The 60,948-nt window shown below is 46.2% G+C and overlaps 3 protein-coding genes and 1 long non-coding RNA gene across 8 annotated transcripts; 3 read left to right on the top strand and 1 right to left on the bottom strand.

Annotated features, from left to right (window-relative positions):
* The first annotated feature begins 5,292 nt into the window (after positions 1–5,292).
* On the top strand, positions 5,293–7,926 carry LOC123186490 (uncharacterized). The gene has a single exon (XM_044598250.1). The coding sequence runs from the start codon at positions 5,577–5,579 to the stop codon at positions 6,378–6,380; it is 804 nt and encodes a 267-aa protein (XP_044454185.1). The 5' UTR covers positions 5,293–5,576; the 3' UTR covers positions 6,381–7,926.
* A 1,215-nt stretch (positions 7,927–9,141) lies between these two features.
* On the top strand, positions 9,142–9,986 carry LOC123186491 (exocyst complex component EXO70A1-like; the record flags this gene model as incomplete). Its single annotated transcript, XM_044598251.1, has 1 exon — positions 9,142–9,986. A coding segment is annotated over one exon (801 nt), but the record flags the coding sequence as incomplete, so codon positions are not given.
* A 26,516-nt stretch (positions 9,987–36,502) lies between these two features.
* Positions 36,503–43,633, top strand: LOC123038213 (uncharacterized). The gene is made up of 3 exons (XM_044462104.1): positions 36,503–37,568; positions 38,743–38,843; positions 43,110–43,633. Exons 1-3 carry the CDS (start codon positions 36,988–36,990, stop codon positions 43,631–43,633), a joined length of 1,206 nt encoding a protein of 401 aa, XP_044318039.1. The 5' UTR covers positions 36,503–36,987.
* LOC123190934 (uncharacterized) lies at positions 38,663–41,776 on the bottom strand. Of its 5 annotated transcripts, none has more exons than XR_006496631.1 (6): positions 41,594–41,776; positions 41,242–41,459; positions 40,844–41,013; positions 40,509–40,692; positions 39,947–40,407; positions 38,663–39,879 (listed from the first exon to the last, which is right to left on the bottom strand). It is a non-coding gene; the product is annotated as an uncharacterized lncRNA (long non-coding RNA). The 5 variants fall into 5 exon arrangements; XR_006496630.1 differs by having other exon boundaries at positions 40,849–41,013; XR_006496628.1 differs by having other exon boundaries at positions 40,509–41,013.
* Positions 43,634–60,948: the final 17,315 nt, after the last annotated feature.

Below are 60,948 nucleotides of genomic sequence, written 5' to 3'. Positions count from 1 at the left end.
TCAATAAAACTAAACAATCATTACGCTAAGCTAACGGATGGGTCTTGTCCATCACATCATTCTCCAATGATGTGATCCCGTTCATCAAATGACAACACATGTTTATGGTCAGGAAACTTAACCATCTTTGATTAACGAGCTAGTCTAGTAGAGGCATACTAGGGACACTCTGTTTGTATATGTATTCACACATGTACTAAGTTTCCGATTGATACAATTCTAGCATGAATAATAAACATTTATCATGATATAAAGAAATATTAATAATAACTTTATTATTGCCTCTAGGGCATATTTCCTTCAGATTTGCCTGCACAATATGAATTTGTTGTAAACACAGCTTATATGTACTCTTAGAATTTCACTTATCAGAAGGAGTGGGCTTCCAACAAAGGATATCCCTACTATCATCAAGAACTATAGGAGTTGCAATAATAGCCGAAGCAGTCGGTTCCTGAAAAAGGTTAGTGATGAACTCAGAATTCCAAACTTTTTGGCCTGGCAGCCAAAGATCAGAGACCTTAGGTGAGTAAATAAAAGCACTATGCTGGACAATAAGGTGATCATATATGTTCTCCCAAGTGGTACACCAAGGTGAACTCCAAATAGAAATGTTGCCTTGGGTGATCTGATAAAAAGAATGCTCCTTGAGCATCGGCAAGACCTTGAGAATGGAAGTCCAAAAAGCAGATTTCGGAGTATTCGGTGATAAATAGTTTCACTATATTATGCATCTACAAGAAACAGTTGGCAATATTATGCATCTACAAGAAATAGTTGGACAAAATTGACATCGACCCAACCATAAGTGAATTTGCATCGAGAATTATTTTAAGAGACTCGAACTTGTATGTATCTAAATTGCCCTTTTGCCTTTGTTTGGTAATTATGTAGTCAGGGTTTTTGGATGTTTTCTAGGATCGGCAAGTGTCTAACGTTTGGAGTTTTTGTTTGTGCACATGTATGTCCTCAGTAGAAGAATGAGTGATCATGTGTCATGCGATTCATGAACTTACCACTAGGCCCCCAATGCTCAGTGGGATGTTAGAATAAACTTTTAAGATTATATCTAAAATATGTTAGATGTAAAATCAAAATTGGGTGTATTAAAGTGTTTATTTGTAATATTAAAAAAATATCTTATTATTGTGTGACCCTTATATTGGGGCCCTTGATTTTCTGTTTCGCCCCGGGCCCCCAAAATCCCAGGACCGACGCTGGCACCAACCATCTCTTGGAACCAAAAAACTGTGGAGGTCTAGGCTTCCGAGATGTCGAGCTCTTTAACCTTGCATTGCTAGCTAGACAAGCGTACATAATTCTGATGGATCCAGAGTCTCTAGGCGCGGGGGTGCTAAAGGCCAAATATCATCAAAATTCCGAGTTCTTGGAAGCCGATCTTGGTTCGGCCCCGTCCCAGATATGGAGATCACTAATGGAGGGGAGAGATGTGCTAAAGCAAGGACTTATCCATCGCATCGGGGATGATCAGACGACGAACATCTGGGACCACAATTGGATTCCGAGACCATCAAACATGAGACCGATCATATGCAGAACTGCTAACCCGCACCAATGGGTGGGGGATTTGATCTTACCAGGAGCAGAATGGGATAGAGGAACGATTACTCAAGTCTTCATTCCTACAGATGCGGAGGCCATCATGTCAATACCCTTGTGCACACAGCAGATCTAGGACTTTTGGTTGTGGGTTCATGAGAAGAACGGGGTTTTCTCTGTTAGAACTGCCTATCGAATGCTAGTCGAGACAAAGATGCGGAGAGAGGCATGGCTTGTGGGTCGGCCAGCTAATTCAAACATCGAAAGGGAGTCCAAGCTCTCGGATAAACTTTGGAAAGTTGAGGTGCCGTCAAAATTTAAGATCTTCTTATGGAGACTTGCACATCAATCAATTCCAACAGCTGATGTGTGCCATCATCGGAACATGTCTACCAGCTCCACAGGTGGCTTGTGCGGCGCTGAGGATTCATGGCAACATTCGTTGCTTCACTGAACAGTGGCTCGATGTGTGTGGGCCTTACAGGATGCGGATCTGGTCGAAGCCTTAAGCAATACAAGGGAGCCTGGCGCCAACCGATGGTTATTTGCTATAATGGATATGCTGTCTACCAAGGAATTTATTCAGGTCGTGGTTACTCTCTGGGCACTCTGGTACTCAAGGAGACAAGCTTTGCATGAGAATATCTTCCAAAGTCCACTATCTACACATCACTTCATTTTGAGGTATATACATGATCTGGAAGAATGCAAGCGAACGAGGGTTTCGCCAGCTGCAGGGCAAAACCAATAACAAGCTTCTCCGCGATGGATCCCACCTCCGCTCGGATCTGTGAAGATGAAGTAGATGGGGTTGTTTCAAGAAATCAGAATGAAGGATCATTTAGCGCGGTTTGCAGGGATGCTACGGGGCTATACCTGGGTTCATCAGCTATTAGAATACGGGGCATCACCGATCCACCAACGTTGGAAGCTCTGGCATGTCGTGAAGCGCTTGCTCCTGCTATGGACCTAGGTTTATCACATGTGATCATCGCCTCTAATTGTCAAGGAGTTGTTATCGATATTAACAAGAAGGTGGGAGGGATGTACGCAATCATTGTGAAGGAAATTGTAGAGACTGCAAGAACCATCGATGACTGCACCTTCACCTTCGAGGGTAGAGCAACAAATCTTGAGGCACATAGCCTCGCTAAGCACACTTTCGGTCTGGATTTTGGGCGCCATGTGTGGCTGTTAAACCCTTCAGATCTTTGATGTATTCCCATGAAACATTATTGAGCAATAATAAAGTGTGTTTAGATTGAAAACAAAGACAACAAAGTTCTGCAACAACAAATCCGTAAAGAATGGAATGATGCTGAAGTGCTGTCGTCACCGGATCCATCCATCAAAGGCTAGATTCTAGGTTTTCACCCTGCAAAATAAACCCGAGCATATCCAAACGATGCCTTCAACAAAGTAATGACGCAAAACCACCGACATTGTTAGGTATATGCAACTAGGGTTAGACCTAGGGGTTTTCACCATGGAATTGGAGACAAAATACTCGAGAAGCAACACTAAATCAAATTCATCATATGATGTCAGCGGTGGAGCTGGACCACGTCCACCTATGGCCCAGGCCCGAGTCGTGCGATATTTTTGAGGCTATCACCTACTATAAATTTCTATATGGCTTGAGGTTCAGCACAACGGCCCAAAATATCTAGTGGCGTGTGGCTAGGGGGGGGGAACGTCACTAAGGTGTCTGTGCTAGTAACGTGTCGTTGGCACGACACTAGTATGTCTGTTACTAGTGGCGTGCTGGCGGCACGCCACTAGTAACAACTATCAGTGGTGCTATACTAGTGACATGCAGAGAGAACACTACTAATGTATTGTTTGGCACGACACCACTAAGCTTTCCTATACTAGTGACCCTTTGTTTGAGGTCCTTGCACATAGATCACATCTCGCTGTCAAAATCTACCATAGTAAAGATCTGCCCATTGTCGCCGTCATCTTGAGTGTCAGGACTTAACCCAGCCCCTGGTCCCTAGCAGCGACGGGGGAAGGGCGGACCGAGAGGTAGTTGGTGGCAGTTGTGGGAAGGGAGGTAGTTGGTGCAAGCCATTTGAGCATGTCTCCGTCATCGTTGATCGCACCTCCTTTTCGCCCAATGTTTTAGTCCTTGTCGTCTCTACTCCTCGCCCAACGAGCGCCGCTCGAGCTCGCTGCTTCCTGTCGTCTCGGCCATCCCATGTTCTCCGGCCACCTCGGGAAACTGCAACTTCGCCCCTAAATCCTTGCAAGCTTGCCCTGACAGCCTCTTAACTGTTTGGCATCCTCCCGTACGTCGTCGTCACACCTTTCTGTGCACACGCCGGTGTTTGACATCTGTGGGCATGGCTTTGGTGATTAGTTAGCCTACTCCCTAGTTAGCCCAACCCTATCATGTTAATTGTGCCACTGGCACGATGGTATCTTTGCTTAGCAAAATTGTTGATTTTTTAAGGAGACAATGACATATGGGCCCACCATAGTCTAGTTAGACTAGTTACTTGGCTACCTTTGACTTTGGTTATTTTTCCTTTCTTTTTTCCCTAGTTGGGTCACACTTGAAAGAAAGCATCTATTTCCAGCTCGAGGGCGGCCTTTGACTGGATGGAAATGGCACGAAAAAACAATTTTATAAGGACACTTGATGGCCAAGGGGTAGATTTGGGCGGTCTCAAAAATTAGGGGTAAATGTCAGGTGTGGGTTCGAGTAGTAATAGAAATGGAATTGTCCCTAAAAAGAGTACCCTGCTCTTTCTTCTGCTGGATTCCCCTCTTGTCTGCACGGGAGAACAGACCATGGTGGGAGGACAGGGTCATCGACCCCAAATCTGTGCAACCGAGGAATCAAGTTGGCTCGCGCAACTGAGGAATCACACAAACTATATAAGATCCGCTGGACTTCTTCTCTAGAGTGTATAAGATATCTCATAGCACAAGATTTGTCATTTCGTGGCCATGATGAATCTTCTACTTCGTTGAACAAGTGAAACTTTCTATAGATGATTTGGTTAAAGGACAGCAATGAAGAAATGAGAGATGCTTTTGATTGTCATGGAGATAATTGCCGTATGACTTCCGGTCAAATACAAAAGGACCTTGCAATGTGTTGTGCGGAACAAGTCACCCAAGTAATTATGGGGGAGCTTGGTGATAAAAGCTGTATGTTTTTATTGACGAGTCACATGATATATCTATGAAAGCACAAATGGCTGTAATGTTGATGTCAGATTATCTTTTGACTTTTGGTTTCATTTACCGGGAGAGTCTTTATAAGGTCCAACAATTCTGCAATTCCAAAGATATTCTAGTGCCAAATATGGATGATGAAATACCAATCCGGGGTGAGTCGAGGCTAGAAGGAAGGACTATCACCAACCTTTCTTATTATCGGGCGAGATTTTCTATGTCGTTATTGACAGAATCTCTGTTGAGAACTTGAGATGACTCAAATCAAAGAGGCTAGAGGGCATTGGGGCGTAGTCCTAACAGCGGCTTGTTTGGCCGTCATCATCACGATTCACGCGGTTCCGACGGGTGGTTGACCCGCAACACCCGGGTCCTGCACTGTAAGTCTTGTTACGCGGTCCCTGTGGTCAGTACTAGTACTTATTTTATACTACTCCACTAGATAGCGCGGCGCGTTGTTTTGATACATGTGCAGGGGCTAGCTAACTAAATAACGATGGGGTAGTTAGACGTGGAGGAGATGTGCACGCGATGTGTCTTCATACAATTACTATAATGGGATCTCAAGAGAAAAGTCATACACTCTATAATGGAAGCTTTTATTGGAAGTCCTCGTCGCAGCAATGGCAATCAGTGTTGATTTCGTCCAGCACTTGTCGTAGTTTCCTCCCCTGCCAATCTCTGAGCTTGAGAAAGTAGGAGAGCATGGCGGACCACTTGTCAAGCGTGTTCAGCAGTCTCAGAGAGTCAGAGTTCTATTCCAAGGTACTCAGAGCGGCGGCCTGTCGGAGCAGCTTGCTTCCGTGCCGGAGGAGGGCACCACCGGCTTCATGGATCCCTTGCCGCCGCTCAGCTCGTACCGCGAGTCGATCCGAAGCGTCGTTGTCTGGCCCGGATGGGGCATCTCCCCTCAGTCCGGTCAGAGCGGATCCAACTACTCCAGCAACTCAGGTGCCTCAAGTTCTTACATGTCATCCAACTACTCTGTCTGCTCCTCCGGCTCGGCGTTCGCTGCCCAAGCAGACCTCAGTGCCAGCGAGCTCACAAAGATCGCTCAAAGAATGGTCAGCGACGGTTACGTGATGCACATATTCCAGTCATTCATCGACTCATCTTCCTCGCCAATAGTCCGATACGGTGGCCGTTATTCGCTGGAGAATTGGTTCGTCGAGCTTGACGTCGATTGGGTTCTCCAAATACGGGAGAACAATGGCGACTACTGCGAGTGGCGCTTCCAGTTCAGAGGCGTGTCTGCATCACGCCTCCAAGAATTGGTCGAGAGGTGGAGCCCAGCTATGACTATAATTGTTGTCAGTTTCAGAGAGCTGGTCGCTACCATCCACGACGCGCCGGCAGTTGCACAGTTTGGTAAAGCGAGCATCTCACCGATGCTCGCCTTTATCGACGCCGTGATCCATGCTAACGAGGCAGAGAAGCTACAGGCCATGCTACACACATACTTTTGCGTCTCCAACGCATCATACAACATGTCTCTGATGCACCTGATCTCTTCAGAAGCCCAAAGGATTTTCAACGAGATATGCGCCTCGTTGGACAGAGAAAGTGTTAGAGTTCTGTCGAATATTATTGTACAAGGTAGGTTACAGTTGGACTTGATTTTGGACTGTGTGTAGACAGGGTAGGAGTTGTGTCCTAATAGGACACCTGTATCCTAGGCCTCTCATATATAGCGGGGGTAGATACACGATGTAACCTATGCCAACATAATATCACGGGCACGCGGGGAAGCCGGCGGCGTGTGTCGGCGCCCGGGCGGCCGGGGTGCGGTATTGTGACGGTGTCATGGGGAGGAGCGCCCTAGTCAGGCCCCGGGGATGTAGCCATGATGGTGAACCTCGTTAACAAATCTCGGTGTCGTGCTTGGGTGATTGCTTGGTCCTTGGTAGATCGACGGAGCGCCTCGGATTTATTCTAACAAGTGGTATCATGAGCAAGGTTCGACGAGGCGGTGAAGTTGATCTAGAGGAGAGGAAGAAAGTATCTATGAAATTCTGCGGGGCGATCGTTGAAGCAAAAGAAATCGGCGTGGCATCGTCGATGAGTTGATGCAGGCACGATCTAGAGGTAGATGGATTCATGGTGATATAAATCTTCAAGGAAGCAGGCAGCGACGACAGTAGCTACGAGCTGATCGGATCGATCGGGACGCACACGTACAATGCCTATTCGGATGATCGGGTGCAGATTCTGGCTCAAGACGGCGGCACGTGTTCTAGTCGATTAGGTCTCGCCGAGGACGATCGTGATACGGAACGAAGCGCAAGGCAAACGTGCCTACGGGTCTAGCAGCGGGCGCAGAGCCCAATCGGAGCTGGCGCGAGGGCGTGCAGGGCAGAGTGCAGCAGGTGGTCGTGTGCAGCTGTAGCTACAAGTACGAGTTTGTTTGAAGAAAAGATCGGTTTCCACGCATGGCAGTGTGGTTGGACATGCAGTCGCTAGCTGTTATCAGATTGATTTGAAGTATGATTAAGAAAAGAAATAAGAAACTAGTCAGGAGGGTCACGTGGTGTTAGGTTGTGGAGTTGAATTTGCTGGTTGCTACACCTACACGAGAAGACTACCAGGAAGACTACGTTTGGGTTCTTTGCTTTGTACACTGGTTGGTAGCGATGTTGTTGTTCAGCGGAGGCAGTCATACGGAAACTGAGAACAACGACGTGAGTATAAGGCTTGAAGAAGTCTGGAGTGCATCGTGACAGGGATTATGCATACACAAGGCGTCAAGGCAATGCACGGAGATGTGCGGGCGGACACGACGCGGGGTGGAGCATGGTTGCAGTCGGATAATTTCGGCTGGGTCGGACTGGATTGTCTGATGGACTGACATGGGTGTTGGTCAAAGCAGAAGACGGCGGTGATTTCAGCGACGACGACACAGGAGCGTGATGCTGATGGTGGCCGACTTCTGGGCGTGGAAACACGTGGTGCAGGTCTGAGGGCTTGTGCGGCTTCGACAGACTATGGCGCAGGGTTGATTCAAGGTTGTGTACACATGAGAGCTTGAAGTCGACAAGGCGCGGGGTAGCATGGCGCAGCTACATGGAGTCATGTTGAAGGTGGAGCTGGAGTTTGACGGAAGACTTCACTCTGTGCTGATGGAGGGGCTACGGTGTAAGATATCAGAGAATCGAAGCCTATTTCAGCGGGATAGCGAGAGACACGTGGATCGGACTGGGTACCAGTGGTCTGATGGAGACGTGATACTCGGCATCGGTCGGTGATGATCGATGGTTCTCTGCAGTGGGGGTTGAGGCAGTGGGGGCTTGCTACCCGGGAGACTCGACCAGGACAGCAGAGGCTCGACGCGGTAATAGCGGCGAGGCATGCGGTAAGCACGGGACACAGCGACAGACCAAGGCACTGGTGGTCAGACATGTGGTCAGACAAAGTGTGCAAGGGTGCTGAAGCAGTGTTGACGAATACTAGATTCAAGTTGGTGACTAGGTCTATCGGTGCTAGTTGATGGACAAGAGTTGACCGTGAAGAATCTGAGAAAGTGGCGGAAAGTCTAAAATTGTCAAAAACTGAGAGAGTACATGGCCGTATATTCTGTGGTGTTCAGTGCACATGGCAAAGTGCGGGCGACAAGTACAGAAGGAGGCGGAGTGCTATAGTTGTGGGACATGTCAGAGACTATCCGGAAAAAGGATGAGACAACTGTGAATTTGACTCAGGGTGACACAGGGCGACGGTGAAATTCCTTAAAGTTTCAGACAGACGGTCAAGAAAGAGCGGTGATGTTGAGTTCAGGTAACTCTTATATGTGGCGTTCAATATGTGAGTTGTTCACTTTCATGCAGACAATGGTCGGTGTGTGATAGTGTTGAGAGGATACTCCGGAAGTTGGGAGCACAAAGTAGAGTATTGAGGAACTTAATTTTGCTCGAGTATTGACTGTGAGGAAGACGAGAAGGGACTACAGTTGCAGATGGAGTCATGTGGAGTCTGGGAGTAGCAGCGGTGCTCATGGCGTATCTCAAGTCCAATGTACATGGAGGTTCGACGCACGGATGAATCCAAGATGGTGGAGAATATTCGCCAAGGTGGAGTTTGTTAGAGTTGTGTCGAATATTATTGTACAAGGTAGGTTACAATTGGACTTGGTTTTGGACTGTGTGTAGACAGGGTAGGAGTTGTGTCCTAATAGGACACCTGTATCCTAGGCTTCTCATATATAGCGGGGGTAGATACACGATGTAACCTATGCCAACATAATAGCACGGGCACGCGGGGGAGCCGGCGGCGTGTGTCGGCGCCCGGGCGGCCGGGCTGCGGTATTGTGACGGTGTCACGGGGAGGAGCGCCCGTAGTCAGGCCCCGAAATGTAGTCATGATGGTGAACCTCGTTAACAAATCTCGGTGTCGTGCTTGGGTGATTGCTTGGTCCTTGATAGATCGACGGAGCGCCTCGGATTTATTCTAACAGAAAGGAGGAGGTTAATTGCGACCATATCAGACAAGGTGCACCGAGGGTGGAAAAGTTATCGTCAAGATTCCTCGTGGGATATTGACATTCTGCAAGGGGAAGGCGAGGTTCACCGGAACACTCGGTTGTTGGTGGATTGCATAACTTTGATAAGGAGAGCACAGGCATCAGCAATTAACTCCGCAGAGAGCCAGTACACTGAAGAGCTTCACTACCTGATACTTCAAGAGATAAGTTCTCTCAAGGATCTGCTTGTGAAAAAATCGGCTTTGTGCTCGGACCCAAGCCTCAGGTACATGTTCTTGCTTAACAATGCCTATTTCCTAGCGCAGTTATCTGAGCCATCGACGCAGTTAGAGGATGTAGAGTTGTGCTCTGGACAACACCAGGGACTTAAACTTGTACCTGAATGTGAGAAGTACATGGATAATTATCTTGATGCTTCATGGGGGCATGTGCTATCCTGTTTACCAAAATCCAGATCTCCGGGATTGATCCATCGTTGGATCAACACCTCTTCACTGGCAAAATTCGAGTCTGCATTTCGCAAAACGTACCAAGCTCAGAAGTTTTGGAAGGTTCCGGACCCTCAGCTTAGAGATGTGCTGCGGAGAACTATCATCGAGAGAGTCATTTCAGGTTACCGTGACTACCTGAAGGAGCATCCCCGGCTAGAGAAACACGCTAGTGACGGAAACAGCAGTCCCGAAGTTTTGGAGGAGATGCTGGGAGAGCTATTTGAAGGATGAAAACTGCTTTTGATCCATCAAACAGAGTCACCCGACAAATAAGAGGCCGGAGTCATGCTTCAGAATTATATTTGGATTTTGTGTTTCCTTTTTAAAGTGGAGTTGTATTCTGAATTACATTCCGCTGGAAAAAAAAGTTAATTCACTCTGTAAGGAAATATAAGAGCGTTTAGATCACTAGGGAGTATTCTGAATCCCATATCAACTGGGCACCCGCCGTGGGTGTGCCTTTATTTGGTATCGTGATTCAATGTCAAATGCTCCCACATTCTGCTTCTCTGTAAATTTCATGCATAGAAAAGTGCATATGTTAGTTTTGATTATACAACATTCTGTATGCACTTGCTTTTGTCCGGTTCATTAAATCGTTCTTTATGTCAATCTGCTGTATTCAAAACTTCAGCATGCAGATAATAACTGAAACTTAAAGGTAGCCTGGTACGGGAAAATTTCTGTCACAAAAATAGTTATATTTGTCACGTATCTGTACTATCTGTATGTGAAAATCCTTTAAGACTGGACTTTCTACTCCCGGGTGCACCTACACCCGCATGAACAGTACACTTCAAAAAGGTACAAAACAAAATCGAAAAAATCTGAAATTTCGGGACAACAAACTAGATCAAAAGTTTTAGTTGCTTGCAAAATTTTGTGACCAAATAACATTCGAGGAGCCCTTGGCAAAAAAAACAAATCTGTGTTCAAAGTTTTGTTCACTTTTGAGGTGTGATTTTGTTTTTTTTGCTGAGGGCTCCTCAAATATTATTTGGTCACGAAATTTTGCAGAAAGCTAAATCTGTTGATCTAGTTTGATGTCAAAAAAATTCAGATTTTTTCTTTCATGTTTTATATTTTTTTCATGTGTACTGTTCATCCGGGTGCACCTGCACCCGGGAGCAGCCACACCTTTCTCAAATCCTTTTTCTTATCTGATTATTATGCAACATAATAGGTCAGCCGAAATGAGCATTTGTGGATACACTATTATGTTCAGGCCTTTTTTCCCCTCATAATAGATTTGCCATTTGACAACGTCATTTCAACAGCAGAAACTGAATCAGCAAAACACTCCATGTTACACAAACACAACCCACGATACTAGTTATTTTTTGTGGAGTAACCAACAATACAGTTGAATTACAACGCTCGTCGCTCAGTGGCCCGCATTGTGAACCTCTGATGCATGCAAGATCATATCGGCCAGTACGAAAGTCTACATACAAAGAGGAGAAGAAAATGAAACGAAGATGAAATACCATATATCACCAAAATCCAGTATGCTATTCTAGGATGGAATACAATCTATCAGCAAATGCCAGTGACCTACGTGCTACTGCATGCCGTCATGTAAGTTGAGAGCCAGTTCTAAGAAGAAAAATATGTAAGTTGAGACCTGGGAGCCTCACCGAAATACGGCGTACATTAGAGTAAAACAGAGTATCACGGACAGAGTCCTGTGGGCGCACAACAAGGCGTAAAATGGCCACATGTTCAGAACCCCGGACAGGCTGAAGATAAATTCAGATTTGAAATATATCGGGGATCTGGAGGTAGCTGCCTGTATCAGTCACTCACCGTGAGTGTTAGAATAAATCCGAGGTGCTCCTTTGATCTATCAAGGACCAAGCAATCATACAAAAACGACACCGAGATTTGTTAACGAGGTTCACCGATATGGCTACATTCCTGGGCCTGACTACGGGCACTCCTTCCCATGTCACCGTCACAATACCGCATCCTGGCCACCCGGGACCCGGCACACACTGCCGGCTCCCCCGCGTGCCTGTGCTATTATGTTGGCATATGTTACATCGTGTGTCTATCCCCAATATATATGAGAAGCCTAGGATACAAGTGTCCTATTAGGACACAACTCCTACTCTGTCTACACACAGTCCAAAACCAAGTCCAACTGTAACCTATCTTGTACAATAATATTCGACACAACTCTAACAAACTCCACCTTGGCAAATATTCTCCACCACCTTGAGTTTGTCCATGCGTCGAACCTCCATGTACATTGGACATAAGATACGCCATGAGCACGGCTGCTACTCCTAGACTCCATGTGACTCCACCTGCAACTGTAGTCCCTTCTCGTCTTCTTCACAGTCAACACTCGAGCAAAATTAAGTTCCTCATTACTCTACTTTGTGCTCCCAACTTTCAGAAAATCCGTTCAACGCCATCACACACCGATCACTGTCTACGTGAAAATGAACAACTCACATACTGGACGCCACATATAAGAGTTACCTGAACTCAACATTACCGCTCTTTCTTGACCATCTATCTGAAACTTGAAGGAATTTTACCGTTGCCCTGTGCCACCTTGAGTTAAATTCACAGTTGTCTCATCCTTTTTTCCCGGATAGTCTTTGACATGTCCAACGGCTATAGCACTCCGCCTTCTTCTGTACTTGTCATCCGCATTTTTGCCATGTGCACTAAACACTACAGAATATACGGCCATGTACCCTCTCAACCTTTGACAATTTCAGACTTTCCGCCACTTTCTCAGATTCCCTATGGTCCACTCTAATCCATCTGACATGTCAAACTCGATAGATCTAGTCACCAACTTGAACCTGGTACTCGTCAATACTGCTTCAAAACCCTGCACATTTTTTGTGACCACATGTTTCACCATTAGTGCCTTGGTATGTCACTGTGTCCCGTGCTTACCGCACGCCTCGCCACTATCACCGCGTCGAGCCTCTGCTGTCCTGGTCGAGTATCTAGGGCCGCGGACCCACACAACTCAAACCCCTACTGCAGAGAACCACCGATCATCACCGACCGATGCCGAGTATCACGTTTTCATAAGACCACTGGGCCCCAGTCTGATCCACGTGTCTCTCGCTATCCCGCTGAAATAGGCTTCGACTCTCCATGCATTTACGCCGTAGCCTCTCCATCAGCTCAGAGTGAAGTCGACCATCAGACTCCAGCTCCACTTTCAACATGACTCCATGTAGCTGCGCTATGCTACCCTGCGCCCTGTCGACTTCAAGCTCTCATGTGTACACTGCCTTGAATCAACCCCGCGTCTTAGTCTTGTCGAAGCCGCACAAGCCCTCAAGCCTGCACCACGTGTTTCCACGCCCCAGAAGTCGGCCACCATCAGCATCACGCTCCTATGTCGTCGTCACTGAAATCACTGCCGTCTTCTGCTTTGACCGACATCCCTGTCGATCCGTCAGACATTCCAATCCGACCCAGCCGAAATTATCCGACTGTAACCATGCTCCACCCTGCACCGTTTTCCGCCCGCATCTCTATGCGTTTCTTTGACGCCTTGCATATGCATGATCCTGTCACGACGCGCTCCAGACTCCTGCTTTGAGCCTTATACGCACGTCGTCAATCTGCCATCATAATGGTAAAACCCCGTATCCAATTAGCAACACTTCCAGAAGAAATTTACTTTTTCCTGATAGTCACCATGGGCGCAATAAAACTGTGCTCCCATAACCTCAAAAGTTCTTTCCTTATTGTGTTGTTGTCCATGCCACGGTCAATACCAAACCATGCAGATTGCCTTTTTTTCACCAACAAATCTCATGCCTTGCAGCCTCCCACGCATTTGGCCTTCCGTGACTCCTTCAAGCAGCCACCGACCATACATGTACTCTGTTCAAAACAAATAGTAACAACCAAGAAATAGTCCCCCGTAGCCTGCACGTACGTGTGGCAAAGAGATCAACAAACAACTGTCCACAATGTTCCAACACGAAGTAGCTATCCAGACTCGTATTCTTTTGTTTACGGCGGATGCTACGCGTCATCCGGCTGATACGCGCGAGTAATCAGCCGGTTCGCTAGCCACCCGATCCGTTCATGAGCATGTGTCTCCAGCCGTATGATCCGCGCCGAGTAACTCAGGTCTGCTCGGTCTTTTTTCCTTCACGTGGGTGTGCTCAGCCATGGGGCACTGCTTTCCACGCATCAACGGGGTTGAGGCCATCGAGACTATTTTAAGCTTTTTTGGATGACTGATTTTGGGCCATGCAACAAAAATTATATACGATCATACCTTGCTACCGACGTCATACATGAACTGCAGTCACATCAAAAGTGACGGTGGCTCCACTGCTTCAAGTCGTGCTGCGACAGAGGCCCGACCGCTTCAACGATGCTTCAACGATGTTGCGACGACATGTTTCGACGGCTTTGACGGTGGCACAATGGTGGTGTGCTTCTGCGACCTCAACGATGATGCGGCGATAGCCCGACTGCTTCGATGTTGTTGCGACAACATGTTTTGGCGGTCGCAGTGTGCTTTGACGGCAGCCTGGCTGCTTCAATGATGTTGCGATTGCGTGCTTCGGTGGTTGCGGCGGTGGCACGATGACGGTGTGCTTCGGTGCCCACGGGCGATGATGCAATGGCAGCCTGATTGCTTCGATGCTGTTGCGGTGGCATGCTTTTGGCGATCGCAGTGTGCTTTGACGGCAACCTGGCTACTTCGATGATGTTGCAATTGTGTGCTTCGACGGCCGCGGCTGTGGCACGATGGCGGCGTGCTTCGGTGGCCGCGGCGATGCTGCGACGGCAGCCCGACCGCTTCGATGTTGTTGCGACGACATGTTTTGCCGGTCGCGGTTTGCTTTGACGGCAACCTGGCTACTTCAATGATGCTGTGATTGCGTGCTTCAACGGTCGTGACGGGTTGATTCAACAGCCACGACGATGCTACGATGGAAACCCGTCTGCTTCGATGATGTTGCGACGCTGTGCATCGACAACCATGATGGGTGCTTCGACAACTGCGACGATGATGTGACCAACCGCGACAGTGGCATGCTTCAAACGGTCATGGTGATGCTGCGATGGCGTGCTTCGACGACTACGGCGATGCTACGGTGGAGGCCCGAGTGCTTCGACGATGTTGCGACGCCATGCTTCTCGACCGTGGCGGTGCTGTGAGGATGATCGCACGGCTGCTTCGACGATGCTATAACGGCAACCTGGCTACTCGGTGGATGCTGTCATGCCGTGATGGGATGCTTCAACGGCCGTGGCCTCAAGGAAGGTACCCTAAACATTGCTATATCCAAAGCAACTATGGATCCATGGGATTGCTAGTACCAAATCCAACAAACATCCACGACCAACGTTAATAGTGTTTAAATCCTTGCTGGTGCTTGCTATGTGCTTCATCCCAGATTGTTTTTCTTTTTGAACATATCATTTTGAGATTATTTGTAGCATCATATATATGTAGCTATGTGGCAAAGCACTACGTGTGGCGTAAAAGTAAAAAAAGGAACAGTACCATGTACCTTTAGGCCAGCAGGCTAGACGCTACGCAACTACGGTAGGTGGGCTACCCGTAAAAAAAGCTACGATAACTGGGGAGGTTAACTCGCGTCATGGACAGGGAGGCGCTCGGCGTTACACGATCGCGTCCGATCAGACTGCTTTTAAGTGTTTTCCTTTGTTTACTTTGTTTACCCAACATGCTCACAACTGGTCTATGGTCATCTCACACAGTGCAATTCTGCAGCAATCCAACGCGGTGCTGCCTTGGGCCCTCCGCAACGAAAACTCCTGCCATCCATCAGCTGCGCCCCACCAAGCTTGGGGCCGCACGCTCCTCAGGATCGAGCAGATTCCTGCAGCCCTGCATGCCGCACGCGTTCCAAATCAATCGCCCAACTCAAGTCGATTACCAATCTTGCTGAATTGATTTTCTTTTTGATACCGGACTCTCGACGAGTTCTCCCGATCGACCATGCGAATTGCTTGAGACTGCTCATGCCGCCGCCTGTTTCCTGATTCTTTTTCGATCTCGTCGAAAGCACACCTGACGGCCTCCGCGGAAAAATTCTTCCGCACGTTGTCCTCGTGCTGACGATAATCCGTCCTCTAAATCAACGATCTACGGTCTCTAGACCTTGCAACCTTGTTCATGATACCACTCGTTAGAGTAAATTCGAGGTGCTTCTTTGATCTACCGTGGACTAAGCAATCATACAAGCACGACACCGAAATTTGTTAATAAGATTCATCGATATGGCTACATCCCGGGGCCTGACTATGGGCTCTCCTCCCCATATCACCGTCACAATACCGCATTCCGGCCATCCGGGCGCCGACACACGCCGCCGGCTCCTCCGCGTGCCTGTGTTATTATGTTGGCATAGGTCACATCGTGTGTCTACCCCCGATATATATGAGAGGCCTAGAATACAAGTGTCCTATTAGGACATAACTCCTACCCTGTGTACACAGTCCAAAACCAAGTCCAACTGTAACCTACCTTGTACAATAATATTCGACACAACTCTAACAGCGAGGACGATGTCAAAGAACTTCTTTGAGCCTCAGACGCACGGACGGACGACGAGAAGGAGGTCGGGGGGTCGATACAAGAGGGTTACGCAGTGTCGAGGACGAAGGGACCGAGGAGGCGCCGGCCGGGAGGAAAGGGAAGGAAGGAGGGCGGAGAGCTAGTGGCCAGGACAGGAGAGAGGATGCGGACACCGAGGACCCCACACCGTGGAGTGCGGGCGTGGGCAACTGTGGGCCGGGCCGGTTTGTATATTCACGTGGGCGCACCCTTTGTTCCTGCGCGGGCGCACTTTAGCGAAATATTTTATTTATAGCTCAAAAGAACAACTTAGAGCATCTTCAGCCGTTCGGCCCCCCACCGCACCCGGCAATTGCATTCTCGCGTTTGCGCCGGCGGTTTTTTCGCCCTGGGGGTGATCGAGTTCCCAGCCGCGCCCCCAGGTTTCGGCCCCAAGACGCCCAAAAATCAAACATGTCTTTCCCGCTACCCAAAAAACGCCACAAGTTCAGCGATCACCATGCCACAAGTCGGCAATCACCAAGCCATAGTTCGGCGATCAAACATGCCCGAAAGTTTGACGATCAAAAGGAAGGAAGCATAGACACGGAGCGCATCAAACGGCGGGCTCCTCTGGAGTGGGATTGGCCGGGGTCGGCGTGGAGGCAGGCGTGCTCGGCGTCGGCGTGGCTTCTATGCTCGGGCTGGCGGTCGGCGTGGCGTCGGAGTCGAAACAACTGTTGGGGAACGTAGTAATTTCAAAATTTTCCTACGCACACGCAAGATCATGGTGATGATATAGCAACGAGGGGAGAGTGTTGTCTACGTACCCTCGTAGACCGAAGCGGAAGCGTTGACGCAACGTAGAGGAAGTAGTCGTACGTCCTCCGATTCAACCGATCCAAGTACCGTTACTCCGGCACCTCCGAGTTCTTGACACGCGTACATCTCGATGACGCACCCTCGATCTCCGATCCAGCAGAGGCACCGAGGGGGAGTTCCGTCAGCACGACGGCGTGGTGACGATCTTGATGTTCTCCTGTTGCAGGGCTTCGCCTAAGCACCGCTACAATATGACCGAGGTGTAATATCGTGGAGGGGGGGGCACCGCACACGGCTAAGGAACGATCAATGATCAACTTGTGTGTCCTAGGATGCCCCCCTACCCCCGTATATAAAGGAGGAAGGGAGGAGGTGGCCGGCCCTAGGGGGGCGCGCCATGAGGAGGGGGAAACCTACTCCAAGTAGGTTTCCCTCTCTTTTCCTTATCTTATTTGGAGGGGGAAGGAAAGAGTACTAGTATTAGGAAGTAGTACTAGTAGTAGTAATAGGAAGAGGGGGAAGGAGAAAGGAAAGGGGGGGCCGGCCCCCCTCCCCAATTCGGATTGGGCTTGGGGGGGCGTGCCCCCTTCCCTTGCTCCTTCTCTCTTCCTCCTACATGGGCCCAATAAGGCCCATATACCTCCCGGGGGGGTTCCGGTAACCTTCCGGGGCTCCAAACTTCTCCGGAACCTTTCCGGTGTCCAAATATATCCGTCCAATATATCAATCTTTATGTTTCGACCATTTCGAGACTCCTCGTCATGTCCGTAATCATATCCGGGACTCCGAACAACCTTCGGTACATCAAAATACATAAACTCATAATATAACTGTCATCGAAACCTTAAGCGTGCGGACCCTACGGTTCGAGAACGATGTAGACATGACTGAGACACATCTCTGGTCAATAACCAATAGCGGGACCTGGATGCCCATATTGGTTCCTACATATTCTACGAAGATCTTTATCGGTCAAACCGCATAACAACATACGTTGTTCCCTTTGTCATCGGTATGTTACTTGTCCGAGATTCGATCGTCGGTATCCAATACCTAGTTCAATCTCGTTATCGACAAGTCTCTTTACTCGTTCTGTAATACTTCATCTTATAACTAACTCATTAGTTACATGCTTGCAAGGCTTAGGTGATGAGCATTGCCGAGAGGGCCCAGAGATACCTCTCCGACAATCGGAGTGACAAAACCTAATCTCGAATTATGCTAACTCAACATGTACCTTCGGAGACACCTGTAGTACTCCTTTATAATCACCCAGTTACGTTGTGACGTTTGGTAGTACCCAAAGTGTTCCTCCGGTAAACGGGAGTTACACAATTCTCATAGTTACAGGAACATGTATAAGTCATGAAGGAAGCAATAGCAGAATACTAAATGATCAAGTGCTAAGCTAACGGGATGGGTCAAGTCAATCACATCATTCTCCTAATGATGTGATCCCGTTAATCAAATGACAACTCTTTTGTCCATGGCTAGGAAACATAACCATCTCTGATAAACGAGCTAGTCAAGTAGAGGCATACTAGTGACACTATGTTTGTCTATGTATTCACACATGTATTATGTTTCCGGTTAATACAATTCTAGCATGAATAATAAACATTTATCATGAAATAAGGAAATAAATAATAACTTTATTATTGCCTCTAGGGCATATTTCCTTCAGTCTCCCACTTGCACTAGAGTCAATAATCTAGTTCACATCGCCATGTGATTTAACACCAATATTCATATCTGTATATGATTAACACCCATAGTTCACATCATCATGTGACCAACATCCAAAGGGTTTACTAGAGTCAATAATCTAGTTCACATCGCTATGTGATTAACGCCCAAAGAGTACTAAGGTGTGATCATGTTTTGCTCGTGAGAGAAGCTTAGTCAACGGGTCTGTCACATTCAGAGCCGTATGTATTTTGCAAATATGTTATGTCCACAATGCTCTGCACGGAGCTACTCTAGCTAATTGCTCCCACTTTCAATATGTATCCAGGTTGAGACTTAGAGTCATCTGGATCAGTGTAAAAGTTTGCACTGATGTAACTTTTACAACAAACTCTTTTATCACCTCCATAATCGAGAAACATCTCCTTAGTCCTTACTAAGGATATTCTTGACCAATGTCCAGTGATCTACTCCTAGATCACTATTGTACTCCCTTGCCAAATTCAGAGCAAGGTATACAATAGGTCTGGTACATAGCATAGCATACTTTATAGAACCTATGACTGAGGCATAGGGAATGACTTTTCATTCTCTTTCTATTTTCTGCTGTGGTCGGGATTTGAGTCTTACTCAATTTCATACCTTTGCAACACAGGCAAGAACTCTTTCTTTGACTGTTCCATTTTGAACTATTTCAAAATCTTGCCAAGGTATGTACTCATTGAAAATCTTATCAAGCGTCTTGATCTATCTCAATAGATCTTGATGCTCAATATGTAAGCAGCTTCACTGAGGTCTTGCTTTGAAAAACTCCTGTCAAACACTCCTTTATGCTTTGCAGAATAATTCTACATTATTTCCGATCAACAATATGTCATTCACATATACTTATCAGAAATGCTGTAGTGCTCCCACTCACTTTCTTGTAAATACAGGCTTCTTCAGAATTCTGTATAAAACTATATGCTTTGATCATACTATCAAAGCGTATATTCCAACTCCGAGATGCTTGCACCAGTCCATTGATGGATTGCTGGAGCTTGCACACTTTGTTAGCATCTTTAGGATTGACAAAACCTTCTGGTTGCATCATATACAACTCTTCTTTAATAAATCCATTAAGGAATGCAGTTTTGACATCCATTTGCCAGATTTCATAAAATGTGGCAATTGCTAACATGATTCGGACAGACTTAAGCATCGCTACAGTTGAGAAAATCTCATTGTAGTCAACACCTTGAACTTGTCAAAAACCTTTTTGCGACAAGTCAAGCTTTGTAGATAGTAACACTACTATCAGCATCTGTCTTCCTCTTGAAGATCCATTTATACAATATGTCTTGCCGATCATCGGGCAACTCCACCAAAGTCCACACTTTGTTCTCATACATGGATCCAATCTCAGATTTCACGGCCTCAAGCCATTTCGCGGAATCTGGGCTCATCATCGCTTCCTCATAGTTCGTAGGTTCATCATGGTCTAGTAACATGACTTCCAGAACATGATTACTACACCATACTGGTGCGGATCTTACTCTGGAAGACCTACGAGGTTCTGTAGTAACTTGATCTGAAGTTTCATGATCATCATCATTAGCTTCCTCACTAATTGGTGTAGCAATCACTGGAACTGATTTCTGTGATGAACTACTTTCCAATTCGGGAGAAGGTACAATTACCTTATCAAGCTCTACTTTCCTCCCACTCACTTCTTTCGAGAGAAACTTCTTCTCTTAGAAAGGATCCATCTTAGCAACGAATAACTTGCCTTCGGATCTGTGATAGAAGGTGTACCCAATAGTTACCTTTGGGTATTCTATGAAGACGCACTTCTCCGATTTGGGTTCGAGCTTATCAGGTTGAAACTTTTTCACATAAGCATCGCAGCCCCAAAGTTTAAGAAACGACAACTTTTGGTTTCTCGCCAAACCACAGTTCATAAGGCGTCATCTCAACGGATTTTGATGGTGCCCTTTTAACGTGAATGCAGCTGTCTCTAATGCATAACCCAAAAACAATAGTGGTAAATCAGTAAGAGACATCATAGATCGCACTATATCCAATAAAGTGCGGTTACGATGTTCGGACACACCATAACATTGTGGTGTTCCAGGTGGCGTGAGCTGTGAAACTATTCCACATTGTTTTAATTGAAGACCAAACTCGTAACTCAAATATTCATCTCCATGATCAGATCGCAGAAACTTTATTTTCTTGTTACGATGATTTTCCACTTCACTCTGAAATTCTTTGAACCTTTCAACTATTTCAGACTTATGTTTCATCAAGTAGATATACCAATATCTGCTCAAATCATCTGTGAAGGTCAGAAAATAACGATACTTGCCACGAGCATCAACACTCATTGGATCGCATACATCGGTATGTATTATTTCCAATAAGTCAGTAGCTTGTTCCATTGTTCCGGAGAACGGAGTTTTAGTCATCTTGCCCAAAAGGCACGGTTCGCAAGCATCAAATGATTCATAACCAAGTGATTCCGAAAATCCATCTTTATGGAGTTTCTTCATGCGCTTTTATACCGATATGACCCAAACGGCAGTGCCACAAATAAGTTGCACTATCATTATTAACTTTGCATCTTTTGGCATCAATATTATGAATATGTGTATCACTACGATCGAGATCCAACAAACTATGTTCATTGGGTGTATGACCATCGAAGGTCTTATTCATGTAAACAGAATAACAATTTATTCTCTAACTTTAAATGAATAACCGTATCGCAATAAACATGATCAAATCATATTCATGCTTAACGTAAACACCAAATAACATTTATTTAGGTTTTACACTAATCCCGAAAGTATAGGGAGTGTGCGATGATGATCATATCAATCTTGGAACTACTTCCAACACTCATCGTCACTTCACCCTCAACTAGTCTCTGTTTATTCTGTAACTCCTGTTTCGAATTACTAATCTTAGCAACCGAACAAGTATCAAATACTCAGTGGCTACTATAAACACTAGTAAGGCACACATCAATAACCTGTATATCAAATATACACTTGTTCACTTTGCCATCCTTCTTACCCACCAAATATTCAGGGCATTTCCACTTCCAGTGACCATTTCCTTTGCAGTGTAAGCACTCAGTTTCAGGCTTTGGTCCAGCTTTGGTCTTCTTCACGGGAGTGACAACTTGCTTGTCATTCTACTTGAAGTTCCCTTTCTTTCCCTTTGCCCTTTTCTTGAAACTAGTGATCTTGGTAACCATCAACACTTGATGCTCTTTCTTGATTTCTACCTTCGTTGATTTCAGCATCACGAAGAGCTTGGGAATCGTTTTCGTCATCCCTTGCATACTATAGTTCATCACGAAGTTCTAGTAACTTAGTGATGGTGACTAGAGAATTCTGTCAATCACTATCTTATCTGGAAGATTAACTCCCACTTGATTCAAGCGATTGAAGTACCCAGACAATCTGAGCACATGCTCACTAGTTGAGCGATTCTCCTCCATCTTTTAGCTATAGAACTTGTTGGAGACTTCATATCTCTCAACTCGGGTATTTGCTTGAAATATTAACTTCAATTCCTGGAACATCTCATATGGTCCATGACGTTCAAAACGTCTTTGAAGTCCCGATTCTAAGCCGTTAAGCATGGTGCACTAAACTATCAAGTAGTCATCATATTGAGCTAGCCAAACGTTCATAACGTCTACATCTGCTCTTGCAATAGGTCTGTCACCTAGCGGTGCATCAAGGACATAATTCTTCTGTGCAGCAATGAGGATTAACCTCAGATCACGGATCAAATCCGCAACATTGCTACTAACATTTTTCAACACAGTTTCTCTAGGAACATATCAAAAACAAACATATGAAAGCAACAACGCGAGCTATTGATCTACAACATAATTTGCAAAATACTACCAGGACTAAGTTCATGATAAATTAAAGTTCAATTAATCATATTTCTAAAGAACTCCCACTTAGACAGACATCTCTCTAGTCATCTAAGTGATTACGTGATCCAAATCAACTAAACCATGTCCGATCATCACGTGAGATGGAGTAGTTTCAATGGTGAACATCTCTATGTTGATCATATCTACTATATGATTCACGCTCGACCTTTCGGTCCCCGTGTTCCGAGGCCATATCTGTATATGCTAGGCTCGTCAAGTATAACCTGAGTATTCCGCGTGTGCAACTGTTTTGCACCCGTTGTATTTGAACGTAGAGCCTATCACACCCGATCATCACGTGGTGTCTCAGCACGAAGAACTTTCGCAACGGTGCATACTCAGGGAGAACACTTCTTGATAATTAGTGAGAGATCATCTTAAAATGCTACCGTCAATCAAAGCAAGATAAGATGCATAAAGGATAAACATCACATGCAATCAATATAAGTGATATGATATGGCCATCATCATCTTGTGCTTGTGATCTCCATCTTCGAAGCACCGTCGTGATCACCATCGTCACCGGCGTGACACCTTGATCTCCATCGTAGCATCGTTGTCGTTACGCCATCTATTGCTTCTACGACTATCGCTACCGCTTAGTGATAAAGTAAAGCAATTACAGGGCGTTTGCATTTCATACAATAAAGCGACAACCATATGGCTCCTGCCAGTTGCCGATAACTTCGGTTACAAAACATGATCATCTCATACAATAAAATATAGCATCATGTCTTGGCCATATCACATCACAACATGCCCTGCAAAAACAAGTTAGACGTCCTCTACTTTGTTGTTGCAAATTTTACGTGGCTGCTACGGGCTTAAGCAAGAACCAATCTCACCTACGCATCAAAACCACAACGATAGTTTGTCAAATAGACTCCGTTTTAACCTTCACAAGGACCGGGCGTAGCCACACTCGGTTCAACTAAAGTGAGAGAGACAGACACCCGCCAGCCACCTTTAAGCACGAGTGCTCGTAACGGTGAAACCAGTCTCGCGTAAGCGTACGCGTAATGTCGGTCCGGGCCGCTTCATCTCACAATACCGCTGAACCAAAGTATGACATGCTGGTAGGCAGTATGACTTATATCGTCCACAACTTACTTGTGTTCTACTCGTGCATATAACATCAACACATAAAACCTAGGCTCGGATGCCACTGTTGGGGAACGTAGTAATTTCAAAAATTTCCTACGCACACGCAAGATCATGGTGATGATATAGCAACGAGGGGAGAGTGTTGTCTACGTACCCTCGTAGACCGAAGCGGAAGCGTTGACGCAACGTAGAGGAAGTAGTCGTACGTCCTCCGGTTCAACCGATCCAAGTACCGTTACTCCGGCACCTCCGAGTTCTTGACACGCGTACAGCTCGATGACGCACCCTCGATCTCCGATCCAGCAGAGGCGCCGAGGGGGAGTTCCGTCAGCACGACGGCGTGGTGACGATCTTGATGTTCTCCTGTTGCAGGGCTTCGCCTAAGCACCGCTACAATATGACCGAGGTGTAATATCGTGGAGGGGGGCACCGCACACGGCTAAGGAACGATCAATGATCAACTTGTGTGTCCTAGGGTGCCCCCCTACCCCCGTATATAAAGGAGGGAGGGAGGAGGTGGCCGGCCCTAGGGGGGGCGCGCCATGAGGAGGGGGAAACCTACTCCAAGTAGGTTTCCCTCTCTTTTCCTTATCTTATTTGGAGGGGGAAGGAAAGAGTACTAGTATTAGGAAGTAGTACTAGTAGTAGTAATAGGAAGAGGGGGAAGGAGAAAGGAAAGGGGGGGCCGGCCCCCCTCCCCAATTCGGATTGGGCTTGGGGGGGCGCGCCCCCTTCCCTTGCTCCTTCTCTCTTCCTCCTACATGGGCCCAATAAGGCCCATATACCTCCCGGGGGGTTCCGGTAACCTTCCGGGGCTCCAAACTTCTCCGGAACCTTTCCGGTGTCCAAATATATCCGTCCAATATATCAATCTTTATGTCTCGACCATTTCGAGACTCCTCGTCATGTCCGTAATCATATCCGGGACTCCGAACAACCTTCGGTACATCAAAATACATAAACTCATAATATAACTGTCATCGAAACCTTAAGCGTGCGGACCCTACGGTTCGAGAACGATGTAGACATGACTGAGACACATCTCTGGTCAATAACCAATAGCGGGACCTGGATGCCCATATTGGTTCCTACATATTCTACGAAGATCTTTATCGGTCAAACCGCATAACAACATACGTTGTTCCCTTTGTCATCGGTATGTTACTTGTCCGAGATTCGATCGTCGGTATCCAATACCTAGTTCAATCTCGTTATCGACAAGTCTCTTTACTCGTTCTGTAATACTTCATCTTATAACTAACTCATTAGTTACATGCTTGCAAGGCTTAGGTGATGAGCATTGCCGAGAGGGCCCAGAGATACCTCTCCGACAATCGGAGTGACAAAACCTAATCTCGAATTATGCTAACTCAACATGTACCTTCGGAGACACCTGTAGTACTCCTTTATAATCACCCAGTTACGTTGTGACGTTTGGTAGTACCCAAAGTGTTCCTCCGGTAAACGGGAGTTACACAATTCTCATAGTTACAGGAACATGTATAAGTCATGAAGGAAGCAATAGAAGAATACTAAACGATCAAGTGCTAAGCTAACGGGATGGGTCAAGTCAATCACATCATTCTCCTAATGATGTGATCCCGTTAATCAAATGACAACTCTTTTGTCCATGGCTAGGAAACATAACCATCTCTGATAAACGAGCTAGTCAAGTAGAGGCATACTAGTGACACTATGTTTGTCTATGTATTCACACATGTATTATGTTTCCGGTTAATACAATTCTAGCATGAATAATAAACATTTATCATGAAATAAGGAAATAAATAATAACTTTATTATTGCCTCTAGGGCATATTTCCTTCAACAACTTCATCGCCGGGGCTGGGCGTGGGCATTGTTGTCGGCGTGGGCGTTGGGGTGGTGGTCGGCGCTGGCCCGGGCATCTGGTTCAAGATGAGGCCGCGCACCGCCAGGTACCACGCCTTGACCTGCTCGTCCATCGTCGACATGTCTGCTTCCATCAAGAACGCCAGGTCGATGTTCCTCTTCTTTGCGGCGACGTTGGTCTTGAGAAGGTCGAGCTTCACGTCCTGCTTCAACATCAACGCCGACCACCGCATGTCCGATTTCTCCTCCCTCTTTGCGGCGCTGTTCTTGGCGTCGGCGATGCACTGCTCGATCGATAATTGCAGCCGTTCAGCAGCGGGTGTCGCGTCCCTCGCCGTCTTGGCTCTTTTGTTGCCATCAGGGCGCCCATCCGCCACCCCCGGGGCGGGCGTGTCCGGCTTGTACATCTCCTTGGCCTTGGCGAGGGTGAGCCGGACCTCCCTCCACTTCTCGCACGACTCGATCTGGGAGAACATGTGAATGAACTTGAACTCTTTGTCGCTGTTGTCCTGGCGGTACATGTTGAACATCCGAACCATCTATGCAACCACAAAACAAGTGTCGGCGACATACACGACGAAAGAACAAGTGAACCGGTGGTTGGGCATACCTGGCCCTCGATGTTGGCGCCGCTTTTCGGACGAGACACAATCTCCTCGACGATCCCATGTCATTTGTTGCAGTCCGCTGATACGTCTCCGTCGTATCTATAATTTTTGATTGTTCCATGCCAATATTCTGCAACTTCCATATACTTTTTGGCAACTATTTATACTATTTTTGGGACTAACATATTGATCCAGTGCCCAGTGCCAGTTCCGGTCTATTGCATGTTTTTGGTTTCGCAGAATATCCATATCAAGCAGAGTCCAAATGGGATAAAACCGGATGGAGATACTTTTCAGAATATTTGGAAAATCTGGAGGAAAAATCAACGCGAACCAGTGTCCGAGGTGGGCACGAGGTAGGGGGGCGCCCCCCTAGGGCGCGCCCCTGACCCTCGTGATCCACCTGTAAGGCGGTTGATGCTCTTCTTTTGCCGCAAGAAAGCTAATTTTTGGGGAAAACATCACGGTGAAGGTTTCAGGCCAATCGGAGTTACGGATCTCCATATATACACGAAACGGTGAAACAGAGCCAGAGGAGAACGCAGAACCAGAAAGAGACAGATAGATAGATCCAATCTCGGAGGGGCTCTCGCCCCTCCCACGCCATGGGAGCCAAGGACCAGAGGGGAAACCCTTCTCCCATCTAGGGAGGAGGTCAAGGAAGAAGAAGAAGAAGGGGGGCCCTCTCCCCCTTACTTCCGGTGGCGCCGGAGCGCTGCCGGGGCCATCATCATCACCGCCATCTTCACCAACAACTTCACGGTCATCATCACCAACTCTTCCCCCTCTATGCAGCGGTGTAACCTCTCTCTTACCCGCTGTAATCTCTACTTAAACATGGTGCTCAACGCTATATATTATTTTCCAATGATGTATGGCTATCCTATGATGTTTGAGTAGATCCGTTTTGTTCTAATGGCTATTTGATGATCAAGATTGGTTTGAGTTGTATGTTTTATTATTGATGTTGTCCTATGATGCTCTCCGTGTCACGCAAGCGTGAGGGATTCCCGCTGTAGGGTTTGTAATATATTCATGATTTGCTTATGGTGGGTGGCATGAGTGACAGAAGCACATACCCGAGTAAGTAGGTTGTTTGCGTATGGGATAAAGAGGACTTGATGCTTTAATGCTATGGTTGGGTTTTACCTTAATGAATCTTTAATAGTTGTGGATAGTTGCTAGAGTTCCAATCATAAGTGCATATGATCCAGGTAGAGAAAGTATGTTAGCTTATGCCTCTCCCTCAAATAAAATTGCAATAATGATTACCGGTCTAGTTATCGATTGCCTAGGGACAAACAACTTTCTCGTGACAACAAGATCTTTACTATTTTAGTTGTGTCTTTATCTAAACAGCCCCTAGTTTTTACTCTCGTGCTCTTTACTTTCTTGTAAACCTATCCAAAAACACCTACAAAGTACTTCTAGTTTCATACTTGTTTCCGGTAAAGCGAACATCAAGCGTGCGTAGTAGAGTTGTATCGGTGGTCGATAGAACTTGAGGGAATATGTGTTCTACCTTTAGCTCCTCGTTGGGTTCGACACTCTTACTTATCGAAAGAGGCTACAATTGATTCCCTATACTTGTGGGTTATCAAGATCTTTTTCTGGCGCCGTTGCCGGGGAGCAAGAGCGTGGGGTGAATATTCTCATGTGTGCTTGTTTTCTTTATCACTAAGTAATTTTTATTTGCTTTCTTAGTTGTTCTTTATCTTTAGTTATGGATATGGAACACGAAATACCAAAAAAAATTAGGTGTACTTGCTGCTCATGGAGATGGGGAACCTCCTAAAACCCTCGATGCTGGTTATGTGAAAGATATTATGTACTACTTTAATAATCCTGAGAAAACCCCATTCAATTATGTTATGAGAGTAACGTTGGATCAACGTGAATACTTTAGGGATTATCGCTTGACACAAAAAGGGAAACTATTATAGGATCAAATTCATATATTGAAGTGGTATGCTTGGCAACTATGCGTGAGTTATGATTATACTTGTTGCTCTAGGATGAAGGCTCCACACCTTCCCTTTTCATGCAAATTTAATGACAATAAAACCTTAGCTTCTTATGCTAATGGTATATATGATTACTATGATGTGGAACAAATAGAAGAATTTGCTGCTTTTATGGGTGCTTATGAAATTGAATCTATGTGTAAAGAGTTTAAATTTTTTGATGATGTTGTTTATAGATCTAAAAATTTAGCTATCCTCAAATATTGCTATGAGAATTATGAATAAAATTACGAAATTAATGCACTTATTGAGAAAGTCTCCGCTGTCCAAGAAGAGACTAATATTTTGCAGGAATCTATGGAAGAAGAAGTTGATGAAACTGTGAGCTCATTGGATGAAAAAGATAATGAGGAGAGCGAAGAACAAAAGGAGGAAGAGCGGATTGATCACCCGTGCCCACTTTCTAATGAGAGTAACTCTTCAACTCATACATTATCTAATGCCCCCTCGTGCTTACCGAATCATGATTGCTATGATGACTGTTATGATCCCTATGATTCTTTTGAAATATCCCTTTTTGATGATGCTTGCTATGCTTGTGGCCAAGATGCCAATATGAATTATTCTTATGGAGATAAACTTGCTATAGTTCTTATGTTAAACATGAAATTTTTGCTATTGCACCCACGCATGATAGTCCTATTATCTTTTTGAATTCTCCCGAATATACTATATCGGAGAAGTTTGCCCTTCTTAAGGATTATATTGATGGGTTGCCTTTGCACATGATGATTTTGATAGATATAGTATGCATGTGCTTGCTGCTCCTACTTGCAATTATTATGAGAGAGGAACTATATCTCCACCTTTTTATGTTTCCCACGCGCTAAAATTGTAAGAAACTGCTTATACTATGCATTGACCTTTACTAGGTGTGCATGAATTGTTCTTTTATGACATGCCAATGCATAGGAAGAGAGTTAGACTTCGTCATTACATGATATATGTTACTTTGTGCTCACTACTAAATTACAAATCATTGTTAATTAAAATTGGCTTTGATATACCTTGGGATCCGGGTGGATCCATTACTTGAGCACTATATGCCTAGCTTAATGGCTTTAAAGAAAGCGCTGCCAGGGAGACAACCCAGAAGTTTTAGAGAGTCATTTATTTCTGTTGAGTGCTTTCATATAGTTTAAAAACAACAAAAATAAAGAGGGGGACCCAAAACTTTTCAAAAAGGAAAGTGAAAGTGAGAAAGACAAGCATTGTAGAAGTGGGAGAGCTCCTTGAACTTTGTTCATGCTCACGGCAACTTTGTGAATCTTGATTACAAAAACTTTTCAAAAAAAACAATTACCCCCTTGTAAAATTCCATTGTATTATAAAAATAATGTGCCAAGGTTTGCCTTTAGGATGTTTACAATGCTTGTTGGTTTGTGCGGTGCAGGACAGAAACTTCGGCTGAAGTGCGCGATTTTTAGTTTTTTACTGGAACGTCGAATGGTTCGGATTCTTTTTGCACTGTCTTTCTGTACAAACTTTTTATTTTTCCTAATTTTGGAAGAATTTGTCAAGTATCAGAAGTATGGTGAATGTTCAGATTATTACAGACTGTTCTGTTTTAGACAGATTCTGTTTTTGATGCATAGTTTGCTTGTTTTGATGAAACTATCAATTTATATCAGTGGATTAAGCCATGAAAAAGTTATATTACAGTAGACCCAATGCAAAAACAAAATATGAATTGGTTTGCAACAGTACTTAGAGTGGTGATTTTCTTTATTATACTAACGGATCTTATCGAGTTTTCTGTTGAAGTTTTGTGTGGATGAAGTATTCGATGATTGAGAAGGTTTCGATGTGAGAAGAAGGAAGATAGGCAAGAGTCAAGCTTGGGGATGCCCGAGGCACCCCAAGTAAATATTCAAGGAGACTCAAGCGTCTAAGCTTGGGGATGCTGGGAAGGCATCCCCTCTTTCTTCAATAAGTATCGGTATGTTTTCAGATTCGTTTCATTCATGCGATATGTGCAAGTCTTGGAGCGTCTTTTGCATTTAGGTTTTTATTTTATTTTTTTGCACCATGCTGGTATGAGATAGTCCTTGGTTGATTTATAGAATGCTGTATGCACTTCACTTATATCTTTTGAGTATGGCTTTATAAAATGCTTCATGTGCTTCACTTATATCATTTGAAGTTTGGATTGCCTGTTTCTCTTCACTTAGACAACCGCCATTTGTGGAATACTCTTTTGCTTCACTTTCATATACTAGTGGGAATTTTCATTATAGAACTTAGCTTGTATATTTCAATGATGGACTTCCTCAAATGCCCTAGGTCTTCATGAGCAAGCAAGTTGGATGCACACCCACTTAGTTTCAGTTTGGGCTTTCATATACTTATAGCTCTAGTGCATCCGTTGCATGGCAATCCCTACTCCTCACATTGATATCTATTGATGGGCATCTCCATAGCCCTTTGATACGCCTAGTTGATGTCAGACTTTCTCCTTTTTTGTCTTCTCCACATGACACCCATCATCATATTCTATTCCACCTATAGTGTTATGTCCATGGCTCACGCTCATGTATTGCGTGAAAGTTGAAAAGGTTTGAGAACGTCAAAAGTATGAAACAATTGCTTGGCTTGTCATCGGGGTTGTGCATGATGTGAATGCTTCGTGTGGTGAAGATGGAGCATTGCCGGACTATATGATTTTGTAGGGATGAGCTTTCTTTGGCTATGATATTTCAATAAGACATAATTGCTTGGTTGGTATGCTTGAAGTGTTATTATTTTTATGTCAAAGGATGGACTATTGATTTGAATCACTCGTATCTTAATATTCATGCCATGATTAGACATATGATCAAGATTATGCTAGGTAGCATTCCACATCAAAAATTATCTTTTTTATCATTTACCTACTCGAGAACGAGCAGAAATTAAGCTTGGGGGTGCTGATATGTCTCCGTCGTATATATAATTTTTGATTGTTCCATGCCAATATTCTACAACTTCCATATACTTTTTGGCAACTTTTTATACTATTTTTGGGACTAACATATTGATCCAGTGCCCAGTGCCAGTTCCTGTCTGTTGCATGTTTTTGGTTTCGCAGAATATCCATATCAAATGGAGTCCAAACGGGATAAAAACGGACGGAAATACTTTTCAGAATATTTGGAAAATCTAGAGGAAAAATCAACGCGAACCAGTGTCCGAGGTGGGCACGAGGTAGGGGGGGCGCCCCTGACCCTCGTGACCCCCCTGTAAGGCGGTTGATACTCTTCTTTTGCCGCAAGAAAACTAATTTTCGGGAAAAAATCACGGCGAAGGTTTCAGGCCAATCGGAGTTACGGATCTCCATATATACACGAAACGGTGAAACAGAGCCAGGGGAGAACGCAGAACCAGAGAGAGACAGAGAGATAGATCCAATCTCGGAGGGGCTCTCGCCCCTCCCCCGCCATGGGAGCCAAGGACCAGAGGGGAAACCCTTCTCCCATCTAGGGAGGAGGTCAAGGAAGAAGAAGAAGAAGGGGGGGCCCTCTCCCCCTTACTTCTGGTGGCGCCGGAGCGCTGCCGGGGCCATCATCATCACTGCCATCTTCACCAACAACTTCACGGCCATCATCACCAACTCTTCCCCCCTCTATGCAGCGGTGTAACCTCTCTCTTACCCGCTGTAATCTCTACTTAAACATGGTGCTCAACGCTATATATTATTTTCCAATGATGTATGGCTATCCTATGATGTTTGAGTAGATCTGTTTTGTCCTAATGGCTATTTGATGATCAAGATTGGTTTGAGTTGTATGTTTTATTATTGATGTTGTTCTATGGTGCTCTCCGTGTCGCGCAAGCGTGAGGGATTCCCGCTGTAGGGTTTGCAATATGTTCATGATTTGCTTATGGTGGGTGGCATGAGTGACAGAAGCACAGACCCGAGTAAGTAGGTTGTTTGCGTATGGGATAAAGAGGACTTGATGCTTTAATGCTATGGTTGGGTTTTACCTTAATGAATCTTTAGTAGTTGCGGATGCTTGCTAGAGTTCCAATCATAAGTGCATATGATCCAGGTAGAGAAAGTATGTTAGCTTATGCCTCTCCCTCAAATAAAATTGCAATAATGATTACCGGTCTAGTTATCGATTGCCTAGGGACAAATAACTTTCTCGTGACAACAAGCTCTTTACTATTTTAGTTGTGTCTTTATCTAAACAGCCCCTAGTTTTTATTCTCGTGCTCTTTACTTTCTTGTAAACCTATCCAAAAACACCTACAAAGTACTTATAGTTTCATACTTGTTTCCAGTAAAGCGAACGTCAAGCGTGCGTAGAGTTGTATCGGTGGTCGATAGAACTTCAGGGAATATGTGTTCTACCTTTAGCTCCTCGTTGGGTTCGACACTCTTACTTATCGAAAAAGGCTACAATTGATCCCCTATACTTGTGGGTTTTCATCCGCCTGGATGATCGCCCAATGGTTTGCCATGGCATTGTCGCCGCGCTCCATGTGGATAGTGGCGAACTAGGGGTCGACCAGCTTGCGCTCATCGAACGCCGTCTTGATCCGTCTCCAGTACGTGTCGGTGTTCTGGTTCGCGCCGGTGCTCGGGTCGATGCTGACGGCCTTCCATGCTTCGGCGAGGCACTCGTCTTCCTTGAACGTCCACTTGACGCGCGGCTCGCCCGGCCTGGCGATGGCCGCCCGCTTCTTCTTTCTCCCTTTCGCCCCCGGCGCCGGCTCCATCTCCTCCGCCGCCTGTTCTTCCTCCTCCCCCTCCTCGACATTGTCGAACTCGTCATCCATGTCGACACCAGTGTCCATTGTTTCGTCTTGCGCGTGGAAGCCGGGGCAGGAGGCGGCGGCGACCGAGGTGCTCGTGATGATCTCGTCCATATCGACGTCGGTGGCGTCGGGGGTGCCGAACTGTGCCGCCGAGGCGTGCATGAAGGGTAGGGCACCCTGGCGCAGAGGCGGCGTCGGCGAGGCTGAGTACGCCGGCGGCGAGTAGTTGTACTGGGTGTGGTGGCCGGCGGTGAACGCGGGGGCGGGAGTGCACTGGTCGGGGTTCAGGACGGACGGGGAGGCATGCGGCGGCGCGCCATGCGGGAAGGTAATGTTGGGGTTAAAACCGCCATGCACGTCGCCGTCAGAGCAGCCAGGCGAGGGGGCTTACCCCTAGGGCGGCGGCGACAGCGAGAAGTTGGTCGGCGAATTGCGTGTTCGACTACTTCATCTATGATGCTCGCTCTTGCTCCTCAAGCCTAGACTGGACTCGTCAGCGGAGTTGCGGAACACCTTCGAGCATATCTGTCGGCGAACGGCCCTCCACTTCTTCCCATAGTAGTTTTGTGTCTGGCGGTCTCATCGAGCTGGACCCAGGGCATCCATCCACAAAAGTATCAGCCACCATGGCGGAGCAGCTTGCTTCCGTGCCGGACGAGAGCGCCACCGGCTTCACGGCTCCCTTCCGGCCACACAGCGCCTACCGCGACCGGATCCGGACCGTCCCTGTGTCTAGAAAGCTAAAAAGATAGACTGGCTATTGTATGGGCACGTTGTCACGTTGCCATATTTGTATCCTAGATTATAGGACCTGACCGGTGTCCAGGCCTGCGTGCCTACTTTCATGGGCAACTCAGGTATGTAAACTGTTGTACTGAGGCAAGGCAATCAATCAGTGATTATTGTCGATTCACTTTTCAATTTGGTATCAGAATATCAGATACTAGGTTCTTTTGCCACGACCGACAACCAAGGCTCTTCCTCCTCCGCCGCCTCGCCGAGCTCCCTCTCCTCCACCGCCACCGCCACTAGTACCAATTCTTCCACCGCCTAGGTCGTGTCTCTTCCCTTCGTCTTCGGCACCAACCCGTTTCTCTTCTTATTCTTTTGCGGGTAAACTCTTATATTACTTAAATCACATTGTCCTACAATCATCTTTCGCTAGCTCTAAAGAATCTATCGGGCCAGAACCAACCCAGGTCATTGTTCTGCCCTCTACTCAAGCAAATTTAGCTAAGTTATCGCCAACCTTATTTTAATTGCGATTTATATGAGTAACACAAGAATCACGAAGAGACATAAGGTGCCTAATTTCTCTAACTATAGAAGAATAAATCGATCTATCAAGATCTGAAGCTTGAATCAACTTGACGGCAACGACAGAGTCTATTTAAAATATAATTGGCAAGTCACTCCTCTGAATGGCAAAAGACAGTCCTTCCATGCAAGCACAAAGTTCAGCTTCAAGTGCTTCCCGGCAAGAGAAGAGTTGTCTACACGTTGAACCCATCTCTCTTCAACGGCACCTCCGGCCCCTCTGGATCCCAGTTTGCCCCTCCCTTCTCCTCCTCCGTGCCGCCACCTCTGCCGCCGGCGCCTGATACGTCTCTAACATATTTATAATTTTTTATTGTTTCATGCAATTATATTATCAGTCTTGGATGCTTTATATGCAATTTTATATCATTTTTCGGGAACAAACCTATTAACTCTGTGCACAGTGTCAGTTCCTATTTTCTGCATGTTTTTTGTTTTTGAGAAAATCAATACCAAATGAAGTCCAAACACGATGAAATTTTACCGTGATTTTTCTGGACCAGAAGGGACCCTACAAGCTTTGGGAGGAGGCCAAAAGATCTATGGGAGAGCCACAAGCTCACATGACGCACCCTGGGTGGGGGGGGGCTGCCACGTGAGCTTTTGGGTCCCATGTAGCTTCGTTTGACCCAATTCCAATCCTATAAATCCTCGTAAATCCCAAAACCAACAAAGAGCCACCCGAAACAATTTTTTAGTGCCGTAAGCTTCTATTCTTTCGCGATCCCATCTGAAGGCCTTTTTCGGTACTCTACCAGAGGGAGAAGCCATCACAGAGGGCTACAAGTCCATAGTGATTAGCTAGATGACTTCTTCTCTCTATTTGATCTTCAATACAATGTTCTCCTCGGAGATCAATCCGATGTAATCTTTTTTTGCAGTGTGTTTTTTGGATCTGATGAATTGTGGGTTTATGATTGGAATATTCACTGAAAGTATTTGAGTCTTTTCTGAACTTTATTATGCATACTTATTATAGCTTTGTATTCTTCTCCGATCTATTCGTTTGGTTTGGCCAGCTAGATTGATTTATCTTCAGTGGGAGAGGTGCTTTGTAGTACATTCAATCTTGCGGTGACCTCACCCAGTGACAATAGAGATATCGAGGCACAATTGTTGCTACTAAGGGTAAAATGATGGGGTTTAATAAATACTGCTTGGTTTTATTCTGTCTACATTATGCCATCTTGCTTAAAGCGTTCCATATGGGCAAAATGGACGGGAGTGAAAGATTTTTGGATAAGATGTGGGCGGCTGCGGACGCATAGGGCTTAGAAACTCTAAACCATATGGTCTATGATCCACCATAGCTAAGTTCAAGTGGCGGGCAGAGACCACTACCTGCCACATCAAGTTAGGGACTCGCCACTGCTATTTTTTTATAATTTTTGAATGTCTACGACGGGAGTTGCCGAAAGACATATGTGACGGGTGATTTTTGCGACCCACCATAGTTGTCTGATAAAGCAGTAGCGGGCGGTTCGCGGTGCCTGCCACTAGAGGTTTTCATCAAGCAAGGATTTTGAAGACAATTCACCTGTGACGGGTACGACGTAGTAGCCTTCATTGCCATGACAAGAGCAGTGGCGGGTCCCTTTTAGTGCACGCCAGTGAGTGTAGCAGTGACGGGTACTCCCTCCATTCCACAATGTAGTGCGCTAGCGCTTCCCGAGATCAAGTTTAACCATAAATTTAACTATCAAGACCGACTGCGGCGGGGGCCAAAATTATACGATTGAATTCATATTTTTAATATATAAATTCAGTGATATAATTTTTGTCCCCGCAGCAATCAGTTTTGTTGGTTAAATTTACGGTCAAAATTAGTCTTGGGAAGCGTGTGCGCACTATATTGTGGAATGGAGGGAGTAATATAGTATGCCCGCCACTCATGTGAGTTTACGTTCTTTCTTACCAGTGATGGTGGATTGGGGAGCAGCGAGATGTGAGAAGGAAGAGAGGCCAAGGAAGACAAAGACCGGGGGAAATCTGGATGGGCCTCGCGAGGGGATAAGCTTGGGAGAGACGAGTGGTCGGCGGCCTTGAAGGACACGTGTCGCGCGTTGGACGCGACTTATCAGGCGAGGAAAATCAGTCGGTCAGAAGCAAGAGTTTTCCTTATTTGGGAGTTATCGTCGCGACAACGGCAATCACTGTCGTTCTGGCCCAACGCTTGTCATAGTTTTCTCGCCTTCACAAATGGTATTGACCCCGCGCGCGACTCTGGTGCTGCACCTTGTGGATGGTCGTCTAGCGCCCAGAACTGCAGACTGCAGTCACTCCTCGCTGTTCCTCTGGTAGGGAGGTCGGTGCTGATTTCAGCCTCATCAAGCACGTCGCCAAGTAGAATCATGGCGGGCCGGCTTGCTTCGGTGCCGGAGGGTACCACCGACGTCTCGGCTGCTCCCTACCCAGCGAGCAACCCCTACCGCGACTCGATCCGGGGCGTCGCTCATCCCCGAGGTCAGTACATCAGATCGAATCTGTTCACCCACTCCGGTCATACTGATAGCGGGTCCAGCTTCTCTGGTGCTTCCAGTTATTACCCGTCCAACGACTCCGGCTCATCCTCGGGTTGGGCGTCGGCTGCCGCCGCTGCGGACGATAACTCCCAAATAAGCTGTTGCAGTGGCACAGTTTGGTAAAGCAAGTGTTTCTGCAATGCTCGTCTTCGTCAGCGCCATCGTCACTGTTCCCAAGACAAACAAGCTTCGGGCTGTGGTAGACATGTTCATCTGTGTCTCGAGTGTATCATACTACATGTTTACCACACTCGTGATCTCTCCCGAAGCGAAAAGCATTTTCAGCGAGATAGGCGGTTCGTTGGAGGGGGAAGGAAACAGGTTACTCAAGGCCTTATGCAGCATGATGGAGGAGGTCAGAACATTCATCGTGGACGACGACTCGTGGGCTGTCGAGATTCTGCAAGGAAGAGGCGAGGTTCACAGGAACACTCGGTTGATGGTGGATTGCATCATGTCCATGAAAATGACACGCACCTCGGCACGGAGACACAGCAGTGCAAACCTTCGTGGCCTGGTAGATAACTCCGTTGATTATCTGAAGGATGTGCTCCTGAGAAAATCTGAGCTATGCCCGGATCTAAGCATGAGGTACCTGTTCTTGCTCAACAATTCCTATTTCATAGTGCAGGTGTCTGAGGCATCGGACATGGTCAACCGCCAAATAAGAGGCTGGACTTACCTTTCGTTGTTGTATGCACATATTTCTTTCGTTCTGAAGTGAACTCGTATTCTAAATTCCATTGGTCACTTGAGCGTCAGATACTACATCATCTGGTCGCATTTTCTGTGTGTGATTTTATATGAATTCGTGATTGTATGCCAAATACTTTTGCATTCTGCTTCTGCGTCAATTTCATTCATAGATTTCCAAAAAATAATAATCATAGATAATTTCCATGCCTTTGAGTTTGCAAAACATTATATACACACTTATCTTCATCTAGTTCAGCAACACTTCAGCTTGCTTGCCAGGGTCACTCAAACGTGCAGGTAGCGCTGTACTGAACTACCAAATGGTAAAACTTCAACAACAACAAAAAAAACAGTTATATTTTCTATGTAACTTTACTGTTCATATTTGAAAATGCATTCGCATTTCTTATACATTTGTTGGAATGGTAATACACCAGTTATTTTTTTGGGTAAGAGCGTTGGCTTAACTCTAAATACAGTAATATAGTGGGTTAGTTGGTTAGATGCTAATCTCATTTTCACTCTTTGCAACAGCAAAATCTGAATAGGCAAAGCATCAAGACTTTTCCTTTAATAAGCATCAAAATCCTTAACCTTAAAAAGAACCACAGTACAGCTGATTTTTTCTTTTTTTTCGAAACGGAGCTGATTTTTTCTTAAAAAGGCCGAGACCAGAGGGGCAAGCACCACAGGCATATTTTTAATTCCATATGCGGTTGAAATATTCGCGTCCCATTGGGAGTCGAACCCGGCTAGCACTCAGTTCTCACACAGCTGAATTAATGCCTTCACCCGCAAAAAAAAAGAATTAATGCCTGATACATGGTGCACATCTCTCAGTGAGAATCTGAGATGCATTTATATAACGAAAATTCCATATGGGTCATACAACCATATGATCATATTATCTGAGTCATTGGTCCTCCTTGGGATCTGTGCGTATGCAGGTATAAGATGGTGTATTGATGTGTTCTTGAGGTTTATTGTACAGTGCCCCTGACATTGTGCAGACCGCATTTATTGATGGACACCAGAGTGGTCTTCTACTGACCTGGCGTTTGCCATTTTTCATGGTCCGGTTGTGCTCACACCTGGACCGATTTTGACTCGTTTATGCGGAAGCCAGAATAGAGAAATTTATTGCGCTGGGGACTTCACCAGTCCAACAGTTTTGATCATTCAAACTTTGAATTCATAGGCTACAAGCTACACTAACCATCCATGCTGCAGACACGGCACCAGCCTACAAGAACGAGCAGTTACTAGCATTACAACATCAAAGAGCTACCAGTTTGACATGTCAGTTTCCTATAGCACAATTAGAAGAAGAAAAAAACACCATAACCACAAGCTGAAACACAGCCACACGTCGGTTTCAAACTAAAAACTTAAGTAGCACACTTGACACTACCAGCTTTCAACTCACTTCATCTCCCTTGCTTGCCGTTCGCAAGTATTCTTCCTGTGCCCTTCACCACTGCATTTACTGCATTTGGATTTCTTCCTCGGTTGAGGAATATCCCCTCTCTCCAGTGAAGTTGTTCTTTTGTGGCACTGGGATTTGCAAATGCTGCAAAACCTACTTCTCTTGGTCATCCCCTCGTACGGCGCCTTGTTTCAGGCATTGCTGATCTGCCAGCGTTTCCGTTCTTGTTTGGTGCCACTAATCCAAAACTTCATGTTGCATGACATTCCGTCGTCTTCACATACACTTCTCCCAGCTCGCTCCCCGTCGGTATCTGCCACATTGTTGTTATCCAGTCTTCCAAGCCCTAGCCTGTCACGACATTTGTCAAAAGGGTCCATCACCGGCATGGCCTGGTCTAAAAGCCCCAATCAGAGTTTCATATGCCTCAACACTTGCGTCTCCAAGTCGAACCAGTTCCAACACCCTAATGTACATTCGATTGTGCCAAAAAGTTAGGGATGTGTTGTTGATCTGGTCCAGCCGGTAGTGCTTCAAGTGATCCGGCAAAATATCTCTTGGATATTTTGTCCGCCTTTTCACTACGTGTCTCTTTGTATTTTCTGTCATCCAATATTATCCATGACCTGCAAGTACACCTTACGTTGGTTAGCCAGCCAAAACCAATTAGTTTGCAGAGAGAATAGTACATGTGGGTACGACAGAGCATCCCCATATGTTCAAAGAGGACACATTTTCTCTCAAAACGTGCTCCGCCGTCAATCATTTTTGCTAGGCATACGTCCCTGCTCCATTTTTCCCTACGGTTCGCCAATCGTATAGGATTTCAAACTGCTCGAACGTCGCACGGGTGTACTCCTTGCTGGCATGTATCTCAATCGAGGAATTTGTCCCTAGGACTACACCTGCCTACACAGCACAAATGTTAGATCTCAGACACGGCAATATTTTGTTGTCTCAATCAAATGACACTTACGGTTTTAGTTCTCTTCACTTCATAAGTCTCATTCGATTGGCGCTCAAACTGCAACCTCATGTACTGCCTAAAAAATGTATACATCGGAGAGCCGGGTGGCACATAGTTCATAAGCATATGGTTCACACTTTCACTCCTTTGGGTACTGTTCATCTTTGCACAGAAAACACCCTTCAAATATGGCTTAGCCCACTTCTCCCTTGTCTCAAAGAGTTGCGCCATGTATGCGTGTGTCCTCAAGTTGTACTACTTCTCTAGTAGGTGATCCCACGCTTTCTCAAACTCGTCCACTATTAGCATGTGGTTAACCACTCTATGAACCTCTTGCCTAAATTCATTTCTCTTCCCGTACAGAGCCCCCAAACTTTCTTTAGACTTCTTCACGACGTGCCACTTACACCATTGATGCACTGTATCCGGTAGTGTGCTTCTTATTTCTACCTCCATAGCTCTGCACTGATCTGCAATTTATTTTCAGAAAACAGGGAAACATGAGATCATTACTAGCTTGAGGTTAGAACAGAATCGGAAACATTGGCCAACAACCGTCCACACCACATACCTGTCAATATGGTCTTTCGGTGCCACACCTCCCATCATCCTGACAAATTCCATGAAAACCCATTCGAAGCTGTGGTGCCTAACCTCATCTTCGTCTCGCTCCGCAAAGCCCCTTATTGATTTTTTGAGGGCTCCCGTCCTACCTAGGCGGCATTCTTTCGGTAGGATTAGCGCCTACATGAACTCTGCGTGAAAGATAACGCACCCATAGATTCAGACACAAATTTGGACCCAAACACTTTTGATTGTCTCACATTTTTTTGTTCCAACACACATTTTGATCCAGTAATCTCCTCTAGTAAATCCAAAACAAAAAAGTTGAACGGTCAGACTGACCGCACCATGATGAACCTAGGTAGCAGAAGGCATGCCAAACCACCAGCAACCTCCTCCACACCAGCCACCCAGCCGGGCATGGAGAACGATAAAGCACCCCTAACTGAAATCTTTTTATCTGTGTGGCAGTTGAAGAGAACACACAACCGCAGATCCGCAACAATCCCATTCTGTTTAATAGAGAAGCAATCCGCGGTCACACACTTCAATTGGTCAAATAATCAACCTTTTTTACGTAGTGACGAATTTATTCTCTTCTGGTAATACACACATAGAGGACCCCTGAATTTACTAATTTAGGCATACTAATTTACAAACATGGAGATTACCTGAAAGTGGACAGCAGGGAAAATGCTCTGCGAGGGGTAAAAATTCAGAGATTGCTCCACGTACTCTACCTCTTAATTCAGCCGGGCGACCGCATATCCCGGTTGATGGTCGACTCCCAGACTCCGCTGGACCATTTTCCTTGCTCCCGTCGTCGTCGGACTCCGCGCCGTTGTTGTGCGCGGCCACGGATGAATCCCGTAGCACATCCCCATCTCTGCTCCCAATATCGCTCCCCATATCTCGACGGGGATCTACGGGCCGCGGTGCCCCCTGGAAGATTGGCAACCTGCACGCACGGAGAAAAAACACGGCACCGCCGGTGAGGAGCACGGCGGTGCGCTGTGGCCGACAGAAAGACAGGGGTATCCGGCAGACCCCCGAGGGGGTAGGGGGTAGAATGGGAAGCGGTGGGCGACTAACCAGATCCGTAGGGAAATCGTCGATCCTGCAGGCCTCCATCGCCGCCGACGCCGCAACCGGTTCCTCCCGGAGCAATCCACCACTCTCTCAGGCTTCAGCTAATCTCTAGCAGTACGATGTTACAAAAGGACCAGCGGTCCAACTCAAGAGCGCAACGCCGTTTCGCGGGGTGTGGGCCTGCCACGCCTCATCCAGCGGCAGTGCATACGGTGTATTATACACGGCATACTGTTCCGACCCTGACATACGCCATTTTCCACGGCTCGCGCACGTCTCATTGAATGTGCTGCTACCTACCGATCCAGTCCATTGGATGGTCCAGATAATAATACCATATGGAGGTATGACCCATATCTTTTATATAACTACTATTTCTACTATGTACATTCACAAGTACGAAAGTCTAGCTAATGTCTACATACAGAGAGAAGAAAATGAAACGAAGATGGGATACAATATATCACCAACATTTGGTATGCTATTCTAAGATGGAATACAAGATATCGCCAAATTTCAGTGACCTATGTACTATTGCAGTCATGTAAGTTGAAAGCCTCACCGTAATACGGCACCCTCGTGATCGTCTCGGGCACGAAGAACCTGCCATAGTCGCGGTCACGGTACAGAGCACCAGACACCATGACAACAGAATTCTATGGGCGCACAACAAGACGTAAAACAGACACATGTTCAGAACTTCGGACAGGCTGCAACTAAATTCAAAGCTAGTAAAATCTATGTGGGGAATCTGGAGTCAGCTGCCTGTATCAGTTACTCACCGTGGGAAAGAATGTTGAAGGATTACTCGAGCCTCACGACCCAGCCGTCGTCCTCCGCAGGAGCCAGCGGGTCAGCTCCTTCCGGAGGAGGGCCGGCCGCCTCCTTGAAGGGAAGGACTCCTCTACGGCCGCCGACTCCATCTCCTGCTCCACCTTGTAATCCTGTCCTAGTCGGCTATCGAGATTCTGCAAGGAGAAAGCAAGATTCACAAGAACATTCAGTTGGTGGCGGAGTGCATAGTGTCTTTTTTTTCCGGGGAAAAAGGAGTTTTATTCCATAGTGACAGGATTACAATCTGTCAATACAAGAGTATGAATGAATGGGGGAGGCCTTTGCAACCAACAAGCGGTGCTGCGTGCCGTTCTATCATAATTAGCAAGACAATGTGAAACCATGTTCTGTGACCTCAAGATCTTCATGGATTTAAACTTCCTATCAAGCATGTATTTCTTGACTTACTTGGCCAAATGAGCAAAAGGCGACTTCTCGAGAGAGGCATCCGTCAAAGTAGAAAGGGCCCCCATCAAGTCAGATTGCACTAGGATTGGATAGCCAGAGACATACCAATTCTAACTGCTTGAATGTTGATGAGGAAAGCACATGCTTCGACGCAGAAGAACTCTGTAGAGAGCCACCACACCAGAAATCTAATTTGTAACCTGATACATAACCCAACTGATTACCTGAAGCGTCTTTTTTTGGCAAAATCGAAGTTGTGCACAAATCCAAGCCTAAGGTACATGTTTCTGCTCAACAATTCCTATTTCACAGAGCAGGTCTCTGAGCTATGGCGACACCACCAGAGACTTAAACTTACACCTGAATGTAAGAAAGCATATGGATAGTTATCTTGATGCTTCTTGGGGGCATGTGCTGTCATGCATATCGAAATCAAAGTTTCCTGAACCGCTCTATCGCTGGATTAACACCTCTTCACTAGCTAAATTCGAGTCAGCGTTTCATCAAACCTACCAGGCTCGAAAGTTATGGAAGGTTCCAGACTCTCGGCTACGAGATGTGCTGCGGAAAGCTATCACCAAGAGAGTTATTTCAGGTTACGGCAAGTACCTGAAGGAACATCCCAGGCTAGAGAAACATGTTGGCCGCGAAAGCAGCAGTCCGGAAGTTTTGGAGGAGATGTTGGGAGAGCTATTTGAAGGGTGGAATCTACTTGAGGCATCGAAAAAGTCACCAGCAAATAAGAGAGTAGGCTGGACTTGTATTTCATTGTCTTATTTGGAAAATTTTCTTTCGTTTTGAAGTGAAGTTGTATTTTGAATTTCATTGGTAACTTAAGCGTCCGATACTACATCATGTGGTCACATTCTCTGTGTGATCCTTGAGTACATTGACCTCTGGCACAAGGACCCTAACACTCCTATGCCAGACTTCAAGCTGACTTATGGCCAAAGTCATATGCTGACTGCCTTCATAGGCGAAGAAAAATGGAAATTTGAGAAGGCCAGACAGCTGAAGAAAGCGCAGTACAAGAAGGAGAAACATCATGAAAATGAGCACTGATGAACTCATTGCTGCTCAGACGGAGATCAAAAATCTCAATGATGAATTTGACGCGTACCGTGCAGATTGGCTTGGAGCCAAGGTCAGATTTGTGAAGTTAGCTGAAAAATTCACTACCAATGTTGCAGCTCCAACACAACAAGAAATTCGTTAGGTTGAAGCATCTGCTCAACCTACTGAAGAAAATGTCAGCACCGCTGATGACAATCAGGTTGCTGAAGAAAAGTTACTACCAGGGCTGATGACTGCATTCCAGCCGCTGATGAAACTTTCAGGGCAACCACTAGTGTTGCGCCTGAAGAAACTGTCAGGACAGCTGAAGCTTCAACCGCTATGCCTGAAGAAACTGATCATGCCAGGGCAACTGCATCGGTTGTGCCTGAAGAAATGGAACCAACTTCCTTTGCTCCTCCTGCACCTACACCAAGTCCAATTCTTTTTCTGCATCAGAAGCGAAGAAGACCAAGGCTGCGGAGCGTGCAGCTGTGAAGAAACGGAAAGCATCAACTTCATCAGAATCTTCAGCTACGAAGAAGATGAAGAAATTGACCAGCTCGTTTGAAAATCCAATTGATGATGTTCTAGTCTCGAGCATGCCATCAAAGAACTCGTTCCTTTTGATGAAGAATACGTGATCCCTAGAGGATCCGATGAAGATATTCCTTCTGCTGCTTCTTCAGAGCAGTTGGATGAAGAAATTTAAGTTGATGCAATCCCTTCAACCCCGGTTGTCTCATCGCCCATGCCTCAGTTTACTGCTGAAGAGGCCGGCATTACAAAAATGAATGGAGAAGGTGAGGATGTGGACATTGGGTGCACAACGCCAGTGTTGAATGATGACTTTTGAGAAAGTCAGCACCCCAATTCTCCTTTGTTCACTCCTCTGCAACAAACTCCTCAGTCCCCAGTGACTAATGAAGTTCAAATGGGATCTGAAGAACCACACCCCACTTCGTTTATCCCTGAAGAGATTCCACCCACTAGTGCTGATGAAATTGCTGCTAAAGAATTGAAGACCCAGGCTGCCACTGAAGAAGAAACTGAAATTCCTCAGCCTGCGGATCCTAAGATTGCGATTCCTGAGGTCGTGATGCAATTGACTGACACTCCTCAGCCCAAGCCAAAGGATCCTTTCTCAAAGAAGCAAAAATTCAAGGTTGCTGACTTCTTCCACGAGCATGTATTCTCACGGACTACAACGCCTACGACTCTGCTCGTCTTAGAAGGAAGCGTTTCTGGACTGCCAGCCAAGCAAACTTCTATTCTTCGTTGCTTTTCAACAAAGACAAAGTATTCGACAACGAGCATATTCCTCACGTGGACATGGAATCACTGCCTTGCTTCGCGCCAGTCCTCAGTGTTCTTCATGACGCTGGACTGCTCAACTTTTGCACTGACATTGTTGATTGGAATGAAGAGCTAATTCTTCAGTTCTATGCTACGCTGCACATCACAGGAGAAACTGAAAATGTGAACTCTTGGGTATTGGACTAGATGACAGAGAACACACATTTCAAAGCACCGGCCTCTGAATTGCTTAATGCCCTGCCTGTCAGTCCTCCCCTTGAAGGCGCTCATTGCATATACCATGAACCTGAACTTACTGCTCACCATATGCAAGTGTTGATGAAGCCGCTGAAGTCCGGTCAAGCCTTAGGGACCAAATTCCTCGTGAAGGAATTTCTGTTTGTGCCTAGAACTGTCTATCGCATTCTGACGAAGAAATTGAGTCCTATTAAAGGCCACAATTCGAATGACGAAAAATTTGTTGGCAACATGAAAAATCTGCTATTCAATATCATACATGGAATTCCTATCAACTATCATGATTTCTTTATGAGGACTCTGGCGAATGTTGCACTCCCTCCATTTGAGTTGAAGCCTTATGCTCCTTGAATTATGAGATTTCTCAGAACAAGGTCTTCACTCAACTACACAACTGATTTTCAGAATCACGTTAGTTACCTACCCCCAATAGAAGTCCTGAAGCGGACATTTTCCTCATCTGATGAAAAGGCAAGGCTATTGCAATTATTGATGAAGGCATTCATCCATTGGATGGTCTGTTCCGCAAAGCTGCATCCTACTCCACCAATGATGACTCTGCCACTCATGACTCTGCCGCAAATGCTTCAAAGCAAAATCCTCAAGGCACAGCTCCAAGGGTGATGACTGATCATGAGCTTCTCCTTAGTCTTCACCAGAAGGTCGATCGCAACCACAAATGGGTTAAGCGTCAGTTTGGTTCAATTCTTCACAACATGACTGCTACACACAATGAAGTGAAGAAAAACCAATACTACCTTCTTGAAGTCTTCGGTCGTACCTGGGCTGTTTTGTCACATCTGTATGATGAAGATGATCTGAAGCAAATAGGTTTCAAGCAGAACTTTGACTGGTCAGCCACCGGCGAAGAAATTCAAGAAGACCAAAGTTCCTTCCTTGGTAGCCAGCTCATATTCTTCATCACGCACGACTAATGAACATCAAGACTTGGACGACACTGCGGCAGGCCCTACCTCAACAACCGACCCCAACAATGCTGGCGCTTCTTCATCGACTCCGTGATGACGTTCTTCAGAGGCGTTAGTTCTCATTTTTTGTCCCTTTTGGTCATTCGATGACAAAGGGGGAGAAATTTGAGTTAGTCTTCAAGCGGGTTACTTATATGGGCATTTTTTTTCTAAGTTGCAACTCTCGTTCTTTTGAAGACTTTGCTGGATCGAGTTGTAAACTTAAAACCTGATGGTGGTCTCATATTTTTGTTGTGTTCTTCTACATGCTTATTCCTCATATATGTTAATGCACGCATGCTGAATTATATCAGTCACCATATTTCATCATGCATTTCAAATTCTTCATATTATATGTTAAATGCGTGTATGAATTATAAGATATAGGGGGGGATCTCCATTATTCTACTCTTCAAGTGTGCATTGCTTCGAAAGCAAATTCCTCACTATGCACATCTTCAGGGGGGGGGGGGGTTCTTCTATATCTTGCAATCAAATTCCTCAATATCAGTATTTACACTTCATATGTTTATCCCCATTGAAAACTTAACCTATATTGTCATCAATCACCAAAAAGGGAAAGATTGTAAGTGCATCTAGTGCCCTTAGTGATTTTGGTGTATTGAAGACTTATAGGTTAAGGGACTGATGCGTTTGTGAGTATACGCAGGTCTATAAATCTATGAGGAGTTTGATATTTACAGAGAAAGTCGACCCCTAAAAATGAAGTTCTTCGACTGAAGACTTTGGATTTCTGAAGAGTTTCTGAAGACTTTGAAAGTGAAGAAATTGGTGTGACCGTGAAGACTTGGTATTCATTCTAGAAACATAAAGCATGAAGACTTTTGTTTTCGTAGTTTTATTTTCTCTTTCTTGAGTCATAGGAAACACCGTACTGTTAAAGGGGTTCGAGTAAATATTAAGGAAAAGTTTTTAAGTGATGCTCAACTCAAAATCCTACACCTACCAATCCCTTCGAGTGAAGCCATTGGAAATCTTATGCAGTTCAGTCAATTTCTTCAGTGACAGAGACGAAGCTCTTCTGGTCTCTGAGAAATTTGTTCTGACTAAGGAGTTAGGTATTCGCCAGTGCGGATTGCCTACAAGTGAGGAACATGATAGCCCTGAGGCGGATTGGCAAGCAGCGGAGGGAAGGAGAGGCGCTCTCTGGCTGGAAGTCGCAGGGAGTTGGGATGATCTAGTGGGAATGTGAGGCGAGAGGCGGTAGGCTGACGGCGCGAGATAGGATGGTCGGCAGGAAAAAGGAGGCGACGGTGAGCAGGAGGACGCGGAGGCAGCTGGAGAGGCGGAAAGTCAAACTGGAACTTGAGGCACCCACGGGCTTTGTGACCGGAGCGGCCACAGAGGAGGCAGGTGGGAGGATCCCGACAATCACCGATGCGGTGGTCTCGAGCAAAGCACATGAAGCACTTGCCTGCCGCCTTCTCCTTAAGAAGAGCTTTCAGCTCCGGTGGCGGACCGCGGGGGGGAGCAGGGGCAGCGGAGTCATGATGACGCTGCTGACGCCGCCTGCCGCCATTAGTGCTGTTCTGGCGCGCGTGCTGTTGAGCTTTCCTCTCCTTACGCCACCAGCCTTTCTTCTTCTGCACCATCCAAGGTCCCTCGGCAGGGGCAGGCGCAGCGGAAGGCCTGCCGGCTTGCACGAGAGAGGGGGACGCGGCTCTGCGGCCGCCCGCATGCGGTGCTTGAAAGGACCCCGAAGCGGACGCCGAGGCATTAACCTCCGCAGCTTGGACGGCAGGGGGTGCTGCGGCGCCGAAGGAGCCCGGAAGGGGCGCTTGAAGATTGCCCGAGCCAGCAGTCAAGGCGACCGGGCTGGCGGTAGCAGACCTGGGTTCCCCATTAATGGCCGAGGGTAGAAGTGCCTCCCTATAGGTGGCTCTTTTGGGGTTTGCGTCAGATCCAGCGGGTGAAGGGGTGGAGCTGGGGCTGAAAGAGAGGCAGTGTGGGCTGATGTCCCCTTGCGTTGGACGACGGTGGCCGGACAGGTCCACCGGCGTGCTTGGGGCTGCGGTGGTCGCGTTGGGGAAGGGCGCTCGGGGAGGGGGACATCGCTCAACTCTTGTGCTAGATCAAAATAGGAATTGTTGAGCAGGAATAGATACCGGAGACTTTGATCCGAGCATGACTCTGATTTTGTGAAGAGCAGACCCTTAAGATAATCAATTGTGCCATCGATCAGGCCACCAAGGTTTTCAGTGTTGTCGGTCGGTGCAGAGTGTTTCATTGAAGTCCGTGCATTCATCATGGATACCACGCAATCCATGATGAACCGAGTGTTCCTGTGAACCTCGCCTCCTCCTCGCGGGATCTCGATAGCCCATGAGTCATCTTCCTCCGCGAGTGTCCTCACATCCTTCATCGTGTTTAATATGATCTCCCATAGTTTGTTTCCTTCTCTCTCTAACGTGGCACCTATCTCGTTGACACAGATAAACATGTCAAGCACGACCTGCAGCTTCTCGGCTTCGAGAACAGGGATGATGTTGTCCACGAATGCCAACATCTCAGTGATGCTTGCTTTGCCAAACCGGGCGACCGCTGTCGTCCCGTGGAAGGCGACGACTACCAATTCAGTGATACTGGCGACCATCACGGTAAGAGCTCGGATCCACCTCTCGATCAAGTCTTGTGGTGTGCACTCCGGCTTGTCTTGGAGCAGTCGCCGTAAGCCATGCTTGTCGTGGATTTGGAGAACCCAGCCGACATCAAGCTCCAAGAACCAATTCTCCAGGGCATGGCCCGGGGCTGGGCCACCACCGTGTTTGAATGCTGGTGCGGATGAAGCGTCGTGGAATGCTTGGACCATGCGCTGAGTGTACCCGTCGCCGACCATTCCACGAGCTATCCTCTTGAGCTCTTGTTGGCCGCCGAAGTACTCCAGCCGTCCAGCGGCGGACGCCAAACCGGAGGAGTAGCTGGAGTTGTTGGATAGATAAGAAGTCGAAGCACTGGAGTAGCTGGATCCGCTTTGACCGAGGATAGTCGATCTTCTCTGTGTTCCGGACACGGCGACCGTCCGAATCCAGTCGCCGTAGAGGCCGAGCGGCGGGGAGGCTGAGCCATTCGTACTCTCCTCCGGCACGGCAGCGAGCCGCCCCGGCCCCGCCATGCTGCTACTTTGTGGATGGATGGACGCCATTGGTTTGGTTCGATGAGATTGGCAGGCGAGAAAAGGGCCACCATGTGAAGTGCAGTATATACTCGCAGCCCGAGCGACGAGAATCAAGTAATCAACCCCATGACGACGACCGACGAATGCAAGACCCGGGTCAAGTCAAGGTCAAGTACTGGAGCCGCATGATGACGGTAGGCGGCCACACCAACAGCTTGAAGGCGCCCGCACATGGACACGGAGTGTCCGCTGCCGAGCTCAATTACTTCCTGATAAATAGTAAAATCGAAACAAAAATATTAACCAAATCAAGAGTAAAATCAATTTTTTTTAAACAAATCAAATTATTCTCAATTTTTTGTGTGATAAATTTGACAAATGTTTTGTATGCTTGTAAGAATTTATCATGAAATGCCATTTGTGAAAGTCATGGAAAAAAATAAACAAAATCAATGCTCCAAAAATGATATTTTTATGCATTTTGGAGCCTAAATTTATTTTTTGCCACAATTGCACGAATATCATTTCGTGATGAAATTTGTCGAGCATACAAAATATTTATCAAAGTTTACCACAACATTTTTAGAATTATTTGATTTTATTATTATTTATTTTGATTTTACTGTTCATCAAGGAGAATTTAAGGGAAAAGAGGAATTTCACCCTCACATACCTTCACGAAAGGCAGCATGCCGGGGCAACTAAAAGTTCTATGATGTTGCTGCTACAGGCGGGGCCCTGCGGCAGCTTGAATCTCCTTGAGGATACCGTAAGTAGCATGTAGCAGATTTATTATGCTCAACACGCATTTAAACTACATATAACCACATACTCCTCCCCTTTCCGTTTTATAGGGCTTATCTGAAAAAAAATTATTTTTCCATTTTGTAAGTCTTAATTTTATTGCTCTTATTCACATGTTCATATTTGAAGTGCATTAAATCATTGCATCCAAGGATGAAGAAAAAACTCACCAATGCATATAAAATTTCTTGATCATTTATTGGTCATGCATGTTACAACTAATACAATGGTAAACACAATTTGAGAAAAAATGAGTTCATTAATTGAGTACTTTTGTAAAGTACAAAAAATATTTCACCCATGTTAATGAGATTTTTGAATTAAGCATTATAAATCAGAAGGAAGGGCGTTTATAGAAAAAAAATGCATACTACAAGTAGGTGTAGTTATACCCACGTCTCATTGAAAAATAGTAAGGATGGCAAACCTCGGCGTCCGTGCACCATATATATTGTTAGAGTTGTGTCGAATATCGTGTACAAGGTAGGTAACAGTTGGACTTGTAGTTGTATTGTGTTTACATAGGATATGGAGTCGTGTCCAATTAGGACAATTGTATCCTAGGCCTCTCATATATAACGAGGGTAGACACACGATGTAACCTATGCCAATATAATAGCACAGGAACGCAGGGGAAGCCGGCGACATGTGCTGGCGTCCAGGGCGACCGGGTACGGTATTGTAGCGGTGTCATGGGGAGGAGCGCCCATAGTCAGGCCCCGGGGATGTAGCCATATCGGTGAATCTCGTTAACAAATCTCGGTGTCGTGTTCGTGCGATTGCTAGGTCTTCGGATGATCGACGGAGTGACTCGGATTTATTCTAACATATATGGCAGGATTCCCGCATCCTAGTATTGACAAAGATAAGTGCATACAGAATGACGTATAGACAAAACTAACACATGGCACTTACCTACGCATGAAATTGACGTAATCTATGTTAGCTTTTTAATCTTGATCATGTATCTTCATGTTTATTTTAGTCTTGCATGCAGTAGTTGCACGTAGAAAAATGTGTGCGTGCGGAGGTACGTGTGATGCGTACGAGTCAGTAGTTGATAGCAGAAGCATGCATGGAGAAAGTCCGAGCTGCCGCATGCAGCGCATCATATGCCATGTTGACGATGCACGCGACCTCTTTGGATGCCCGAACTTTCTCCATGCATGCGGATGTTGACGATAGCGGATGTACATTCTCCTTCCTGTGAACCTGGACGATTGCATCGACAAAGATGAGCATTGTTGAGACGCTCGTTGTGACAAACTGTGCGGCCGCTGGCGCACCGCTACCGGCAGTGACCAGCTCTTCATCGATACTGGCGACAATTATTATGAGAGCTCGGATCCACCTCTCGACCACTTCTTGCAGCCAATACCCAGATCCAGATTGGAGCTGGAACTGCAGCGGTTTGAGAACCCAGTCCACGTCGAGCTCGACGAACCAATTCCTCAGCGCAGGGTCCAGGCCAAATGATTCCGTGAGAGATACACTGTCGAATGCCTGTACCATGCGCTGGGTGTAACCTTCGCTGCCCATTCTGTGAGCAATCTTCGTGAGCTCGCTGATACCCAAGTCCGATGAGCCAACGGACGCCGAGTTGGAGTAGCCGGAGCCCGGAGGTGATGGATCTCAAGGCACCGGAGTCGCTGGAGTAGGTGGATCTGCTCTGATCGGAGAGACTCGATCTGATGCACCACTCGGGGCGGACGAGTTGGGCGGCTGGCCGAAGGCATCCGTGAAGCCGCTGGTGCTCTCCTCCGGCACGGGAGGAAGGTGCGCCACCGTGCTCTCCTCCGGCACGGGAGCAAGCTGACCCGCCGTGCTCTCCTTTGGCGCGGAAGCAAGCTGACCCGCCGTACTGCTACCTTGAAATAGGGCTCTAAGACCGCTAAACACGCTTGACAGGTGGTATGCCATTTCTCTACTTTGTGAAGCTCGAAGAGATTGGTAGGGGACAAAACTATAACAAGTGCCGGCCGGGCCGGAATCAACACTAATGGTTCAATGATGTGGCCTCTAAACACGCTTGACAGGTGGTACGCCATTCTTCTACTTTGTGAAGCTCGAAGAGATTGGTAGGGGCGAAAACTATAACGAGTGCCGGGTCGGAATCAACACTAATGGTCATGATGTAACGATAATTCCGAGGGAGTTTCCATTATAATTTAAGATAAGAACGACGATTGCCGGAATCACATGACAGCGACCAACGACCACACTAGCAGCTGCTAGAAGTACGTCCGGTGCATGTCGTTCAGCCCCCACGAAGTTGTTGGGGAGCTCAGATTCCATGGTATCCCCTTATCTAACAACTCATTTTCTGCATTGCGATCCATGCAGTTATATTTGTTTTTTTTTTGTCTCCCTAAATAAAACAACACGTGAACTTCAAATTTTTCAGCACAACCGAACATTCTAATGTCAATGTGGAAAAAAACTTTGAAAGTTATACTAAAGGAGCACAAATTAATTTGTATCTAAGTGAGTAGAATTTTTAAAATAAATTCGAAAAAATCATTATTTGTTTAGAAGTATTAATTAATGTTAAATGTTTTTAGTCAATTTAAGAAATATGAAAAAATCAGGAATTGTGGATTTGAAAAAAAAGTGTATGAATAAGGAAAAAGTGTATGAATAAGGAAAAAGTTTATGAATTTGAGGAATAATCACACATTTTAAACAAAATCAGGAATTTTCAGTTACAAACAAAAACCAAGTAAAAACTGGCTGAGAACACATGTAGTAAAAGAAAAAAAACGGGCAAGAATCTTCTGTAAGGTTCCAAAAACCGGTTGGGAGGCCGGCCGAACACTTGCTAGGAGCGGGTCTGCGCCACGTACGCCATTTGCTGCCTTCACCGTGAAATAGGTTCTCCACTCGTTACCATCATCTACTTTGCACATAAGCTCCTCCTTCCCGGGATGGGGGGAGGCGGCGGTGATGCTCGGCCGGTGCCGGTCCAACGTCCTGGTGCGGAGGCCGGCGGCGCTCGCCGTGGTGGTGCCGCCTCTTGGCGGCGGGGCGGTCCGGTGGTGCTGGTCGACCGGTGGCGTGTCCCCGGCCGAGATCTGGGCCCGTAGGGTCCCTTCTGGGTCCTTGCGGGTCGGCTCCGGCACGACCGCGACGCCTTCTGTATGGGAAGGCAGGGGAGCGGCTTGGACTGGGACAGCGACGCCGACGGCGTGCCAGCTGCTGAGCGGAGGCGGGAGCTGTCCGGGCCTTTGAGGGCCCGGCCGGGCCTGTGGGGCCACGGGCCCGGTAGCCTCCTGCTATGGCGTCCGGTCGGCTACCGTCGTGGACGGTGGAGGTGGGGCCCTCCTGTATGTCGACGGTGCTGCTGCCCTAGTCCCGGCTCCTCTTCTTCGTTGTGCAGACCATCTTCGCGGTGTCGTGGTGAGACATCATGGGAAGCTTCGTGTCCGTGTTGGCGTAGAGTGGTGGTCGGTTTGGTGGCGAGCTCCGAAGTGCCTGAGGTAGAGGCTGGGATCGGGAGAAATCCCTGTTGGCTTGGCCGACACCGACGCGGTGGCGCTTGAGGGTGCTGCCGGACCTTCCTGGAGGGCGTCGGGGCTACCCTTCCTCTCTCCTCGCCGTGTACAGCGGGAAACCCTTGGCAGCAGCGTCGTCATCGTCACGTTCCTTCTTGGAGGTGTTGATTGGTACCGGCGCTTCGGAGTCTTGGAGCTTGGTGGGCGATCTCCGGTGGACGCAGCGGTCACGAGGCTTCGTTGTTTTTGTCGATCCGCTGTTCGGCATTTGTTTCTTTTTTTTCTCTTTCATTTTCTTTTGGGCGTGATTGTTCTGCTTCCTCCCCAGCTGCTATCGTTGATTGTATCGGATGGTTGCTTTGTAATACAAAACGGATGGAAACCCTTTTTCTTAAACAAACACTCCGTTCTTATTTATTATCTTTTCTTTTTTGGTTTTCTCTATATTTTATTGTTTAGTTTTCTCTGTTCTTTTAATTTTAAAAATTGTTTTTCACGGTTTTAATAAAATAATAAAAAAGATGGAAATTAAAAAGGAATAACCAAGGAAAAACATCGAAAACCGGACAAAACAACTTCCAAATAAATAGTTGCAGAAACCGCCGCTACCTGAAAACCCCACAAAAACCTCGCTACCTGAACCTTTAAAAGTTATACTAAAGGAGCATGAATTAATTTGGATCAGAGGGAGTATATTTTTTAAAATAAATATGAAACAGGTTCATTATTTATTTAGAAGTATTAATTAATTTTAAATATTTTTATTCAATTTGTAAAATATTCTGGATATTACAGATTGTTATTTTTTAAAATAATATTTGAGAATATGAAAAAAGTTACGAATAAGAATAAAGTTCATGAATTTGAGGAAAAGTCACACATTTTAAACAAAATCGAGAACAGTTACAAAAAAAACCATGTAAAAACCGGCTGAGAACACACTCAGGAAAAGGAAAAAAAACAGACGAGAATCTTCTGTAAGGTTCCCAAAACTGGTCCGGAGCTTCAAGAAATGCAGTATTCTAAATGGGCCAGCCGAACACTTGCTAGGAGGGGTCTGGGCCACATACGCCATTTGCCGCCTTCAACATGAAATAGGTTCTCCACTCTTTACCATCATCTACTTTGCACATAAGCTCCTAAAACTTTAAGTTAAAAAATAATCTCCGAGGGTCCTTTTTAAGCCAAAAACAAAGCTTTGAGCCTAGCATGTGCCAAATTCCGCGCCAGAAACAGGTCCTGCCGACTGTAATAGTCTTAGTTATGCGGCGTACAGGGAAAATGACCCCTTGGGAAGAACCAGGAATTTAAATGCTAGCGTTCTACTTCCTCCGTTCCAAATTAGATGACTCAACTTTATACTAAAGTTAGTACAAAATTGAGTCATCTATTTTGGAACGGAGGGAGTATAATAAGAAACGTAAAGTAAGAGAAAAGTATGTAAAACAGACTCTGTAAATGTGCATTGGATTTGGTTTTCTCGTGGAGCATACAAATGACTTATTATTGGACGAAATTTTGCAAGTTTACAGGTCATAAGATCACTTACATCCGCAAATTAACAAAAACATGGAAATGAACAAATTTACCGAGAGGGGATTTTCAAGTTTTGAACGGTTCAACCAAAAAAAGGTGCGCCGGCGGGAATATGCAAACCGGCCCGACCCGGCCCACTTTTGACCACCTGCCCTCCTCCTCTTCGCCGTCCATGGCGGCTACGGCCCCTCTCCCCCCTTCATTCCTTCTCTTCCCTCGACGCCGGTCCCGTCGTCCTCGACGCCAGGTAACCCGCTCAAATCGATTCCCCCTCAACGTCCTTCTTCCCCTCTCCGGGCGTCTGTGTTTCGCTGCAGCTTCTGCTTGTTTCGTGTCGCGCAGAAGGGGTCCGAGATTCCGCGCCGAGGAAACAGCGGGAGATGAAGGAGCATGATACCCAAGTGTCCGCCGTCGTGGAGTCCTTGCTCGTGAGGGAGGCGGTCGGCCCTCCTTCATTATGGCAACTCGCTCCAGATTCCCGATATAGTACAGATTTTAGCTCTGAACTTATTTTCAGCCTGTCTGAAGTTAGTACAGATTTTAGCTCTGAACTTATTTTCAGCCTGTCTGAAGTTCTGAACACATGGCTGTTGCACGTCTTGTTGCGCGCCCATGGGATTCTGTTCAAGATGGGAATGGGCCGGGTCGGCCCGCTAGGTCACTGACCCGACCCAAAAAGTTGAGGCCAATGGGCCAAATGGGTCGGCCTTGAATGATATTCGGGTCAGTGGAGGCGGCACCGTGTGACCCGATGGGTCGGACGGGTCGACCCAGTTGAATCGCTACACACTACGTATATAGTAGCTGCTGGCCGCCCCTGTACACAAATTGAATCCTGTACACAAGAACATCTATGATATGCGAAGCTGACCAAACTGGATCCATTCGGCTGGAGACGTCCGTGTATAAGAAGCATGCAGACATACAGGTTGATTGATTCTTATGTGAACTAGCACATGCATGTGAACTAGTACATGCATGAAGAAATAACCAGCCTCTTATACGTCTCGGTTACCGTCGAGCTCGCCGTCCGGGTCGCCGTCGAGCTCGCCATCCCCAGCTTGCTGTCTCATTGGCCTTCCTGGTCTGCAGAATGTGCTCACTGGAAAAAAAAAATTGAGACAAGGGCTCACTGAATTCATGGATTTTTCATCTTGATCTTGGGTCGGCCTCATGTACCCAATGGGTCAAAAGGGCCATAATTTTTTTATGAAATGGACCGACCCATGGCCTCACATATTGACCTTGGGGCCACGGGGCCGGGTCCAGGGCCAGGGCCGGGTCGGCCCATTCCCATCTTGAGATTCTGTTATGATTATACCATGACCGCAACTAGGCCAGGTTATTCGTGCTCGAGACCACCGTTAGGGTGCTGTATTTCGGTCAGGGTCTGGTCTCTGAATTGTGCCTGCGCATATGGTTTTGGCATAGTTGGTATGCTAGTTCAGTACCTGTTTTGTTGACTTTATTATTGATTTTGGATCAGCGTATATATCGGCGCTTCACTTGTATGAGACATTTGGCTCGTGGAGAAGAGCTGATTATGTCAAATTGCACTTTGCTGGAAGCATGAATGGTTTCATCACCTCTTAATCATGGACGTATGTTGACAATCCTTGTATATCTGTCCATCCATTGTTCTATCAAAATGGACTCTGTTAATTTGTACATATCCTGATTCCTCTATGTAATCATAATTTCTTTAAATGAATTGAACCTACTGCTAACTGAGCCCTTAAGGCCTCTTTCGGTTCATAGGATAGAAATATCACAGAAATAGGAAATTTGTAGTAAATGAGATGTCGTGTATCTCAAATCCTATGAACAGGAATAGGAAAAGAGAGGTTCTTCGATTCACGTCATAGGATTTTTCTCATTGAGTCTAGGCTAATGTTTATTTTTCGTTTGAAACATGAAGGATAGGACTAATTCCTTTATAGGAATAGGATTCTGTTCCTACAAACCAAAAGGCATTTTCCTATAGGAATCAAAATTGCTCCAAACCAAAGGAGGCCTAACCTGGGCTCTGCATAGCCTTCTGTTGGATTACGTTATTGCATAATTCTTACTTACTTACGACTCTTGGTTCATATTGCTGAAATCTGAGATGGGCTCTAGGCCCATATTGCAATTTCTGAAAAATCTCTAAGGGCCCATGTGGGTTATATGACACTAGGTGTGGTGGGAAGTTTAGTCCCATCCCGGAAGTGGAAGGAGAGTTGGATTGGTTTATAAGGGTTTTTCTTCTACATGCTATTGGAGCTTGAGAAGAGAAGAGGCCCTCGCGCACTCCTCCTCCACCGCCCGCCTCGCCTCGTCACGACGCGCCGCGCCGCGCCGCGCCGCGGGTTGCGGGATTGAGCCGAGCCGAGCTCACACCTACGCGCTTATTTTTGCCAGTCACTAACGGAGAGTTTTCTGACATCTGGGCCACGATCTGAGACGTCGGATCGTGGGCTGGCACGGACGTCTCTCCACGCGGCTGCGCCTATAAGTATGCGGTGTCTCCTAACCCTAGCCGCCACGAACAGATCACATCTGCTCACGCGCACGCCCACCGTCGTCCCTTTGCTGCTGCTGCCGCCGGTGACTCCATCCCGTCCGCCACGTACACGGTCGACGGGAGAGCAGGTCTCCGAAACCACGCCCTTCTGGTTCCTGTACGGGGTGAGGGGCGAATAGGTTTTTGGGCAGCGATTACGCGACTGCTCGCTTCCGATCGTCTACTTTCTCTACGTCCGCGTCGCCTTCGTCATCACCATGTCCACCGACGCCGACCGTGCCGCCGCCGAGAAAGCTGAAGCCGACAAGAAGGTCGCCGAGGACGCCGCTGCTGCCACCAACGCCGCGGCCTCTGCGTGGCCTACTGGAGGGTATAACTCGTTTATTCCGCTCCTGATTATTTTCATATTAGCAGTACTAGCAGTATGTGTAGATTTGTCTACTGTTTGCTTAGTACGTGCATGTTTAGATCAGAGTCAGTACGTCATCAACTTAGTCAATGCCATGCTAGTGATTTACTCATGGATTAATTTAATCGAGAAATTGCCTATTTACTCAACACATATAAGGAGCTGTGTGGCAACTCTGTCTGGGTTGATCGCTTTCTTGTGCTGTTTAGTGCGTTTTTTTAACTACATGACTGTTCCCATATATAAATGCCGAGCCCAAGGAGGGCATGCGAGTAGACATATTTCTGAATGTGTTGAGGCATGCATACTCAACTTATGACATGTTCCGTAAACTCAACGGAGGTAAGACAACCTTAATGGGCTAACTGTTATTCCTGATGTGGAAGTTTTGTAATGATAACTTGTACAATAGCTAACCATCACCTTCTGCTCTATGTGTTGTTTATCTTGGATTTCACGGAAAACAGTACCCTGGCATTGAATATTAGTTTACATATCAACCTTTGTTTCCCATGTTTGAACTAACTTCTGTTCAAAATTTATTGACCACCTGAGGGCCTGAGTGCCAAACCACTATCACTTTGTAAGGCAATCCTTTCTGTAACTCATAACCTTATCCTTTAATTTATTTTTGAGCTTGTGATTCATAATTCCACCGTCCATCAGGTAATGTGGGCTAGTTTTTCTTTTTTAACAGAGGGGTTGAAGAAGTTACCAGCTCCAAAGGCAGCTATACTGTTACATGAATGATGACCTTTACCTGGTAGGCCCTTGTGCTGGCTTATTTTTTTTCTTCAATTACTATATCATAGAACAACCATTAATAGCTATGCTTACTGCTTGTTTCCTCAGATGAGTTTCAAACATCAAGAATTCATGTTCGAGGAGGCCTAAATTTTGTATAGTTCTCATTCCTCTCTTCCTCTTAACAGCTTTCTTGAATTTATTTTTTCAGAAGGTCAGGGCTAACTGGATGTGTTTGCTAGTGCCACTACTTGCTGGATTTCAGTTGATCGTTATACTGCCTATGAAGAATTCGAATTCTCCCCTTCATTGCTCCACTATAAGATTATGAATATGAAGTGCTCATTGTTTCCCATATCCCATTGCAGATAACTTGTATAATGCATTTGTCAATGTGCGAGAGCGAGACGATGAGCCGGAGCATCGGACGATGATGAAAGCTTGTCAAACACATGTAAATCTCCATTCTCCTCGCTTAGACCCATAGAAACTGATATGTGTAATATAGGAAATTTATTTGAATTGGTCTATAGATTATAATGGTGCATAACAATGTATTAATACTCTGACAGTGTATAAGAAATACAAATGAATTTTTACATATAAACAATACAGTTACATAGAAAATATAACTTTGTGGTAAAGTTTTCCCATGCGTTTGATTGACCCTTGCAAGCAAGCTGAAGTTACTCAACTAGATGAACATAAGTGCATACAGATGCTGCATAAAATCGAAACTAAACGTGGAAATTATCTATGGATGAACTTCTTAAATCCTGAGGGAGTCTGAATGAAATCGCCGCATAACCAGAATGCAAAAGTATTTGACATGGAATTAGAAATCAAATCAAAACACAACCGCAGATTGTGGCCAGTTGACATGGGTATCTGGCGCTTAAACTACAAACGAAATACAAAATACTACTTTAATTCAAAAGAAAAAGAATCAAAATGAAACGATGACACTGTTGGATAATGAGCAACTGTATTCTCAGGAGGGCCAAGGGCCAATACATATACAAGTGTGTGGTAAAATGCAAAAGACCCCTTATACAATGGGGATTAACCGAAAAGGCCTATACACATCTAACACCCTCCCTCAAACTCATGGTGGGTCGACAACACTGAGTTTGGAGAGAAGAAAATTATGCTGCGCTCGAGTCTGTGCCTTCGTGAAGAAGTCTGCCAACTGTAACTCAGAGGGCACATAGTGAAGAACGAGAGTCTGATCTTGCACAGCAGCACGCACAAAATGGGCATCCACACCGATGTGCTTGGTGAGCTCATGCTTCACCGGGTCACGCGCAATACTGATAGCGCCAGTACTGTCTGACAATAAGGGAGTCGAGGTAGTAGCAGACACACCAAAATCCTCAAGTAGCCACCGTAACCAGATCACCTCAGCCGTTAGCATAGCCATGGCTCGCAACTCAGCCTTTGTACTCGAGCGAGAAACTGCAGTCTGTTTCTTGGTCTTCCAGGCAATAAGAGAGCCACCAAGAAAGACACAATAAGCAGACATCGAGCGTCGATCAGAGGGATCACTAGCCCAGGTAGCATCAGAGTAGGCCTAGAGCTCAAGAGAGCTGGAGCGGGGAAAGAAAAGGCGATGAGAGATCGTACCACGAAGATATCGTAGGACACGAAGGAGATGACTATAGTGGACTGAGGTGGGGGCTGAAACGAACTGACTCAGAATGTGGACGGGATAGGAGATGTCAGGACGCGTAACAGTAAGGTAGACAAGACTGCCAACAAGGTGACGATATCGAGTGGGATTAGGGAGAGGGTCACCGTCAGAGGCACGAAGCTGAACGTTGAGCTCCATGGGAGTCACAACGGTGCGCTCATCACCTAGAGCAGCGCGAGCAAGAAGGTCCTGAATGTATTTTTCTTGGGAGATGTAGAAGCCATCAGA

This window comes from Triticum aestivum, chromosome 2A, assembly GCF_018294505.1.
Source record: "Triticum aestivum cultivar Chinese Spring chromosome 2A, IWGSC CS RefSeq v2.1, whole genome shotgun sequence".
NCBI lineage: Eukaryota > Viridiplantae > Streptophyta > Magnoliopsida > Poales > Poaceae > Triticum > Triticum aestivum.
The sequence above is the reverse complement of the archived record's forward strand: the minus strand, read 5'-3'. Positions and strand labels throughout refer to the sequence as shown.

Excerpts from the sequence above, each read along its gene's own strand:
- LOC123186490 (XM_044598250.1), top strand. The coding sequence starts at position 5,577 with ATGGATCCCTTGCCGCCGCTCAGCTCGTACCGCGAGTCGATCCGAAGC.
- LOC123038213 (XM_044462104.1), top strand. The coding sequence starts at position 36,988 with ATGCTCGTCTTCGTCAGCGCCATCGTCACTGTTCCCAAGACAAACAAG. Across the intron at positions 37,569-38,742 it reads CATATTTCTTTCGTTCTGAA|GCTACAAGCTACACTAACCA; the intron begins GTGAACTCGTAT and ends TTGAATTCATAG. Across the intron at positions 38,844-43,109 it reads AAGAGCTACCAGTTTGACAT|GTACATGTTTCTGCTCAACA; the intron begins GTCAGTTTCCTA and ends TCCAAGCCTAAG.